Below are 72089 nucleotides of genomic sequence, written 5' to 3'. Positions count from 1 at the left end.
TGATAGAGGATTATATGTATTGGTTGTTATTGAAAGGTGATATAAACAGGGTTATGGACTATTTTGCATGGTTTAGTTGTATTGAATTGTGGAAGGTGGATATGGTAATTTAGTTATGGAAGGTGGATATGGAAATTGAGTTATGGAAGGTGGATATGGTGATATACTATTGAATTGATGACTATTTATATCTATGGCTCAATTTGGTTTAATGGATTGGTTGGAAGGATAAATGAATCCAAACTTGATATTGGAGGATGTTGTATGAAAATGCATGGCATGTGAATGTAATTGGAGTATAAGAGGGTTAAAGTGACACCCTTTATGGTGTAATTAAGGCTTACTACTTAACCACTAGTTTGGTGAATTCAAATAATTGAATTATGACGTTTGGTTGCTAATACTAGATTGCTATATATGTTCATTGTAGATAAGTAATCTGAAAAGACGGGAATTCATTTGGGACTAGTATTGAAGGTTGACATTCAGGTATGTAAAGCATACTCTATACCATATCTTTGGCATGAAAGTGAACAATTGTTCTATTAAGAAAGTTTCCAAAGTTATTCAATAACATGTGATCCATAATGGTTTTGTATGATGTCCTACGTTACCAATGAACTTGTTTCCACCGTACAAGATGTCAAGACATTCTAATACTTACTTGTTTTCCAAATCTTACATGTTTATTTCACTAATGAATGTCAGAAGCTATCCGGTTACTCAAACAAGATCCATGTGCTATTAATGACTCCAAAACGTTTCATGGATATACCAATAAGTTTCTACTTCATTGTTATGGTATTGATGACTACAAAACATTTCATTGATGTGCCAATGAGTTTTTACTTCATTATTATTGCATTGATGGTCTATTTATATGTCTCTTATTGATGTATCATTGTTTCAAAGTATCAAAAATGCGGTGGCGACCGAAATAACAATCTCAAAGATTAATTGAACTAAGTGATGGAAGTTTTCTCTTATCGGGTGGTATCCCAGGGGCATAAGCCTATCATGGGTCGATCCCTATTTATGTGTTTATGGGTGGTATCCCAGGGGCATAAGCCTATCATGGGTCGATCCCAGTTGATATGTACTGGAGGCAGCTTAATGGTCACAGTACAGTACAGTAATGATTATAAAAATGATACGAACGAAGGTAAAGTGATTGAATACATACAATGTACAGGTTGTCACAATCACTAGTAAGTGTGGTCCACTCCTATTACGATTTATTCACTTATTTCTGATTTTTATTGAGCTCATATATCATATGTGATTATCTACAGCTTTGCATACTTAGTACCTATTTCGTACTGACGTCCCCCATGGGGGACTTGCATTTCATGCTGCAGGCACAGGTACCTCAGCTCATACACCGCACAAGTAGGAGCCAGGATATTCAGCTGCTTTTGGTGAGCTCCAATTTGCTTCAGGGCTTTCCATGTCATATCCAGTCACTTTTGGTATTGTATAGAAGTTAGTTATATGGTGGGGTATGTCCTGACCTTAGTTAAACTCTATGTATTGTCTAGAGGCTTTGTAGACCTAATGTACAATCAAGGTGGTGTTTTGTTAATAGACGTGATGGTTCCAACGGCCAAGTATTGTATATACATATATGTGTGTGCTCAAGATTATAAAGGTGATTATTTCCTTTTATATGTGGCATGATGCTATTCAAATTTTGGGTTGTCATAGAGGTATGCATGGGAAGTATAAGGTTTTAAGCTGTTCTCCTTGACCTCCTCGGTTACGGGTGCCAGTCCACCCCAATAGGATTTGAGGTGTGACAAAAGTGGTATCAGAGAAGTTCGTCCTAGTGAGTCTACAAAGCCGTGTCTACATAGAGTCTTGTTTATCGGTGTGTCGTGCACCGCATCTATAAACAGGAGGCTATGGACATTTAGGAATTATTTCTTTTCTTCATGTCTTAGATCGTGCGATAGAGCCTATATTGTATATGAAGTCATAGTTGACCACTGAATCCGTTTGTTTCTCTTACTATAGTAATGACGCCGGTTACCAAAAGCAAGAATACCAGTAAACAAGTAGATGTGGCTGCCAGAGAGGGGACTCGTAAGTCACCCACTACACCAGCTAATCAAAGTGAGGCTCCAGCTGAGTATGCATCAGAAACTTCTTCCACTTCGGAAGAAATAAGGGGGAGGAGAACTATATCCCCAGAGCCACCTACTAATGCTGCTGATCAAGTTCTTAGAAATACAGTGTAACTTTTGACTCGTATAGTTGCTAGGCAAGCTCAAGGGAAATCCATTCCTACCATAGGTCCTAGTGATACAGATAAGGCGGCTAGCCTTCGAACACAGGATTTTCTTAAGATGGATCCTCCCACTTTTACTAGATCAAATCTTAAAGAGGACCCATAGGACTTTATTGATCAAATTCAAAGGGCCTTAGATGTTATGCATATAACGAGTAGAGAGACAGTGGAGTTAGCGGCGTATAGATTCAAAGGAGAGGCTATATATTGGTATGAGGAATGGAAATGATATAGGGGTATTGATGCACCCCCATCTACTTGGAAAGAGTTCAAAGAGGTATTTCTTGATCATTATCTTCCATTCGAGATTCATCAGGCCCGTGCAGATCTATTTTTAAATCTTGGTCTGGGAAATATGAGCGTGAGGGAGTATAGTCTCCAATTTAATTCCTTGTCGAGATATTCTGTTAATGTTGTAGCTATTATGGATGACAGAGTTCATCAATATGTGGATAGGCTGGATCCATATCTGGTTAGAGATTGTACTATTGCCGCTTTGAACAAAGATATGAACATAGCGAGGATCCAAGATTTTGCACAGAAAATGGAAAACCAGAGGCAGAGGAGAAGAACATAGGAATTAGAAAAAGGATATTCCAAGAGGGCCAGATCTACAGGGCAGTTCATGGCATCCCAAGGAAGGTTCAGACCACAGTTTTCTGTTAGACCACTTAGGCCATTATCTTTTTATTCTTCAGCTAGTGCCCTACCACAGTTCCAAGGGTCCAGAGGAAATCAATTTGGGCATAGAAGTGAGAGTCAGAGTTCGCGAATAGTGGGGTACCAAGGGCAAGGGAATATGAGCCAATTGAGACCTCCTCGTGAGCCATGCAATAAATATGGAAGGTATCATTTGGGCGCATGTCGGCGGGGGACCAATGTTTACTTTTTGGTGTGGTACGTCAGGGCATATGATGAGAGAATGCCCACGAAGGGGCATAGGGGATATGGCACGACCTACGGGGTTATTTGTTGCATCATCATCATCGATGTCTTATTCAGGAAGGGGTGCACAACCAACGGGTCGTGTTAAAGGTGATAGAGGAGCCACGAGTTCTAGCAGGGCTCAAAATCATACGTATGCTCTAGCGGATCAACAGAATTTAGAGTCTTCCCCAGATGTGGTTACAGGTACGTTGTCTATCTTTTTATTCGATGTATATGCCTTAATTGATCCTGGTTCTACATTATCTTATGTTACTCCATTGGTTGCTCGAAAGTTCAAAAGAATACTCAAACTGTTAGTTAAGCCATTTGAAGTGTCCACACCGATTGGGGAATCTATTATACCTAGAAGGGTTTACCGAAACTGCATAGTAACTAATTGTGGTCGTGATACAATGGCTGATCTTGTGGAGTTATAATGGTAGATTTTGATGTTATAATGGGTATGGATTGGTTGGCGTCTTGTTATGCCATAATTGATTGTTGCACAAAAAAGGTATATTTCCATTTTCCAAATGAATCAGTCCTTGAATGGAAAGGTGAAATTAGCGCGCCAAGAGGTAGATTTATTTCTTATTTTAAGGCAAGAATAATGATTTCCAAGGGATACATATATCATTTAGTTAGAGTAAGGGATACAAAAGCGGAGCCACCAACTGTTCACGTTGTTCTGGTGGTAAATGAATTTTCTGATGTATTTCCTAAAGATCTTCTAGGTTTGCCTCCTGAATGAGAAGTAGAGTTTGGTATTGATGTAATACCAGGAACCCAACCAATCACCATTCCTCCGTATAGAATGGCCCCAGCAGAATTACGAGAATTGAAAGAGGAATTAAAAGATTTGCTAGAGAAGGGATTCATAAGGCCTAGTATGTCCCCCTGGGGAGCAACAATGTTATTTGTGCGCAAAAAGGATGGCTCGCTGAGGATGTGTATTGATTATCGGTAACTGAATAAGGTGAATATTAAGAATAAATATCCTCTCCCAAGAATTGATAATATATTTGATTAGTTCCAGTGCGTTAAGTGCTTTTCTAAGATTGATTTGAGGTCAGGTTACCACCAAGTGAGGGTCAAAGAGAAGGATATACCCACGACAGCTTTCTGAACATGGCATGGTCATTATGAGTTTCTAGTTATGTCATTTGGGCTAACAAATGCACCCGCAGCTTTTATGGATTTGATGAATAGGGTGTTTAAGCCATTCCTAGATGTATTTGTGATAGTTTTTATAGATGATATTCTAGTTTATTCTAGATCATAAGAGGACCATGCCAATCACTTACGACATACATTGCAGACTCTTCATGATTGTAAGCTTTATGAAAAGTTCTCTAAATGTGAGTTTTAGTTAAAGTCGGTGGCATTTTTAGGTCATATTGTATCTAGTGAAGGGATAAAGGTTGATTCTCAAAAGATAGAAGCTATGAAGAACTGGACAGGGCCCACAACGCCTACAAAGATTTATAGTTTTCTCGGGTTGGCCAGTTATTATAGAAGGTTTATTGAAGGCTTTTCTTCCATTTAATCACCCTTAACCAAGATAACCCATAAAGCATCCAAATTCCAATGGAATGATGCCTGTGAGAAGAGTTTTCAAGATTTAAAGAACAAGTTGATTTCTACACCCGTGTTGGTACTTCCAGAAGGAACCGAAGGGTATTCAGTGTATTGTGATGCTTCCAGAATTGGTTTAGGATGTGTATTGATGCAGCATTGTAAGGTAATAGCATATGCTTCTAGACAACTACGGCCACATGAGAAAAATTATCCTACACACGATCTTGAGCTGGCAGCAGTTATTTTTGCTTTAAAGATATGGCACCACTACTTATATGGGGTTCATATTGATATATATATTGACCATAAGAGCTTGCAATATATTTTTAATCAGAAAGATCTAAATTTAAGGCAGTGGAGATGGCTTGAACTATTAAAGGACTACAATATTGATATCTTGTACCATTCAGGGAAAGCAAATGTGGTAGCTGATGCGTTAAGTCGTAAGGCTAATATGGCGCCTATAGAAAGGCAAGGGATGATTAAAGATCTTCACCAGTTAACTAGTTTGGGAGTTTGCCTTCTTGAAACTCCAGATAAAGAGCTTATCGTACATAATGCTGCGGAATCTTCATTAGTAGCTGAATTGAAAAAGAAGCAATATGCAGATCCAATTTTATTACAGCTTAAGGAGAACGTTTAGAGTGGTGCGACTAAGGTATTTAAGCTTACGTGAGAAGGAGTACTTCAGTGCCAAAACCGATTGTGTGTGCCGGATGTTAACGGGCTAAGAAAGAAGATTATGACAGAGGCGCATTGTTAAAGGTATTCCATTCATCCAGGATCAACCAAAATGTATCAAGATTTGAAAGATATTTATTGGTAGAATGACATGAAGAAGAGCATTACAGAATTTATAGCTAAATGTCCAAATTGTCAAAGATTTAAAGTTGAGCACCAAAAACCCAAAAGTTATATGCAATGCATTGATCTTCTAAGCTGGAAGTGGGACATGATCGACATAGATTTCATTATTGGTTTGCCTCGTACATCCCAAAAGTTTAATTCTATATGGGTGATTTTTGATAGGCTTACCAAATCCGCAAATTTCCTACCAGTTAGGACCACTTACACAGTTCAAGAGTATGTGAAGCTGTACATTAAAAAGACATTCCGATTACATGGTGTGCCAATCTTACATGTTTATTGCACTAATGAATGTCAGAAGGTATCCGGTTACTCAAACAAGATCCATGTGCTATTAATGACTCCAGAACATTTCATTGATATACCAATAAGTTTCTACTTTATTGTTATGGCATTGATGACTCCTAAACACTTCATTGATGTGCCAATGAGTTTTTACTTCATTGTTATTGCATTGATGGTCTATTTATATGTCTCTTATTGATGTATCATTTTTTCAAAGTATCAAAAATGTAGTGGTGACCAAAATAACAATCTCAAAGATTAATTGAACTAAGTAATGGAAGTTCTCTCTTATCGGGTGGTATCCCAAGGGCATAAGCCTATTATTGGTCGATCCCTATTTATGTATTTATGGGTGGTATCTCAGGGGCATAAGCCTATCATGGGTCAATCTCAGTTGATATGTACTGGAGGCAGCCTAATGGTCACAGAACAGTACAATAATGATTACAATGATGATAAGAACAAAGGTAAAGTGATTGAATAAATACAATGTACAGGTTGTCACAAGTTCTAGTAAGTGTGGTCCACTCCTATTACGATTTATTCACTTGTTTATGATTTCTATTGAGTTTCTATATCATATGTTATTATCTACAGCTTTACATACTCAGTACATATTTCATACTGACGTCCCCCATGGGGGACCTGTATTTCATGCTGCAGGCACAGGTACCTCAGCTCATACATCGCACAAGTAGGAGCCAGGATATCCAGCTGCTTTTGGTGAGCTCCAGTTTGCTTTGGGGCTTTTCGTGTCATATCCTGTCACTTTTGGTAATGTATAGAAGTTAGTTATATGGCGGGGTGTGTCCCGACCTTAGTTAAACTCTGTGTATTATCTAGAGGCTTTGTAGACCTAATGTACAGTCAAGGTGGTGTTTTGTTAATAGACGTGATGGCTCCAATGGCCAAGTAATGTATATACATATATATGTGTTCTCAAGCTTATATAGGTGATTATTTCTTTTTATATGCGACATGATGCTATCCGAATTTTGGGTTGTCATAGAGGTATGCATGGGAAGTATAAGGTTATGAGATGGTTCTCCCGAGCCTCCTCGGTTACGGGTTCCAGTCCGCCCCAATAGGATTTGAGGCGTGACACATCTAAGAGTGGATTTAGATACTTTAGCCTATTTTAAGGTATAATTTGACTTATAATGTATTTCAAAGATTTAGAAGTGGGCTTTGATCCCCCTTAAGTCAAGATCGATGATTAGTTATCTTGAAACTCTTATATCCTTATTGAATACCTAGAGAATGCTCCTTTGAGGCAATATTAAGGAACCTTGGTACTTGATGGTTATGATGATGATGGCATTATAAATAATGCTCATGAACTAATGGATTAGATCATCGATTATGCTATGATGAGATATTAATCTTGATGCAATAAGTCTAGTTATGCTATATATAAGCCTTCGATCATGCTAATGATGAGCCTTTGACCATGCCATTGATAAGTTATTGCCTATGATATTACTTATGGTTATGACCATACTAAGCAATTATTCTAGTAATCATGCTAGAAAATATTCTTATTGATGATGTTAGCAATTTTGATATTAATTATGCTAGAAGTCATACTTATCAATTATATGGGAAGATATACTATAATTATGCTAGAATTTCTGATGCTTAACTATATTAGCACTTACGATGATTATATTATAAGTTTAATTTTGGAGGATGATTGTGATATATACCCGGCAAGAATAAAGGATGATTATGATATATACCTAATGAGGTCAGAGGATGATTGGATGATGCATTGATACCCGACAAGGCCAGAGAATAATTATATTGGTGTGTCTATGTGTACATCTACTGGTTTGAGTCCGTCTATATATATACATATACATACTTACACCTACTTGGTTATAATGAAGGCTAATAATAACTAGTGGTAATGATGAATAGTGATATTGATGATTAGCAATAATGATGATTAGTTAATAATAGTGACTAGTTGATAAAGAGGATTATTAGTGGATATGTGGTGAATGATTGTTAAACGATGATTAAAGTTTATATGACGACTAGGAACCAAATGAATTAGTTAATAAGAGATGGTTAGCTAATAAATGGTAACTTGTGAGTATAAATGATAAGGTTGCTAAATGATGGTAATATTATAGAATGTGGGTACATTGTAAAATATTGGTAAATGACTGATTGACAATAATTGTAGAATGATGGTTAACCGACAATGAATGTTCGTTATAATATTGGTTGATTATTGTATTCTACCCCTGAGTGTACTCTCCAAGCATATGAGAGTCTGTGATGAGTTATTCAATTTTCCGCACCAATTGGTGTATGGGAGCCAATTTTGTAGTTTGTGATTACTTATGTAATGCGTAGTGATATGTTATTATTTGATTTATTGTGTTATATTATTATTCCATTTACATTTTTTATTATGTACAATGGTGTAGCAGGTGATTTAGGTTCATTTCTGTACCTTGACTAATTATGATATCTTGCATTTTATCATACTTATATTATGATTTACCTTAGTCGGCTAATAATACTTACTGAGTACGCATTGTTTTGGTACTCCTACTACACTTCTATACCTTTTTAGAGTAGATCCAAGTACTAGTTGTCATTGTTGATCATTGATCGTATTGTGTTGATATTTTCAGAGATAGGGTGAGCTCTTGGAATTGGAATCACCTATTTCTTTCTATATTTTGATACTCAGTCTTTAGTTATCGAGACAGATATTATTGACTATTCTAAACATTTGAGTTATATTATTATTAGATGTTATTGTGCTGGCTCTACCAGGTCATGGGATGTATCTTGTATTGACTGTTTTATCTATTTAGAACCCTTTGCTTACTTATAATTGTGTTCTTGAATTTGCCTATGTTGGGCATTTCCCACTAAATTAACCTATTGCATTAAATCTAGGTTCTGGTTTGGCTTACCTACTAGCGAAATTTAGTAAGTGCCACCATGACTCGTAAATCAGGTTGTGACAAACAAGAAAAGATTGAGTATGGATCAGGCAGGTATAAATTGCAATGGAAAAATATGGTTCTTTTTTAGGGAATAAATAGATGTAGAGATTTTAAGGGACACAGAACAACAAATAACTCTCAAATTGTTCATACAAAAGTTGAACAGACATTGTGTAGTAACTTTGGTGTATGTTAAATACTTAGAAAATGAAATAAATGATCTGTGGAATGATATATATCAGCTTACTGAGGGCATAAATCAATCTTGGATTGTGGAAGGTGACTTTAATGTCATTCTTAATGAAGAAGAAAAATTAGGAGGCTTACCTGTGTTACCTTATCAATGTGAGGATTTTGTTTTTCGTGTAAATTCCAGTGAATTAGAAGAAATTCCTTTCAAAGGAAATTCTTTTACTTGGTGGAATGGTATAGCTAGGTTAGATTATAAATTTGAAAGATTAGATAGAGTTTTCACTTATCAAGACATACAAGATTGGTTTTCAAACAGAGAAGTTAAACACTTAGCAAGATCTGGGTCTGATCATGCCCCCTTATTAATCAATTTGACCTAAGGGAAGCAGGAACATAAAAAGTCTTTTAGATTTCTCCAATTCTAGACAAAGCATGAGGATTTTTAGATATTGTGAGATCTAATTGGCATACTGGAGTGGAAGGCAACAATTTTTATAAGCTTAAGCGTAAAATTAAACATATAAAAAGGTGCTTTCAAAGTGGAGTAGGGAGAATTTTGGGGACATTTTTCAACAGATTATCATCAGGGAAGAAGTTCTAAAGTTGAAGGAAAATCTATTTCTAGAATATCCATCCAATGAAAACTAATATAACCTTCAAAAGACGAAGGCAGAGCTCAAATAATATTCACAATATTAAGAGAAATTCTAGAGACAAAAGGTTGGGCTTACTTGGTTTTTAGAAGGAGAAAGAAATACTACGTTTTTTCATAACTTAGTAAAGAAAAGGAGAAGCAAGCTGAAAATCAAGAGAATGAAAGGATCAGATGGAAACTGGTTAGAAGAAGAAGATCTAATGGCCACAAAAGTAGTGAAGTTTTACCAAAATCAGTTTCAATAGGAAGAAGGGAACCATGACTACTCTATTCTATATCACATTCCCACTCTTATTAGTAAAGAAGAAAATAATTATCTCAGTGAGCTACCAGATAAAAAAGAGGTAAAACATGTTGTCTTTAATCGTAAGGGAGAAAGTTCTTGTGGGTCAGTTGGTATGTCTGGACTTTTCTACCAAGTTTGTTGGGAGATTGTTGGACTAAATGTAGTGGAATTAGTAAAAGTTTACTTTTAAGGAAACACCCTTCCAAAATCTATCGCTCATACTTATCTCGTATTGCTTCCTAAAAAAGCTAATCCAGTTAATTTTGTAGATCTAGACCCATTAGCCCGAGAAACTTCATCAATAAAGTATAGATTGGAGAAATACTTCCAAAAGTTATTTCTAGCAATCAATCAGGATTTGTGAAGGAAAGATACATCATTGAGAATGTTTTCCTTACAAAGGAGATTGTTACAGATATAAGGAAGAATGGTAAGCTAGCAAATGTTGTTATAAAGTTGGACTTACCCAAAGCATATGAAAAAGTATCTTGGATATTCCTAACCAAAGTGTTGAGGAAAATGGTTTTTTCAGAAAGGTGGATCGAGTTGAAATTGAGACTAATTGCGAACAACTAGGACTTGATAATTTTCAATAGGCAAGCTCATGGTTATTTTCATTTTACAAGAGGGGTCAAACAAAGGGATCCACTATCACCAGTTTTATTCATTCTATCAGTAGAAGTCCTTTTTTGAACTTTGAACAGTCTTTTTGAGAAAGATAACTTCTAAGGATTTCATCTTCCTAAGTGGAGTGCAAATATTAACCATTTAGCTTATGCTGATAACATTATAGTTTAGCCTCTGTTGTCTCTTCATATGACAATGGATGTACTTAAGGAGAATGAAAAAACATCAGGTCAGCTGGTGAACAGAGACAAGAGTGCATTGTATATGCACATAAATACCTCTACAAAGCTGAGATAGGTTGTGGCTAATATAACAGGTTTTAACAGTGGTGTTTTCCCTTTCAAAAATATTGGGTGTCCTACTTTTCATACTAAGAAGAAGAAGGTGTTCTATAATGAGTTGATAAGAAAAATAAAGGTCGGATTACAGTATTCGAAAGGAAAGCTACTTTCTTTTGGAGAAAAAGTTGTGTTAATCAACAATGTTCTCTAGAGCATGCCTTATTATCAACCATAGCTCCAACCAAATAGACCATTAATGAAATTTATAGAGTGTTTATAATTGGACCAACAAAGAGGAAGGAATAAGCAAACACTAGTCTAAATGGTTAAATATTTGCTTGCCTAAGGAAGAAGAGGTATTAGGGTTCAGATCACTCTTTGATTTTTCAAAAGCTCTTTTTTCTAAACTGTGGTGGAAGTTTAGATTTATTGATACATTATGGTCCACTTTTATATGGAACAAATATTACAAAAAAAGAAATCCTACACAGGTTATATGGAAAGGAGGTTCACAACTTTGGAAGTTGATATTGGAAGCAAGAGATTGTATTGAAAAGCATATTTGGTAGGAAACAGAGTGTGGTAATGCTAGTGTTTGGCATAATAATTGGACTAGTCTGGGATTATTGATAAGTTTCCTACCTTCTGATGACCCTAGGAATTTTAATATTGACAAAGTTAAAGAATTAATGCTTAATGGCCAGTGGAATTTCCAACTGTTAAATCAGAAACTTCCTTCACAAGTGTTAATCATATAAGTACTTTCTTACCTTTGAATAGTAATATCACCAGTAGTGACCAACTTTGGTAGTTCTTGTCTAAAAGTGGGGAATTTACTGTCAAAATAGCCTAGGAATAGCTCAAAAACAAAAGAGAGAAATCTTAGTTTTTTACTCAATTATGGAAAAAGAGATTGCCTTTTAAGATTGTCTTTTGTCTGTAGAGGATTTGGAGAGAAAAGATTCTTATTGATGATGTTGTTTCTAGATGTGGTATTGCTATAGTCCCCAGATGTAGATGTTGTGTCAATCCACAACCTGAAACTATAGAACATTTGTTCCTAATAGGGGAGATTATTTCTAACATTAGGACGAGATATGCTCTGGTTGCAGGCATACAAGGTCCTTTTGTTCAAATAAAGCAAACAATTGTCAAGTGGTGGAAAGCCAAACGTCTATACAAGTTAAAACCCCTAATTAGGGTAGCTCCTGCTTTTATAGTATGAAATATATGGAAATGAAGAAACAACCAGGTTCATAGAGGTAATATTTCTATACACAAAGTCATCTATGACTTTGACCTGAATTTGCACCAATTTTCTACGCAGGTATATCATTGGATAACAAAAATGCCAAAGACTTGGGTTCTCATGGTTCAGTTCTTTGAAAGCCTCAAGTCCCAGGTATCTTGTCAAGCAATCAATTAGCATTTCCCACCTAGAGGATATTATAAAAGTAACACAAATGGTTTCTCTAAAGGGAACCTTCGCCCTGCTTCATGGGCCTTTTGCATCAGGAATAACTCAGGAAACCTTGTTCATGATAGAGCTAATAACATCCATAACTCAACAAGTCTCTATGTCGAAGCCAAAGTAATTGAACAAGGTATAGATTTCTGTGTAACACATAATCTACTGCCTTTAGTGGTGGAAATAGATTCACTAGCAATGAAATGCATCATTGAAGATGGGTGGAAGATCCCATGGAGCATCAGTATTGAAGTTGGGAGGAAACAAGGATGGAAGGAAAAGAAAGAGATTTTGTTTACACACATCATGAGAAAGGGGAATCAAGTGGCAAATTTTCTAACTAACTTTGTTTTTTATTTCGCAGGGCCATTAAGCTACATTCACTTCGCAGAACTACCTACGGGAGCAAGAAAATTACTAAACATAGATAACAAGGAATTCTAAGGATTTGATTTTAAAAGAGCAAAAATACAATACAAAGGAATACAAATTAGTCAAAGCATGCATCTGGAAGGAAATAAAAGGTCAAAATCACCCAGCAATTAAGGTGCAATAGGAAACACATAACCTACACCTCAAGCATATCATAAATAAAAACTATAGCAATCAAATAACCTATTAGACTGAGCTTTATTTCTTCTAATGTTAAGCAGTGGCATTAACCTCTTTGTGAGGTTCAAACTACTTAAAACATACAGAAAAAAAACTTAGTTAAACAGACCAACATGGAGATCCATCGAAGATAGTGAAGTGGGTACAAATCTAGTTAAATCCTTACCTTGGAAGATTAAATTGACTTTACAAATCCATATCTTAAAAAAATCTTCAAATGGGATCAATTAACATAACACCCGGTGAGAGATTATGGGATGTATTTAGATAGAACCTATCAAAAAGTTATGGAATTTATTGGTCAAAATCAAATCAAGAAAATGATGCCTAAACTTTGATTTCTTTATTTCTTCACAAAGTTTAATAGTTCAGTGAATCAAATGTTACCTGGAATTTGCAGTCGAGGTTGGAACAGCAACCCAACATCCATGGAAGCTTCGAGAGCTAGCTGAACCTCACTTTTCCTATCCTGTTGATTTAGTCTTTTAAGTTTTCTTTTTATTTTTTGTTGTTTTATTTTAGAATGGATCGGATTCCAATTGGGTCTGATGCATTATTTGATTTATACAGATTTATCATAATAAAAAAAGACACATAAGCCTCCCAAAAAGTTGTTTTTTTTTAAGAATTTTTTTTCCTTTTTCTATAAAACCAGACATAAGATGACAATTTTTTCTTTTTGGAGGTGAGGGGTGTTTGGTTTGAAATTGAGAGGGCGTCATGTGGAAGCTATTAGTTGCAAACTATTGAGACGATAAATCAGACGAAAAGAAAAATATACTAAAAACATGATGATTATATAGTTTGGCCAATTGGTCTACATATAAAAACCTAATATAAAAAAAAAATAAAACTATTAGAGAGAAAATCTCCCTCTAAACAAAACTCTTTAAACGACTAAGTTGTGGATGCTATTGTGTTATTGTATGAGAAGGGGGGTCTTCTATTTATAGATGTCCAAAATCTTTCCTCCAAGAAAGAGGTTAGCCAAATATGGAAAAGAATTATATTTTTTTCTTTCAGGAAAAGTAAAAGTAATTATGGTAACTTTTATTTTCCTTCTACGAAAAAATAAAATTTAAATATAGTAAGAAAATCGGGGCCAAAACCCTAACAAATCTCCCCTTTTTGGCTTGATTTTCTTCACTTGATCCGTCTTCTCTTCATATCACGTGCATGAACTTCGTTTTTGATATAATCTTCTTAACTTCTGCTTGTCATGGTTAAAAATAAGGTTTAAAATATCATGGTTAAAAATTGGTTTAAAAGTAATATTTTATTTTTATTTTTAAAGATGCAGTAGCAGGAGTGTTGAAAATATGGTTGAAACTTGTTCTCCACATGTAGTTCGAAAAAGTCTTCATTATCATCCAAATTGTTGCAGCTTGATTTTAAAACCGCTTTGAACCTATTTAATCTCGTCTCACCATACCATTGGACCATTGAATCATAAGCTCTGATACCACTTGTTGGGTTCGAAATCGAGAGGGTGTCATGCAGAAGTTATTAGTTGCAAACTATTGAGACGATAAATCAGACGAAAAGAAAAACATACTAAAAACATGATGATTATATAGTTTTTTCAATTAGCCTACATATAAAAGCTTAATATAAAAGAAAACATAAAACTATTAGAGCTAAACAAAACTCTTTAAACGACTATATTATGGATGTTATTGTGTTATGGTATGAGAAGGAGTGTCTTTTATTTATAGATGTCCAAAATCTTTTCTCCAAGAAAGAGATTAGCCAAATATGAAAAAGAATTATATATATTTTTTTTTAAGAAAAATAAAAGTAATTATGATAACTTTTATTCTTCTAATAAAAAATAAAATTTAAATATAGTAAATATAATAAGAAAATAAGCAAACCTAACAAAAAATGTCGGTGGGGGTTGGGGGGTTTCATTTTCTCTATCAAGGTTAGACGAATTTTACCCTTGACAAGGCGCACAAATTTACTGTTGAGGAAAAAACAAAGAAGAAGACGAAGAATTACTGCTACACCTGAGAACAGAAACCGAGCTAGAAATGGCAGGTTTATTGGCATGGGCAGCAGATGTAGTAGGAGGTGGGCAAAGCAATGAAGAAGATGACAACCCAAATTCAATCCCTTTAATTTTCACTCCACAGCAATAATCTTACTTAATAGATTTGGATCGAAAAGCCACTTCTCTTACTCGTACGATCTACGGCTTAGACTCCCTCCTCCTGACATCTCAGAGCGTCTTCCTCATCTACATGCTCATTCCCTCGCCTCTAATAACGCTCTTGCTCTTCAGCTTAATGCCCACTTCGCCACCAAAGAACAGGTTTTTCTATTGTTTTAGTGACTTAAATAGTTTTTTTTTTTTGAAACTATAGACATTGTTATGATTCAGCTCTTTTATCAATTGTTGCTTCTGGAGGCGGATCAGGACTTTAAAGCAGTGTGTGCAGAGAGCTACAACACCCATTTCAGATAGTTCGGTATTTATATTTACATCATTTAACCGTTTGCACTTTTGCAATTTTGGGTTCAGAGTGTAGTACTTGCTCAAAATTTAATGATTATTCACAACAACCCTGCCTTATGAAGGTAGAAATTCTGTTTTTGATTGACCATTGGCTTATGAAACATATCAAAAACAAGTATGGTTAGGAAATGCAGTAGTAAAGAAGTCTTGCTGCAAATGTTTTGTCAAGGGTTCATATCCTCTGTGAGCTGAAGCAACGCAAATGTTTTGCCTAATCATGTCATCCCAATACTTCTTAGGTCTACCTCTACTCGTTCTCACGCCTTCTATGGCGTATTTCCTACCGTGGCATCCACACATCTCCTCTTAACATGCCCCAACCATCACAACCTTACTTTCCACACCTTATCCTCTACAGGGGCCATTCCTACCTTGGCCCGAATAACTTCATTCTTGGTCGGCACATTCATATCACACAGAACACCGGATGCAAGCCTCATTTTCATCCATCCTTCCCCAATACGGTGCGTGACATACTCCTAATCTCTATTACCTTGGATAAACTGACTCTAAGTACTTGAAATGTGCCTTTTTAGAGATAACTTAGGTTTCAAGCATCACATCCACGTCCGTTTCATGGGATGCGTTACTGAACTTGAACTTGCACTTCGGTACTCAGTTTCGGTCCTGCTCAACTTGAAACCTATTGACGTCAGGTTCTGTCTACGGACGTCTAGCCTCACGTTAACGTCACTTCACATCTCATCAATAAGTACTATATGATCTATACTCTCCTCTTGGATGTGTTGCATCAGAGCATCCATTGTCAAAGCAAATAAAAGGGCTAAAAGCATATCCTTGGTGCAACCCCATCAAGACTAGAAAGTGTTTCGAGTCACTTCCCGCAGTCTTGTTCGGATCTTAGCACCATCATACGTATCCTTAATCACCCTACGGTACGCTGCAGCGACACCCTTAGCCACCATGCATCTCCATAGAACCTCCCTAGAGACTTTATCATAAGTTTTTTCCAAGTCTATGAACACTATATACAAGTCCTTCTTCCTCTTCCTATATTGCTCCACCAACCTCCTCACAAGGTCGGTGGATTTTGTAGCCGAACGCCCCAGCATGAAACACAACTGGTTATCAGACATAGACGCTCTCCTCCTCACCCTCGCTTCTACCACTCTTCTCAAATTTTCATAGTGTGCTTTAGCAACTTGATGCCCCTGTAATTGTTGCAGCAGTTTTGGATATCACCCTTGTTCATGTACAACAGAATCATCGTACTCCATCTCCATTCCTCAGGCATCTTCGATGTCCTAAATATGACATTGATTTACCTAGTAAGCCATGACAAACTTGCCCTGCCTGCGTTCTTTCAAAATTCCACCGGGATTTCAACTGGCTTGGTTGCTCTTCCCCTGTTTATCCTACGCATAGCCCCCTCCTACCTCTTCAAAACTTGCACTCCTACAATACCCAAAATCTCGATGACTCTCAGAGTGCTCTAGATCCCCAAGCACAATGTTCCTGTCTATATCTTTCATTCAAGAGTATATATTTTTTCTATATCTTCATTCAAGAGTATACATTTATGTTCTGTGTAGAAAATAATGGGTTCCATTGAATTTATTGGAACTACATTGCACCGTCCTCTAGATAGGCGTGGGTGTACTTGCTATTTCTAAGGAGGGCAACCCCTTCCTGGTTCCCTCCCGTGATTTTTTTGAAATCAGAGGTGATATCTTGTCCTTTGTCATCCAAATATATAATGCAAAATCAATATCTAGATTTGTTTCCTTGGGTAATTTATGATTTATGACAACAACACACCCTGCTAAATATGTGTGTAATGCACAATGGAGGAAACCCAAAATTGACCTTTCACTGGATTCAGAGAACAAGGAATCAGGGAAAAGGATAAAACTTGTGACCAAAGGTTGAGTGAAATTCGAGTGGATTCTTTTCTTTTCCATTTTTCCCTTTTTTCTATATGGAGGGGACTTGTTCTAGCTACAACTAATAAAATTGTATTCATGTGATACAAAATGCTAATTACCATTAATTGAACTGCTAAGTTAAATTCTGCTTTCTTGGATTTCTTGGTGACTTCAACTGCCTTAGCTATGAAATTGTTAATGTTGATTATGTTGGGTACATGAGGTCAATGAAAATAGCTCATTCGTTTAAATTGAAAATTGTTCAGTGGTCTGTCGTGCATTGTTTTATTGTAGATATTTCTTTTGTGATAAGGAAAAGAGGACCAATACGTATAGGGGGATAAGATATTCTAGATATAAATAGTTGTCATCATTATACTAATGTCAATATGCATCATTTTGTTGTGCACCAAGATACGGTATAGAAGGTTCATTCTTAATTGCTTTATCACACTGAATAACACATTATATATCGTAGATGTCAGAAGAACCCACACCACCCAGATTAGAGATATTGGATTTGGTATATCCTTTACCAATTGGTTAGTGGTAGAGCATAACACCTTGCTTAACGTATCACACAGCTTTCATGTCGAAGAATTCACTGAAGTTCCTGCATAGATATCAGAGCTTCTTCTTCTCATTGCTCATCTGATTTCTTTTTTCGGTGAGGATGTGTTAGCACTTTGGAGGGTGAAATTTTGACTGGTTCTCTGGAAATCTATTTTACGATGTTATTGCTTAATTATTTCTTTTGCTTTCTGTTAACTCTAACTTTATGTACTTTATCTATTAATTTTTGTGATGATGCATTAGACTAAATATTTAGAGGAAGTGCTTTTTAATTCTCTGGCTAAATATTAAAGATTTTGCAGATGGTATTTTTTAATGCACTGGAATATGCATTTAGAGATTTGAATTTAAAGTACAATCTTCGGTCTAACTTGGTGACAGGCACAATTAAGAGAAATTACTCTGCAAGAAGAAAATGCCGAGTATGACAAGGCTATCTCAGATTATGAGAATAAGATTCAGGCGAAGTCACAGGAAGCTGACCTTCTACGGAGCAAATTGCAGGTTAGACATAATTCACAACTTTCTCGAGGGGATCATTATATACAACAACAACATACCCAGGGAATTTCCACAAGTCAGGTCTGGCGAAGTTATAGTCCGCGCAGACCTTTACCACTACCCTGTGGAGGTAGAGAGGCTGTTTTCGAAAGTCCCTCGACTCAAGTGGGAGGGGATTCTTTCATGATTTACAAAAAATTTAGGACATTGTCTGTCTATTGATTTATCATCTGATTGCATGTCCAACTGTGTTGGAGTCCAGTAGAACTTCTTTGACAAGTACTGTTAATGTGAATTTGTTCGTAAAAGTATGAACCAAGATAAATTTCATGCCATGTTTGAATTGTAGCATCCCTAGCAAAGAAGTTGTGCAAAGACTCTCTCCCTATAAAAAAAACTCTCTCCCCCTCCCTCTTAATTAAAGAAACTGGGTTTCTTTTCCCGCATACCTGGTGCAGTCATAAACTAATGTAAGCTACTGGCTTGGCCAGCAGGTGCGCCCTATCTTTAGTTATGTTTGTAATAGAAGAGATTACATACAAATTATTTTGGAATACATATACAGACCCTGAACTATTTCACTCTTCCCGTATAGGCACCTCAATTAAGCCAGCTACCTATTGAACCTTCTATTCCTTCACAAATAGTTTCAATTGAACCCAATTTGCTGACATGACAAAAAATATAAAATGCATGCAATACACATGCTGATGATATGATAAAGTGACGACATGTGGCATTTTAACTTAAAATAATTATAAAAATAAATTTCTAATTTAATTAAATTTAAATTTTTTCAAAATAAAAATCATCAACCCCCACCCCATTGCTCCAGTACCCGATCCTCCTCCCCTCCCCCTTCCCTTCCCAGCGCTCTTTCTCCAGCACACACAAGTTAAAAAAAAAAAAGGTTTTTTTTTCCTCATCAACGCCGCCCCCCCTCCCTCCCCCAAACCCCACAGCAGCCGCTACTCGAACCCCCGGCTCTTCCCTTCCAAACACCCCTTTCTCCATGAATTGAACTTTCACACTGAACTAAAAGGTGGTTTTTTTACCGGTTCTTGGCAGTAAACAACATGACAAGGTTGATAAAGAAACGGTTGAAGTGGAAGAAGAAGAACAGCAGCAAGCCAAAAATATTTTGCACTACTGTTATGCCAACGTACCATTACTATACTAGGTGGAATTTTCTCAAATTTTTACATTCATTTTGTCAAAAATTTAATTCCAAAGATATTTTTTTCATAAGTTTTCTAACTTTCCACACCCATTTCATCATTAATTTAATATCTAGAATATAAATTTGTAATTTCTAATAGAGAGAAAGATGACAAAGAAGAGAAAGACGAAAAAAAAAATGAAGAAGAAAACAGTAATAGTTCTTAAGAAAAGGGGAGAGATTAATTTTTAAAAATAAAAAATACGAGAAAGGAGATAATTAAGAAAAATAAAATAGATAAAGAGATTTAAACAAAAAAAAGCTAAAATTTAATGTTTTCACGCTCCTAAATTGAGTGCATTGCACCCGCTATGTCACATCAATGCCACATCAGCAATTGTGCTTAATTGAAATGTTTTGTGAAGGAGTAGAGGGTCAATAGGTATTGACTTAATTGAGATGTCTGTACAGAAAAAATCAAATAGTTGAGAGGCTTGTATATGTATTCGGCTTTATTTTACTAATCGTACTTTTAGATAAGGAAACTACATTATTACCTGAATTAAATGACTCAAGTTATTACTGACTTTACAGTTTCAAAAAGAAAGTTATTACTGCCTATATATTCACCTCCAGAGGGTCCACAGATTCCTTTATATGCAATTACCTCTAGTTTTGGGATATTCATTGATATCGAACAACACTTATGAAACATTGTGTAATTTTCAGGAAATGGCCTTAGTTGAAAAAAACTTTAAGGTAAGAGTGTTGGGTTCGAAATCGAGAGGGCATCATGCTTTTAGTTACAAACTATTGAGATGATAAATCAGACCAAAAAAAAAACATACTAAAAACATAATTATTATATAGTTTGGCCAATTAGCCTACATATAAAAACCTAGTATTAAAAAATATAAAACTAATAAGAGATAAAATCTTTCCCTAAACGAAAATCTTAAAAATTATATTGTGGATGTTATTGTGTTATGGTAATGTCCAAAAACCTTTCCTCCAAGAAAGAGGTTAGCCAAATATGAAAAAGAATAATATTTTTTTCTTTCAGGAAAAGTAAAAGTAATTATGGTAACTTTTATTTTCCTTCTACTAAAAAATAAAATTTAAATATAGTAAAAAAAATTAGGACAAAAATCCTAACAAATCTTCCCTTTTTTACTTGATTTTCTTCAAAATATTCTTGATCCGCTTTCTTCACATCTTTAATCTTTGTACTTCATATAGTTTTCATCACTGCTGCTTAACATGCTTAAAAATGGAGTTTTTGGGTTAAAAGTATATGAGCCCTTTTCGGGTTAAAAATATTGGAGTCCTTTTACAGGGTTAGAAGTGAATTTTATTTTCAAATATGTGACAGCAGGATTGTTGAAAATATGATTAACAATTATATCAGCTTTTGGACATATATCTTCATTATCATCAAATTGGTTACAGCTTGATTTTGAAACCGCTTTGAACATATTTAATCTCGTTTCACCACACCATTGGACCATTGATCCGGAAGCTCTGATACCACTTGTTGGGTTCGAAATCGAGAGGGCGTCATGCGGAAGCTTTTAGTTGCAAACTATTGAGACCATAAATTAGACGAAAAGAAAAACATACTAAAAACATGATTATTATATAGTTTGGCCAATTGGCCTACATATAAAAACCTAATATTAAAAAATATAAAACTAATAAGAGAGAAAATGTCTAGCTAAACGAAAATCTTAAAAGACTACATTGTAGATGCTATTGTGTTATACATTGTGGATGTTATTGTGTTATGGTATGAGAAAGGGATATTTTTTATTTATAGATGACCAAAAATCTTTCCTCCAAAAAAGAGGTTAGTCAAATATGAAAAAGAATTATATTTTTTTCTTTCAGAAAAAGTAAAAGTAATTATGATAAAGTAAAAGTAATTATGATAACTTTTATTTTTCTTCTAATAAAAAATAAAACTTAAATATAGTAAAAAAAATTAGGACAAAAACCCTAACGCAGAGTTAGAACAAGCACAGGCTGCAGCAGCCGGTGAGTCTGCGCAATCAAATGACTATCTGATTAAAAACGATAGTGAAGCTCAAGAAGATGAGGAATCTGCAAATTCTGCGTTGCTGCGGAAATTAGAGGAGAAGAAGAAGGAACTGGTGTGTAGCTTAGCTTATCTCACTTTCCATCATAATATCCAACGTAATTACCTATCGTTTTTTTCATCTGCTTCTGTTGATCGATTTGAATTAGACATTTTTGGAAGAATCTGTGCATGACCTGGAGAAAAAATGGACAGAAGTGCAAGATTATGCACTCAAGCATCCTTGCCCAGGTACCCAACGACTAACATATATTTGCTAATTTTGTGTGGTCAGACCTTATAATATATTTTGGTGTCTTAAAATTTCTTTTCCTTGCTAATCAAGAGACCGATTTCTTTCACATGTTTTCTTTTCGGCGCCTTAGATGCATCACATTTCATTCTGAACAGACGCGAACCCAGAATTTGAAGTCTGTGGGTGCACCAGTGTTGTGAGTGCATCAATGTTGTCAAAAACGCGCATAAGCCTCAAGACTCAAAATGTGTTGAGCTCTCGCCTTACTTAATGTGCAGCTTAGGTTCTAATTTTTTATACATACTTTCCTTTGTCAATGAGGCTTTCTGAACAATTGCTATTTCACTTTATAAAAAAAATTAATTTTTTTTGTTCATCTATTTGTCATTCATGCTTGTATTATTAGTCTTGGACTAGACATATATTTATATTTTTTCTACCTTTATGCCTTTTTTCGTTAAATACCACCCTTTATTTGTGCTTTATGCTTAAGCACAATAGACCTTGAAGTTTTTTTACGCTTATTGCTTTTGATAATATTGTGGAGCACCGATATTATCTTAAGACGTTAGAAAAACTTTCGGTGTCGATTAAGGGATATTATCATATTCAATTGGTTGCCAAAGACATGAACCATACTGAAAAAATAAATATATAGAACAAATAAGAATTTTAAGCGAATAACTTTACTTTCTAAGATGAAGTTTACTTTTAATATTTTTGAAAAATTAGTTGTGGTAGCTCAATGATAAAGGAGGATTTACCTTAGAGACTGGTCGTGGGTTCGAAACCCCAGTCTAGCAATTTTGTTGTTTAAATTTAGTAATATGCTTTAAAATTTGAAGTATTGAAAATAAAAAATAGAGCGTTGTGCGACTCAAGAATTGATCCCTGGTTGCGTGGACGGAAGCGCATAGCAAACTTAAATTTATAATTTGGCATTTCATAGCAATCGTTTTATAATCATCGAAATAGTAACTTGAATATGTATTTGATGGGCAAGACTGTTTAAATAATATACAAATATAGTTAATTACCTTATTTTTAGGTAAGAACTTGAGTTTAAAAAGACAAAAGAATTTTAACTTTCTTAAATCACGTTTTCCTAATTAATTAAATATTTATTGAAGGTTGTATTTCTAAAAATAGAAAGCTTTTTTAATGAGTTTCAAAACTCAAAGTAGATTTGAATGATTAAGCAAATATTTTTCTATTTTTCTCTCTCTTCTTTTTCAATTTTTCCTTCATATTTTTCGTTTTTCATTTCTTTTACTGTTTCTTTTTCTCTTTGCAATTTTTTTTTGTATTTTTTTTCTTTTTTAGTTTTCCCCATCGGTTTTTTACATTTTCTTTTTTGCTTTGCACTATTTTTTTGTATTTTCTTTTTTTTCTTTATTGTTTCATTTTTTTTCTTTTTATATTTTTTTCGTTCTTTTTTTGTTGTTATATATTTATATGTTTCTTACATTTTTTATTTACTAGTTGAATCGCACGGGCTCGCACGTGTTATTTTTGGTTATTTAAAATTAGACAATTTTATCTGTTGCAAAAAATTTTAATGAAGTACAAAACAGTCAAATCACTTCTTAAAAATCTTTTACACTTTAATTTAATAACGTAAACATAACATATATTTTATTGAAAGCACATGTATATTCTATCACCAGAAATTTCAAGTGGTCAACGGATCGTCACTTTTGAGTTTGTAATGAAGTACCTCTTTTTCGTGTTGTTAAGGCTAAAAGAGACGTATTGATTTCAATCATATCTGTAGTACGAACTTTTTTTCTATGTTTAAAATATTTCTTTATTTTTAAAGTTAAATCTTTAGAAAATCTTAAATTACATATTTAAAACTTCTAAAAATTTGGTATTTCTTATATTTTCATATTTATTTGTAAATTTTTTAAATTTTCTTAAAATCAACTTTAATTGATTTAGAATTAGTAAACTAATGAAAAAGACATTAGTTGTCATTAATTTTGATGACTTCTAATAAGGAAAGGTTTTACTATAAATATTTAATTAATTTTCAGCTATTAAATATTAGGAAAATAGTGAAAAGACGATTTTGTCTAAAGCAGAGACTTTTAATGAAGGGCAAAAAGTTCAAACAATATTTTTAAGGTTCTTCAAACTTTTAATATAGTATAGATTTGTGTCAAACTATACATTTTAAATAAATTTATTATTTGTATTTGAATAGTTTACTTGTGAATATGCATAAATCATATGTATTTGTGTACGAACAAGTATATGTATTAATTGTATTTGTATGAGTCTAAAATATACAAATATGCAATGTACCATTTAATACAAATATAGCGTTAGTATTTGTATGTCAAATTTATCATTTGCATTTGCATATAGAGAAAAATCATCATTTCACATCTAAACTTGTCCGCTCAACTTACTTTAGCACTTAAACCAAACTTTCATTTATTTTACCCCCCTTAACAGTTTTATAGTGAATTAATTTCAACCCTTAATGCTGACGTAACATTTTAAAAATAAAAAATAAAATATGTGAATCTTATTTTTTTAAAAAAAAAAATCTCCTAATATATATATATATATATATATATATATATATATATATATATATATATTCCTAAAAATAATTCTCCTTCCCAAACCCGCCAACCCTCACCCCGCCCGCGCTTTCAACTACTAAATCCACCACCAGCAGCCCCTCCACTCTAATTTCTCATCCTTCAATTACTAAACCCACAATCCCCACCTTCAATTTCTCTTCCTTTAACCCCTTGGCTTAAGATCAGTAAAAAAATTGAAATTAGATTTAAAAAATTAAAAATTATCTTTATGGATTTGAAAAATTAAAATGAAACTGAAATTGAAGAAAAGTCATTAGCGGTGGTGTTAATGGTGGCGGTGGTGTTAATTTTGTATGTATATTCTCTTGTAAGGCTGTTTTGATTGTTTTCCCAGTGAGTTTCGCCGGAATATCAGAGTGGAATAATATATATTGTTTTGCCAATGTTTATATAGGCAAAATAATGTGAGATATAGCTGATAAAGATTGCTTGCTTCTTGAAAACTCTTCCAACTTTAATTTGGGTTTGTGTTTGTTCATATATCATGTTAAAAAATCAACATGATTTGGGGGGTCTTTTTCATTGGTTTTAGAGAATTTGGTGTTGGTTTAGTTGGATTTATTAGGTGGGTTGGATTTTTGGTCACTAATTTATGGTATTTTTCGATGGGGGTTAGGTTTGATCATTGATTTCAGGCGAGTTTGGGGTGGGAAAATTGGTGGTTTGGTCGGTAGGGATGGCGTTTTCATTCATAATTCGCCAGAAAATCTGAGCTCCTTGGCTCCGTGTGTTCATTTATATATGACACTTTTTTAATAGTTTGTGACGCGGCAACGATGTGACAGTAATGTGGCGCTAATTTGTGGGTGCGTGTAATACATTCTTCATTGTGAGAGTGGTATTATATCTTTTAAGGTGGTATTTAATTCACTATAAAATTATTAAGGGGAGTAAACAATTATCAGTGAAGTTAAAGGGTTAAAGTAAGTTGAGCGGACAAGTTCAGGAGTGAAATGATGACTTTTCTCTTGTATATGTATAAACATGTATCATTTGTATATGTATGATTCATGTTGTATAAACATGTATCATTTGATAAAATATAAACAAGTATAAATGATATGTATTTTTATAAACATAATATGTATATGGATAAGTATAAATTATACATATATGTATCATTTGTATATTTATGGTTCAAGTATAAATATGAACATGTATAAATCATTTGTATATGTTTCATTGTATAAATAAGTGCAAATTATATAAAATATAAATAATAGTGCGAACAATAAATGCAAATATAAGTGTGAACTATAAAATATAAATACAAGTGATAGTGTGAACAATAAAATACAAATACAAGTGCGAACTATAAAATATAAATATAAGTGTGAACTATAAAATACAAATACAAGTGCAAACTATAAAATACATAAAAATACATGTGCAAACGATAAAATATGAATGCAATTGTATCAACAGATATAAAATATAAACAATGGTGTAAATACAAATATAATAAATGATTATGATGTTTTTATAGTCCATTACTTGTGCTCGATGTAGCCATATTTTTCAAAAATTCAAAGAAAATATAAAATAGAATCCAAAAGAAAATGAGAAAGGAAAAAATACTTTAAAAAAAAAAAAAAAAAAAAAAAAAAAGGAAAAAAAAAAAAGAAGAAAGAGAAAGGAAGAGTTAAAAAAAAAAAAAAAAAAAATAGAAAAAGAAAAAAAAAATGAAAAAGAAGTGAAAAGGGAAAAAAAAAGGAGAGAAATAAAAGTTAGAAATAGAAGAGTAAAAATAAAAGCGAAAAGAAAGAAAGGAAAAAAAAAGGAGAAGAAAATGAAAATAGAAAAAGAAAAAGAAAAATATTAAAAATGAAAAATAAAAATCAATAAAAGAATGAAAAAGGAAACAAAAAGTGAGAAATAGAAGAGAAAAAAATAGCGAAGAAAAAAATTAAAAGAAAAAGAAATCAAAATAGAACAAAAATCAAAACGATAAAAAAAATGAAAAAAAAAACTAACAAGGAAAAAAGGTTAAAAATACAAGAAAGAGAAAGAAAGAAAAATAAGGGAGGATAAGAAATCACTAAAATATTGCCATTGTTGCTATCCCACGTCAATTTTGTTGCTATTTAACTTAATTATGGACTTAAATGTGCTACTTCTTTATTTTTTTTTTTTCATTTTTTATCTTTTTGTGTGGCTCTCTAATCTTTGTTTTTTTCCATCTATTTTAGGCCCAAGCAGAGGGCCTTGTTAATGATGTTCATCTAAAGGAGATGGAATTAGAGAGATTAAATGGTCTTTGGAGAAAGCTTGAAGCAAGCAGTGCAGATACTAATGCCACTCGGAATAGGTATGCAAGAAGCAGCACTGATAGGGGACGTGTTTCTTTAGATTATATCGTTGATCTTCGTCAAAAGCCTGGTAGACTGGAAAAGTTGCATAAACTTATGTTGTTCAAGTCAGCTTTTGTTGTGTACATTTTAACACTTCATATTTTAGTATTCATTAAGATTTCATTCTAGAGTAGAGTGGAGTAGTGTTTCTTTGGTGAATTTTTTTTATATCATTTAACTGTATCAACTGTAAAAATTTGTGCATACACTCTAAATAATACAATGATCTAGATTTTTGTTCGACAGTTAACATGTATGATGTAATTTCAGCCTAGAAATATTTGAACGTTCAGAATTTTGTTGTCTTCTTGGCAGTAATGTTGCATGGTTAACAATTGCACTGGCAAGGAAGAATTTCATAAATATCCTGGAAAGTTTTCTAAAATAAAATATTACGTTTTAGTTTAAAAACATTACTTAAAATGCTCTAATGTTACCTATATTTTTAAAGATGAATGTGAATTACTTCTCTCAAAACTCAAGAATCGTTGAATATATTCCATGAACTTTTTTGCAATCCTTTCTACCATCGCTTCTCATATGTTGTTGATGCCCATAACGGTTATGGGAAAAGTATAAAGTATTGACCTGTATCCAATAGCTGCATCAAGTACATAACCTTACATAATTTACTTATATGGCCAGACACATCGATGACCCCCTAAACTTGACACCATCTTTCACTTTGGCACCTCAAGTGGGCGTTGTTCACTTTTGGCACTTCAAGTAATCATAAAGTGTGTCACTTTGGCACCTTTTGCTGAATCAGCAAAAATCATGTGCTACACGCATTGAAAGCGTGTTTGAGGGGTATTTTCATAATTTTTATCTTTAAATTTTTTAAAAATTATTGAAAACCTCTATTGCCAGATCAGCAACAATTGGTCCAATGAATTAATGACACGTGTTTTATTGACCAAATAATTATAAAAAAGTCCCTCACATTGTCTTCTCCACACAATCTTTCTTTAGCTTAACCTCCATTAATGGAGGTTGAATTTTTCAAGATTGGTAAACACATCTCCTCATTATCTAACAATTATACTTCACTTAATCAGGAACTAACAAAGTTACAGGTTCCTCTCCAATTTCTAGAAATTAACACTCAAAACAAATTTCACTCCATTAACAAAATACTCACTTCATTAACATACCCACAACAATAATACACACCATGAACACCAAATAATACTCCTTCCATTAATCAACGGAACACACCCTCTAATCCTAATTCTTGACCATTACACCATAAACACACGAATAGCACCCAATGACAACTAACAAATACTCCTTGTCCATAGCAACAACTCCCCGAATTCATCACCTCCATATTTACACCTTCTATTCCCACTAACAGTTTCTTCTCCATGAACAAGTCAACAACACCTAGCAACGAAAATAAAATTCTCCTCTCCCACCCACGACATCATTAACACCCAAAAACAAAATATACCCTTCTTCAACACTTAAAAAACAGAATAGTACAAACATAGGGGAGACCGACTAACAAATCAACTCCTTTCCTTCAACATTTTTATCCATTCCATCAACACATACAAAGAACACAACAAAATACTTTTTTCTTCTCCATTTTCTTTTACCTACTGAATAGACACATATGACCTTCTCCATAAATACACAACATCAACAATCTCTCTCATACCACGACAAAAGACAGACGAGGCGAGTAAGGGAAAAAATAAAATAAGCTCGAACAATCGAGAAAGAGACAGCATGGAGTTTAAGGGAAAAAAAGTTAGGGTTGAAGTCATGGAAGGGGTGGGTAGGTTGTAACAACCTAAAATTACCTCCCGGGACGTCACACGGTGCTTAAGGCTACAAGTATCCCCAAGCTAACCCTTTGAGCCTATCATTTCTCATAATAACCCATTCAATAAGGAATATACAAAACACTGGCACTATCATATCAAATGAAAGAAAATATAGAAATAATACTCGGTCACAGTCTGATAACTAGTCTGACAAAGCCTCTACTACTCTATGCACACGAGAGCCATTAGGACGCTCCCCAACTGACTCAAACTGAACTGAAAGTGATAACATAAACACTCGAATATTGAAATGTCTAAAGATAGGTCCTCGAACTATGAGGACTCACCACTGTAGAAATATAGACGAAGGTACTCGGGAATCACTGACGAGGCTGGGACTGAGCACCTGAACCTACATTATAAGACAATGAGCACATAGACATATATGTAGATCAACACTTGAGAATGTACTGAGTATATGGGGGTGTATGCATTTACACAAAATAATATTAATACTCGTTAATCAAATTACACATGCAAGTAGGAATAACTCGCATGGCTTGAATAAGTCTAAAATGTAAAGCTCATAAATCATCTAGAATGAAGCATGTAACATAAATCTTATGAGTCATTATACTTTGGCTTTAAAATCTATGCTCTCCTCTTATTCTCATTACTTATAGGATAAAGGAAGCTTTAAATAATACTTTCAACTCATGCATATATCACATGGAGAGAAAAACTTCTTTATTGCTCAAGAACTTATAACTCTTTTGAACTTAAACACTTGGAACTCAGAATCATATGACTTTGGTTTAAAAACTGATGATCAACTCTTATTAGTAGAGAAAACTACTTCCTTCTTTGGAAAATACTCAAAAGTAATTCATTCACTTTAGAAATATCTCATCTCAAAGATTTGGGGAAAATATTCTATCTCAATGGAAAATACTTTAGTTTAGGGAGGTTCTCTTGACTGACATAAACCATATGAGCTACATGGATTCCAACGTCTTGTCCTCCTAAGGAAAAAACCTCACATTGGGAAGAGGTGTCATACTCTTTTCAAGGAGTATAACCTCAACTCAGTGATCACTTATCTCGGCCTCAGGCCCAATCATCTCGGCCTTAGGCCCAAAATCTCAAACCTATGGTGGCACGTAGTTCTGGGGTAAGAAATCATAGTAAATTACCTAACTCAATTCTAAATACTACTCCCTTTAGTTTATCTCGCTCATCCCATGAAAATCCACTTTCAAAATAATCTCATGGTTCACAAGAACCCAACAATCAAATCTGTAGTCTCATGTAGTAGAGTGGATTTCAAAACTCTATGACCATTAGGTTAAAGCATTTCTCAATAAATCTCAAAATACTCAAATCATGGGTGCTTATAGTACAATAGTTCATAAAATTACAAGCTCAAGTAGGGCTTAGTAACTCATAATTCAATATCAAGTTAAAACTCATCATAATGCATAATAGATAGCATATAGATTTATAAATCATATAAAAATCTGGAATTTACAACAATTTAGCTCATAATCCCAACATACTCATATACTTTAATATCTCAAAAATTTCAACTATTAACTTCTCAAGGATTAAAATCATGGGGTATACACCCAGCTATAATTTCTCACGAAAACATGTAAAATTTATGCCATTAGACTCTCAATTCATGGGAAACATCAAAATCTTACAACCAATAACAATGGGTGAAAACACCTAATTCAATTTCATGTAAAATCTCATGAGTTGCAGAAAATTATAGTTTAAATAAGCCTTTGGGCACAAGGGTGAAAGGATTACCCATGTTCAAAACCCCACATACCTTAGATGATGAAATTGGATGAACAAGCTTGCTTTAAGCTCTTCTTGTTACTCTTGAGAGGGAGTTTTTGCAAAACTTGAACTTGGGGAACTTAAATCTCAACTAAATTTGTAGAATCTATTGTGAGTTCTTGGAGAAGGGTTTTAGATTTGATCTTGAGGGAGAAACCCTAGCTCTCTTGTGTTTTGGATGATGAATGAAGCCATTTGCTTCATTTGGAATATATCAGGGTACAAAAGAGTGGAAAGATAAAAAATCCCCTTGTTAAAATGAGTTAAAAACACTGAACGGGGGATGCGACGGTCGAAGCGATGGTCCGTCGCAAGTCTGACGATTTGTTGGATCTTTCGTCGCACGTTGGGCAGAAAATTAAACACACTACCTTGATGCAATGGTCCATCGCATACCCAATGGTCCATCGGATCGTCCGTCACACGTTAGCCAGAATGAGGCCATAATTCCTGAGTGCGACGGTCCCAGCGACGGTCCGTCGCATCCTTGATAATCCGTCATTTTGGCCATCACACTTGGGCCAAAAAAGAGAGTTACTTCCTTGGTTGCGACGGGCCGAGAGACGGGCCTTCGCAGACTTGATGGTCCATCGAATTGTTCATCGCACCTGGGCAGTTTCAACAACTCTCAGTAAAACGGCCATAACTTTTCACCCCGATACCGGATTTGGAAGAAATTGGTATCATTGGAAAGATAATTCAATTCTCTACATGACAAAGAGTTAAATTTAAGAAAATTCTATATGGTTTAAACACCAATAACTTAAGAAGTCACTTCTCAATCTTTTAGGTCTGGAATTACACTTCACTTGATACGTTTTAAGGCTCGGACTACGAGGGAACTTTGTGGGGTCTTACAATATCTCCTTCTTGGAAACAGTCATCCTCGAATATCACTAGTTAGACTAGGAACACATTAAAATAGAGTACACATAGCTGAAGCAATTCGCTAAACGGCTTAAAATTTCTCAAACTCTTGAATACCTTGAAAATTGCAAGAACTCATGCAAGAATAGATATATAGCTGAACTTTAGATTAGAAAGGCTGAATTAAGAAAGAATAATACCTTCGGATCAATCTGAACTTGCGAAAAAGAGGTGCAGGTACTTGGTTCACATGTCTACATCTGCCTCCCAAGTAGCGCCCTCAACTGACTGGTTCCGCCACAACAGTTTGACCAAGGGAACCTCTTTGTTCTTTAGTCTATGGATCTGAAATCTAGGATCTCAATAGGAATCTCATTGTATGAAAGACTGTTCTGAATATCAGCACTCTCTGAGGGATCTACTATAACAGAATCACCAATATGCTTTTTAAGCATGGAAACATGAGAAATAGGATGAACGGCTGACAAATCCGCAGGCAACTCAACCTCATAGGCTATTTTCCCAATATGGCTCAAAACTCTATACGGGCCAACATAACGGGGACTAAGCTTTCCCTTTTTACCGAAACTCTTCACCCCTTTAATGGGTGAAATCTTCAAGTATACCAAATCACCCACCTCAAACTCAAGATCTCTTTTCCTCAAATCGACATAAGATTTTTGACAACTCTGAGCTGTCTTGAACCTTTCTCTAATTAACTTAACTTTCTCCATAGCTTCAAACACTGCATCAGGCCCAATCACGACAGCTTCTCCCACTTCAAACCAACCTACGAGTGATCTACATCTCCTACCATACAAGGCCTCAAATGGTGTCATCCCGGTGCTAGCATGGTAACTATTGTTATAGGCAAATTCTATCAATGGCAAATGCTCATCCCAACTACCTTTGAAATCAAGAGCACATGCCCTCAACATATCTTTCAAGGTCTGAATGGTCCTCTCAGCTTGGCCATCTGTCTGTGGCTGAAAAGCAAAACTCAAAAGAACTTGGGTACCAAGACCCTGCTGAAACGCCCTCTAAAACTGAGAAGTAAATTGAGTGACCCTATTCGAAATGATGGACAAGGGAACTCCATGCAACCTGACTAACTCCCGAATATACAATCTAGTATAATCCTCAGTTGTATGAGATGTGTGCACGGGCAAGAAATATGCGGACTTAGTCAGCCTATCCACAACAACCCAAATAGAATCATATGACGACGCGAAAGAGGTAACCTAATCACGAAGTCCATATTCACCACCTCCCACTTCCAAGTGGGTATACCAAACTCTGCATCACACTACCAGGTATTTGGTAAATCACATACTTTGCTACAAACCTAGCTATATCTTTCTTCATACTATTCCACCAATAGATTTTCCATAAGTCGTGGTATATCTTGGTAGTGCTGGGATGAATAGAATACCGCGCGCCATGCGCTTCAGCCATAATCCTCTGCCTCAGATCATCAACATACAAAACACACAATCTACCCTACAATCTCAACACGCCATCTCTCCTTTGGGAGAAAACCTCTACCTTTTGGTCCTTAACTGACTCCTTCAGTCTAACCAAACTAGGATCTCTGTCTTGCTTCTCTTTCACATTTGAAACTAAAGAGGATTCGAAACTACTCTGCACCAAAGTACTTGCCTCAGATGAACCAAGAAACCTAACACCCAATCTAGCCAAATAATACACATCACGAGCTAACTCTTTCTCACCTTCCTCTATATGGGCAACACTACCCATAGACAATCTGCTAAGGGCATCCGACACTACATTAGCCTTGCCCGGGTGATACAACACACTCGTATCATAGTCTTTTAACAGCTCTTACCACCTCATATGCCTAAGATTCAACTTTCTCTGAGTAAACACATATTGCAGGTTCTTATGATCAGTAAACACGTCAACATAGACACCATAAAGATAGTGTCTCCAGATTTTCAAAGAAAAGACCACATCAGCTAACTCAAAATCATGAGTTAGGTAATTCTTCTCATGCGGCTTTAACTGTCTAGAGGAATAAGCTATAACCTTACCTTTTTGCATCAACACACAACCCAAGCCAACTCTAGAGGCATCATAATACACCACAAAATCATCTGTACCATCAGGCAAAGTCAACACAGGGGCTGAAGTAAGTCGAGTTTTCAACTCCTAAAAACTCTTCTCATAGGAATCTTACCACTGGAACTTAACTTTCTTTTGAGTCAACCGGGTCATGGGAGATGCAATAGAGGAGAAACCTTCAATAAAACGGCGGTAGTAGCCTGCTAGACCCAAGAAACTTCTAATATCAGATGGAGAGATAGGTCTAGGCCAATTTCTTACAGCTTATGTCTTTTAGGGATCAATTCTAATACCTTCGGCTAAAATAATATGACCCAGAAAGGCTACAGACCTTAGCCAAAATTCACACTTACTGAATTTGACGAACAACTGGTGACCTCTAAGAGTTTACAAAACAATTCTAAGATGATCTGCATGATCATGCCCACTGCGGGAGCAGACAAGGATGACATCTATAAACACTATGACAAATATATCAAGATATTTCTTGAATACTCGATTCATGAGGTCTATAAAAGCTGTTGGGGCATTGGTTAGCCCGAAAGACATGACTAGAAACTCAAAGTGACCATAGTGGGTTCGGAAGATTGTCTTTGGAATATTATATTCCCTCACTTTAAGTTGATGATAGCCGGATCTAAGGTCAGTCTTGGAGAAATAACTTGCACCTTGCAACTGATCAAATAGGTCATTAATTCTTAGAAGAGAGTACTTATTTTTTACTGTGACCTTGTTAAACTGACGATAGTCAATGCACATACGCAAAGAACTATCTTTCTTCCGCACGAATAGGACAGGTGCGCCCCAAGGAGAAATATTGAGCCTTATGAAACCTTTGTCTAAAAGATTTTTGAGTTTCTCTTTCAACTTCTTAGGCTCAGTTGGTGCCATACGGTATGGTATAATAAAAATGGGACGAGTGTCGGGAAGAAGGTCAGTCTGGAATTCTATCTCTCTATCGGGAGGTACCCCTAGGAGATCTTCCAGAAAAATATCTGGATACTCGTTAACAATATTGACTGACTGAATAGTTGGAGCCTCGGACTTAGTGTCTTTGACTCTAACTAGGTGATAGATGCAACCCTTGGATATTAGTTTTTTGACTTTGAGATAGGAGATAAAATGACTCTTGGAAGATACCAAACTCTTGGACCACTCAAAAACTGGCTCATCAGGGAACTGAAACTTGACCATACGGGTACAACAATCTATAGATGCATAACAAGAATGAAGCCAATCCATACCCAAAATAAGGTCAAAATTCACCATGTCTAGTTCTATCAAATCAGCAAGTATAACTCTATGAAGAACAGTAACAGGACAATCTTTATACACTTATTTAGCAACAACTAACTCCCCTACTGGTGTGGAGACTAGGAAAGGCTCAGGAATCTTTTCGGAACTCATTTTGAAATTCACAGCCACAAGTGGGGTCACATAGGAGAGACTTGACCGGGGTTCCAACAACACATAAACATCAAAACAAAAGATGCAGAGCATACCGGTAACAACATCGATAGAGTCCTCCTGCTCTTGATGGGATGGTAAGACATAGAATCTGTTCTGGCGTTGACCGCAAGCAGTGCTAGATGAAGTTCCCTGAACAGGGGCGGGAAGAGGGACAGAAACTGGTGTACTAGTAGTCTGTGTCTGAGGTCGGGCATCTCTGGTCCCCTTCCTAGCATGTGGAAAATCTCTAAGTCTGTGGCGGCCCTACTTACTACAACCAAAACAACCCCTCAAATCTGTGAAACACTCACCGGGATGATCCCTACCGCACTTAGCATAAGGAGGATAACGGGGCCTGTTACCAACACTATTCTGTGACCTAGACATAAAAGACCTGTTCTCTTATTTCTGCCTATCTCTAGGCACGGGAGCACTAGCTGATGAAGGCGCTAGAATAGACGGATGTCTTTGAAATTAAGGGCGGTTTCCTCCATGGAACCTAGTCTGACTATACTCATGCTGCTCAGATCTAGCCCTCTTCTTACCCCTCACTTTGTCTCTCTCTCTCTAATCTTATCTATCTCTATCTGTTGTGCATGCGTCATCAACCTAGATAGATCCATATCCTTATGTAGCATCATAGTCCTACACTCTTTTAGCACCAAACTAGAAACACCTGTCACGAACTTGCTCATACTAGCTCGGGTGTCAGAAATCAAATCAGGAGCATACTTGGCAAACTGGTTGAACTTCAAGTAGTACTCTTTAACAGTCATGGAGCCATGCCTTAAGTTCATAAACTCCTCAATCTTTTCTTCCCTCATCTCAAGCGGAAAGAACTTGTCCAAGAATGTATCTTGGAACACCTGCCAGGTCATAGAAGCAGCATACTCACCTCTACCCTTTCTCCACGATACAACCCAGTTATAAGCTATGTACTTCAACTCGTAAGACGCCAACTTAACACTTTCTTCTTCAGAAACATATATCACCTGCATGATCTTTCTCACCTCCTCAAGATACAACTGTGGGTCCTCACCTGCCTTGGACCCATAAAACTCTAGCGGATTCATCCACATAAAATTACAAATCCTAGACGTAGCTACATTACCTCCCTGCTGATTAGCAACTGCAACCTGGTTATTGGACCGAACATTGGCGGTGACTGCTTAGGCTAACGCCTGAAAGGCCACCCGAAACTCAACATGAGACACTGTCTCATTCAAAAAATCAATAGATGAGGGTTTCTCATCATTGTTCCTGTGGACACACTTTTCGGAGAGGCATTTTCTGAAATAGAAGAGCATGAATTATTAGATGAGAGGGACAATTGTAGGCACGATAGAATCCAAAAGAAATAAACAAATTTTCCTAAAATATCTTGTAGCCTCTTACTCATAGATGTGGCATGCTATACACCGATGGTCAAGACTCTACTCAATGTGGCTTGTCAGACTCCCTAGGACTCCTTAAAATTATAGGCTCTGATACCAAGTTTGTAACGACCTAAAATCAACTCTCGAGACGTCACACGGTGTTTAGGGCTACAAGTAGCCCCAAGCTAACCCTTTAAGCCTATCACTTCTCATAATAACTTATAGAAGGAATATACAAAACACTGGCACTGTCATATCAAATGAAAAGAAATAGGAAGATAATACTCTATCACAGTCTGATAACTAATCTGACAAAGCCTCTACTACTCCATGAACTCAAGATTTGTTGGTACAGGTCCCCAACTGACTCAAACTAAACTAAAAGTGATAACATAAACACTCGAATATTGAAATGTCTGAATATAGGTCCTCAAACCATGAGGATTCACCATTGTATGAATGTAGACGAAGGTACTAGGGAATCACTAACGAGGCTAGGACTGAGCACCTGAACCTACATTATAAGACAATGTAGCACATAGACGTATATGTGGATCAACACTTGGAAATATACTGAGTATGTAGGGGTGTATGCATTTACATAAAACAATATCAATACTCTTTAATCAAATCATGCATGCAAATAGGAATGACTCACATGGATTGAATAAGTCTAAAATGTAAAGCTCATAAATCATGTAGAATGAAGCATGTAACATAAATCTCGTGAGTCATTATACTTTGGCTTTAAAATCTATGCTCTCCTCTTATTCTCATTACTCATAGGATGAAGGAAGCTTTAAAAAATACTTTCAACTCATGCATATATCACTTGGAGAGAAAAACTTCTTTATTGCTCGAGAACTTTTAACTCTTTTGAACTCAAACACTTGGAACTCGGAATCATATGTCTTTGGTTTAAAAACTAATGATCAACTCTTATTAGTAGAGAAAACTACTTCCTTCTTTGGAAAATACTCAAAAGTAATTAGTTTAATTTATAAAATATCTCATCTCAAAGATTTAGGGAAAATATTCTATCTCAATGGAAAATACTTTAGTTTAGGAAGGTTCTCTTAACCGACATAAACCATGCGAGCTATATGGAGTCCAACATCTTGTCCTCCTAAGGAAGAAACCTCACGTTGGGGAAAGGTATCATACTCTTGCCAAGAAGTATAACCTCAACTCAATGATCACTTATCTCGGGCTCGGGCTTAATCATCTCGGTCTTAGGCCCAAAATCTCAAACCTACGGTGGCACATAGTTTTGGGGTAAGAAACCGTAGTAACTTACCCAACTTGGTGCTAAATACTACTCCCTTTAGTTTATTTCACTCATCTCATAAAAATCCACTTTCAAAATAACCTCATGGTTCACAAGAACACAACAATCAAATCTATAATCTCATGTAGTCAAGTTTATTTCAAAACTCTATGACCATTAGGTCAAAGCATTTCTTAATAAATATCAAAATACTCAAATCATGGGTGCTTATAGCACAATAGTTCATAAAATTGCAAGTCTCAAGTAGGGCTTAATGACCCATAATTTAATTTCAAGTTAAAACTATAATAGATAGCATATAGATTCATAAATGATATAGAAATATGGAATTTATAGCAATTTAGCTCATAATCTCAACATACTCATATACTTCAACATCTCAAATATTTCAACTATTAACTTCTCAAGGATTAAAATAATAGGGTATAGACCCAGCTGCAATTTCTCAAGAAAATATGTAAAAATTATGCCATTAGACTCTCAATTCATGGAAAACATCAAAAGCTTGCAAACAATGACAATGGGTGAAAAACCCTAATTCAATTTCATGTAAAATTTCATGAGTTGCAGAAAATTATAGTTTAAATAAGCCTTTGGGCACAAGGGTGAAAGGATTACCCATGTTCAAAATCTCACATACCTTAGATGATGAAATTAGATGAATAAGCTTGCTTTAAACTCTTTTTCTTACTCTTGAGAGAGGGTTCTTTCAATCCTTGAACTTGGGGAACTTAAATCTCAACTAAATTTGTAGACTCTATGGTGAGTTCTTGGATTTCTTGGACAAGGGTTTTAGATTTGATCTTGAGGAAGAAACCCTAGCTCTCTTGTGTTATGGATGATGAATGAAGCCATTTGCTTCATTTGGAATATATCAGGGTATAAAAGAGTGGAAGACTAAAAAGCCCCTTGTTAAAATAAGTTAAAAACACTGAACGGGGGCTGCGATGGTCGAAGCGATAGTCTGTCGCAAGTATAATGGTCCGTCGAATCGTCCGTCGCACGTTGGCTAGAAAATTGAACACACTGCCTCGATACAACGAATTCAATAATGTTCCGTCGCTTACCCAACGGTCCATCGCACGTTGGCCAGGAGAGGCCACAATTCTTGAGCGGAACGGTCCATCGCATCCTTGACGGTCCGTCATTTTGACCGTCGTACTTGGGCCATAAAATAAAGTTACTGCCTTGGTTGTGATGGGCCGAACGATGGTCCATAGGATCATCTGTCGCACCTGGGCGGTTCCGACAACTCTCTGTAAAACGGCTGTAACTTCTCACCCCAATATCAAATTTGGACGAAATTGATATTGTTGGAAAGTTAATTCAATTATCTTCATGACAAAAAGTCAAATTTAAGAAAATTCTATATGTTTTAAACACCAATCACTTGGGAAGTCACTTCTCAATCTTTTAAGTCTGGAATTATACTTCACTTGACTCGCTCTAAGGTTCGTACTACGAGGGAACTTTGCGAGGTCTTACATAGGTAGGAGTAGGGGAGGGTCGGGTGGTGACAAATGATTTAGAGATAGGGTAGGAGAGGGTGGCAGAAGATAATTTGGGGGGGTGGCGGTAAAAGATTTGGGGGTGGGGTGGGTTGATGAAGATAATATAGGGTGGTTAGGAAGATGATATAAGGTGGGGGATGGGATTATTAATATTTTTTATTTAAATTAATTATATAATAATTATTTTTATAAAAATGACAAATGTCATTTTATAATTGGTCCCTTTCCATGTCATCAGCGTGTGTAAAACACGCACAAGGTATATTTTTGCTGATTCAGCAAAAGGTGCCAAAGTGACACACTTTATGGCTACTTGATGTGCCAAAAGTGAACAACGTCCATTTGAGGTGCCAAAGTGAAATATGGTGCCAAGTTTAGGGAGTCGTCGATGTGTTTGGCCTTTTCTTTTTTGGGTAGTGGCGGTGGTAATTAGTTAATAGCTATGTTTGGACAACTATGAAGTATTACGAAAACTAATTTAATATATGCTAGTGTCGTTTAAGTGCAAATTAAGGCTGCATACAAATCACAATAGACCCTTATGGTCAGACCTTTTTTCAATTTTATGCATAGCGGGAGCTCTAATGCATCAGACCGACTTCTTATTATTCTTTTTTTAGTGTCATTTAAGTGTACTCTATATGAAATTTACCCTTTTGGTTCCTATTAAGATTTAAGAACTTATTTTCTGGGATTTGTCAATTTTTTGCTAAACAAAAGTCATTACATAAACTTCAAGAAAGTTATTAAAAGGATCAAAGTCAGGTAACTCATTTTCACTTTAAGATTAAAGAAAAAAGAAAAGTTACTACAATCAACTATTGCTCCATCTTTTGTTTTTTTAGGAAAAAGGTCAAATTTACTTCTCTACTTTGATAAATTGGATAAATATATCCTTCGTCATACTTTGAAGTCAAATTTATCCTTGTTATCATATTTTGGAGCTAAATTTACCCCTCTATTTGGAAAAATTAGCTAATTATACCTTCGTCATATTTTGAGGTCAAATTTACTCTCGTTTTAAAGAAATTTTTCATATGTATCATTTCTTATTAGAAAAGCTTAAATCATCGTTAAATGTCCTACTTTTAAAAATAAAATACACCTTAATATAACCCGGTCGATCCTACTCGAGCCCCAAAAAAGACATAAACAAATATACCCCCTTCAGTTTGTTGGTCAAATTTTTTCAACAAGATTAAACCACTAGATATTTATCAGTACATAGCTTATGAAAAATTGATCTGCATCAGTGCAAACATAAAGAAATATATCCCTCTCTCAGTTCATGAATCTGCATCAGTGCAAAATTCATGAAAAATGGCACTTGATGGTCAAATTTAATAAATTAGGCCCATTGAATATTTCTCTGCATGATTGAGTTAAGAGGTCTCCCTATGTGCCAATCGTGACATCTCTTTTTTCATATATCTTTATATGTAATTTAGACCTATACAAATTTTTTATCATGTCATTTGCTCAGAAACTTTATTCACTGGTTCTAGAATCTAGATGCACATAGTATTGCATACCAAATTTTAAAATTCGAACATAATTGAACAAACGCAAAGTTTGTAATAGACATTTTCTCCAGTTCTATGCTTCTCCGTTATCCCATTCCATTTTACGTTTTGTTTATTTGTAAAAAACCTATCAGAGTTGCACATTGAAAGAAAAGTATTTTTGTTCGTTGAAAAACTTCGACCAATAGAACCGAGGGAAGGGTATATTTGTTTGTGTATTTTTTGCGGGTCGGATTGAGCGAATTAGATTAGGGTGTGATTTATTTTTAAAAATTGGACAATTTACTGTTGATTTGGGCTTTTCTGTTAAGGGAAGGGTACAAGAGAAAGTTTAAGGATAAGTGACACAAAAACACAAACATAAGAGGGATAAATACATAAAATCTCCTATCTTTTAAACTATTTCATAAAATCTCATATTTCTCTTTTTCCTCTTGATAAATATTAAATAAGGAAGTTATAGATTTACATTTATTTTAGGAGAATAAATAATAGGAGAGAATCTCTTAAATATCTAAAAAAAATCAAATTAAAATTTTTTCATTAGATCTTATCATTTGCAATTTACAATTTGGTTCAATTTTTCCCTATCTCTATTACTCTTTTTTTTCCTTAAAATTTTCAAAGATTTACTGTGTGCTTCATGTTGACAAGCATTCATATTCTTTTGAAAGATCTTCACAATGTAGAAGCTAAAAAATCTCATAGTTTCTAGTGGTATCATGACAATGATGATGACCACTATAATGATCTGCAAAATTAGATATCGAATTTGATGTTGATACATAAATTTTTAGTTAATGCGTCTGATACATATAAAATGTTGTTAATTTATTGATACATTTTCGTACTATAAATGATGATACATATGAGTAATACATTTGTTGTGAATATATTAGTGATAGATATGAGTGATACATTTGTTATCAGAATACTGGTGATACATATAGTAAATACTTTTTGGTAGTGATTCATATTTTTTATTCATTTATAAATGTTTGATACATTTAACATATTTTCAACATATTTAAACCTTATTTTTTGTGAGATTGAATTTTGAATGAGTATTAGTAAGTTTACCATATGTATAATTGAGATACATCTGGAACCAAATGTATTTATGCTAAGATTAGAGTGTGATTTACTTCCCGTAATAATTGAAAATCAGTTACTTCCCTATTTAACTAACCACTCGGTTACAAATATATCATAATGCATATATATCAAGGCTAAAGATATGTATCACAAAAATCAAAATTCGAAATATCTTGTAATTTAACAAAGTTATGGCAAAAAGTGTTACAACCCAATAAAAAGGATTTATGTAAGTTACTTTTTTAAAATGAGGGTAAATATGACCCCAAAGTATGAAATTCAGGATAAATTTGACTCCAAAGTATGACGAAGGGTATATTTAGTCAATATTTCAAAGTCGAGGGGTAAATTTGTCCCTAAAGTATGACAATGAAGGTAAATTTGACCCCAAAGTATGACGAATGATATATTTAGCCAATTTTTTTAAAGTAGAGGGATAAATTTAACCCTTTTTTCCTTTTTTATAACCCTCATGTTTGGGCCAACTTGCGCACATCGATCAATTCCACGGGATACCTCCCACCAGCAATAGAAATTAGGTAACTTTGTTCATCAAGGCTAGAATAGATCGGAAGAAATCACCTAGTGTTTGTCTCTGCTGAGAATTGAACCTGAGACCTCATGGTACTCAATCCAACTTTATTGAACCACTAGGCCACACCCTTAGTGCATAGCTCCATCTTAAGTAAGTCGTAATCAGCTATATGAATTGTCACTATAATAACATTCTGTTTAAGCTCATCTCAATTCAATAAAATAAAAATAAAGATCAAGTTTTCTATATTTGCTATTGGCTCATAAATGTTTGACATGACTTTGAATAAAAACTTAATCCCAAGAAATTGGGTGAACTCAACTCTTAACTCTATACTCTACTGATTCATAAATTGAGGTTTTTCTTCATGGGATCCCCTTCCCTCAAACTTCAACATATGAAGCAAGAAATCACTCCAAGAATCAATGGGACCAGGCAAACACCAATGCACACAGTCATTATACAACACTACATTCTCGTTTTGCCAATGCCCATATTTACTTGGATGACCATCTGGTCTCAACAACATAGCTTGTGTTGTGTCCAACAATCTAAACCTTTTCCCCTTTTTCTTACCTTCATTCTCTGCTGCCTTAAACTCTTCAACTTGGATTGTATACAACTCCAAATTAAGACCTTCCAAAGATGTTTCATTGTTTGTAAATGGCCTTCTCCTCACACAATTCCCACCGTTATTCCATTCACCACCTTCAAAATGAGAAGGTGCAAACGTTCTAAGAAAAATCATGCCCTTAAAGTTTTCCGAGTTGTTGATGGTTCTCAAAACAGTCCTTATTGCTCTCTGGTAGCCATAAGCAGATGGGAGGTCTGTAACATTTGGAAGTCCACAATACCTGCAACAATGGGTTAACTTCACGCAATGTCACTGAACATTATGAACTACAATATCAAAACTATGACACCATCTTTTGTCACATTGATGTAACCAAATTAGTAGTCACTAAACTTTACCGACTTCTATAACGGTAAAGTCACGAAGCACATCTTTTGCTACATTAAGTAATTAATTTCTTACCCACTATAGTCTATACCAGTAAAGTCACTAAATTTAATCACTATAACGACAAAACTTACTCATTAAGGTGACTTTAATTTACTGCTATGATGAGTAGAATTTTGTGACTTTACTGTTATAGTCTGTATAGTTTAGTTAGTTTAATGGGATAAAAATAATTTTGTAACTACCATTATAATGAGTAAAGTTTAGTGATCAAAGGTAAAATTAAGCGTACCTGCAGCCAACTAGTTGGTTGTTCTCATAGTAAACACTGCACCTACTAAACCAGTGACCACCATTGAAGATGACATAGTCGAACTCTTCAATTTGGTTTGCCCATTTCTCATCAGCTTCATCAAGATACAGGTTGAAGAGTCCAGTGTTTGTTGGACCATCAGCATTTGCTTCTTTCATTTTTATCAAGAATGGTGACCAATATGTTGCGAGGGTAAAATTGTAATCAACATATTTCCACCTTTTAAAATTTTCATCTGGACTAATAGAGGCATCAATTGGATATACTGCCTGTAATAAGAAAACGAATCAGCAAAATCGTAAAAATTATGACCCGTCAAATAAATTTCACTCATGGTCACTTAACTTTGTGTTTATTACACAAAAGTTATTTTTCTTTCGTTCATTTTACAAAAGTCATTTAACTTTGCTCCGGCTATCACAAAAGTCACTATGGCCGAATTTTGTAATAATCCTATCGGAAAAATGATGTGGCAACCTTAATTAATGTATTCAAGATAATATCCTTTCCAAAATTTATATTTATCAAACTATCTCTCATTAATTTAATCAATATATCTCCTGATTATATAAATGTAACCCTTTCCCTCTTTCATTTTTCTGTTTAACGTTTATATTGATTAAAACCTTAATGGAGTATTAAATAATACTAGATACAACATAAATTTTATTTTGACATTTTAAGTTATTATTATTTTAAAACAAAAATTGGCCAAACAGAATTTGTTTATCAAATACTCCCTCCGTTTAAAAAAGAATGACCTACTTTGACTTGGCACAAAGTTTAAGAAAATAAAGAAGACTTTTAAATCTTATGGCTTTAAATTAAAGTTGTGTCAAATATATCAAAATATTCTTAATCTTGTGGTCCTAAACATGTCATGTGGAAAGTTGAAATTAAAATATTGCAAAAAGGGAAAGGGATCATTCTTTTTTAAACGGACCAAAAAGGAAAGTAGATCATTCTTTTTTAAACGAAGGGAGTAATAAAGAAGCAATTTCAAATAAAAAATGCAAAAATTACAAATTGTTTCCCTTTAATAGTACTATTCTAAAAGCTTTTTTGTTAAAAATTCTTCTCAAATAAGCAATTTTTATAAACTTGGCCAATTAAAAGAATAATAATAATCAGGTTTCGAATATCTATCTAATATTTAGAAATCTTATAAATTGTCAGAAGATGCAAACCTATTAGTATAAAAATTTATAAATAAGTTGTTACTGTTATGAAATAACTAAGAATAAAGAAGAATAGTAATGAAGGAAATCCTTCTATTTATAGGGGAAATTTACTCCCAATTTCACACTAAAAGACAGATAAATCAAATCCTGATAGACATCAACTAGATCTTGAAAGACATTCACTACAACTGATATATATCAATATCATAACACTCCCTTTTGAATGTTTAATAATACGCATATAGGTTGCCTCATTAAAAACCTTACAAGAAAAATCCAGCAAGACAAAACCTCGTAAGGAAAAAGAGTACAACACGTATTAGCTCTCCCTAATAAGAACATTCTTGAATCTTTGCATTCCGATCTTGTGCACCATCTTCTTGAAAGTTACAGTTGTAAGAGATTTGGTGAATAAATCAGCCACATTGTCACTTGAACGAATCTATTGTACATTAATATCATCGTTCTTTTAGAGCTCATGTGTATAGAAGAGCTTTGGCCAAATGTACTTTGTTCTATCTTCTTTTATGAATCCTCCCTTAAGTTCTGCTATGCATACTGCATTATCTTCATATAAAATTGTGGGTACTTTGTCACATTTCAAACCACATTTTTTTCGAATGAAATATATTATGGACCTCAACCACACACACTCTCGGCTTGCTTTATGGATAGCTTTAATCTCAGCATGGTTCGACGAGGTAGCTGCGATAGACTGTTTTATAGATCTCCAAGATATGACAGTATCCTCACATATGAAAACATAGCCTGTTTAAGATCGAGCTTTATGCGAGTCAGATAAGTACCCAGCATCAGCATAACCAACAAGATCGGGATTGCAATCTTTAGAATAAATAATCCCATATTGGTATTCCCTTTTAGATACCATAACATATGTTTGATCCCATTCCAATGTCTCCTAGTAGGAGCAGAACTATACCTTGCTAACAAATTAACTGAAAAAGGCTATATTAGGCCTTGTAGTATTTGTAAGATACATCAGTACACCTATTGCACTAAGATATGATATTTTAGGACCATGAAGTTCCTCATTCTTTTCTTGAGGTCGGAATGGATCCTTGTTCACATCAAGTGATCGAACAACCATCAGAGTACTTAATGGATGTGCTCCATCCACATAAAATCTTTTCAACACCTTTTCTGTGTAGACAGATTGATGGACAAAAATGTTGTTTGTCAAATGCCCAATTTGAAAATCAAGGCATAATTTTGTCTTTTTAAGATCTTTCATCTCAAATTCTTTCTTTAGCTAATCAATTACCCTTTGAAGCTCTATTGGAGTTTCAATAAGGTTTATGTCATATACATAGACAGCAAGTATAACAAACTTCGACGTTTTTTTTATAAAAACACATGGGCAAACTTCATAATTCGTATAACCTTCATTAGATAAATATTCACTAAGATGGTTATACCACATATGTCCAGATTACTTCAAACCATACAATGATCTTTGCAATCTAATGGAATAAATTTTCCGAGGCTTTGAACTATATGTTTTCGGCATTTTAAATCTTTCAGGATTTTTCATGTATATCTCATTATCAAGTGATCCATATAGATAGGTTGTTACCACATCCATCAAATGCATTTCAAGTCTCTCATAGACAGTGAAACTAATAAGACAATGAAATATTATTGCATCCATAACTGGTGAATATGTCTCGTCATAATCGACATCAGGCAGTTGTGAAAATTCTTGTGCAACAAGGGATGCTTTATACCTTTGTATTTCATTTTTCTCATTTCTTTTTCGCACAAAGAACCATTTATATCCAACAGGCTTAACACCATTAGGTGTTTGAGATATAGGTCCGAAAACTTCACGTTTGACAAACGAATTCAACTCAGATTGAATTGGTTCTTGCCATTTTGACCAGTCATTTCTTTGTCGACATTCTATGACAGATCGAGGTTCAAGATCCTAGTTATCTTGAATGATTTTTGTTGCAACATTATATGCAAAGACATAATTCACTACTATTTCAGATTGATTCAAATTAGTTCTAATATCACTTGAATTTATGGATAGTTCCTCATTTTCTTGAGTCTCAGACTTATTAATTCCTTCAGGAATATCAACATTGCTCAATTATTGAACGTCCATATGAGGATCTTTCATAGTGTCATCTTGACCATTTGTTTTTTTTTTCTAGGATTTTGATCCTTAGAACCTAATGGTCTATCATGCTTCAAGCGTGTTTTAGATTCATTAGCTATGGCACTAGTGGATGATCCTTTAGGGACATCAATTCAAATTGGGACATTCTCTACAGGAATATGTGATTTAGTGATCCTCTTTAAATCTGTAAATGCATCTAGTATTTGATTTGTAAATTTTTGCAGGTGAATAATCTTTTGTACTTCTTGCTCACAAATAGAAGCACGTGGATCAAGATGAGATAGTGATGGATTTTTTCACAAAACTCTTTTGATGTTACTATCTTCTCCCCCTAATTTTGAAAAAAACTATCTCATCAAATCGACAATCTGCAAATTGAGCGGTAAACATATCTCCCTTTAATGATTCAAGATAGTGAATAATGGAGGGTGATTCAAACCCAACATAAATTCCTAACCTTCTTTGGGGGCCCATCTTGGTGCTATTTGGTGGTGCTATAGGCACATATACAACGCACCCAAAAATTCTCAAATGAGATATATTAGGCTCTAACCCAAAACCAATTGCAACGGAGAAAATTTATGATAATTTATCGGTCTAAGATGAACAAGTATTGCAGCATGCAAAATTGTATGACCCCAAACAGAAGTGGGCAACTTAGTTTTCATAAGTAATGGTCTTACTATCTGTTGCATACGTTTAATTAATGACTCGAAAAGGCCATTTTAAGTGTGAACATGGGGTACAGGATAGTCCACTCTTATCCCAATCGATAAGCAATAGTCATTAAATGCCTGGGATGAAAATTCTGCAGCATTATCAAGGCGAATAGACTTAATTTGATTATAAAAAAACTATGCCCGTAATCGTATTATTTATGCCAATAATAAACGACCCACTAGGTGGGTGAATGGGTCCACAAATTACCCCATGTATGCGTTCCAAGAACGCGAGGGATTCAATCCCAACTTTTGTTGGCGATGGCCTCACAATCATCTTTCCTTGATAACAAGCATTGCATGAAAATTTACCATTCGAAAGAACCTTCAAGTTATTTAATGAATTCTCATTTGAATTTTCTATGATTCGTCTCATCATTATAGATCCAGGATGTCCCAGACGATCATGCCAAAGTACGAAAGTATTGAAATTAGTAAACTTCTGGTTTACTATAGATGTGCCTCAATTGCACAAATCTCTGTCCAATACAGGTCAGAAGATGAAGCAGGGAACTTTGCTATAACACATGTCTGCCCAGAGACATTCTTGGTGATACCGAAATATTCAAGATTCATCTCATCAATTGTCTTGATATGATAATCATTTTCACGGATATCTTTAAAACTCATCAAGTTTCTCCGAGACTTAGGAGAAAATATAGAATTATTTAGGATGAGTTTAGTTCCCTTAGGCAAGATCATAATGATTTTATCGAAGCCTTCAATCAAATTAGCACTATCAGAAATTGTAGTAACATTAATCTTGGCCATGTTTAGATGAGAGAAATATTTCTCGTCTTTGAATATCATATGTGTAGTTCCAGAATCAATCAAACAAATATCTTCACAATTGGACAACTTATTTGAAAATTATCCATATCTTCAAATAAAATAATATACACCAAATAAAATATATATTAAATCTTTGTATAAAGTGAAAGCTTATACTATAAGAAATTGTTAATCACACTAGTCTAAGAAATTAAAAAAAATGTTCAACTAGTACGTGCTAAGCTTAGCTTAGCATTTTATTTTTTAATAATTAAAAAAAAAACTTCTTTGTAGTATCTCACTTTTCTAAGAAATTAAAAAAAATGTTCAACTAGTACGTGCTAAGCTTAGCTTAGCATTTTATTTTTTAATAATTAAAAAAAAACTTCTTTGTAGTATCTTTTGGTCAGAACATGCAAATAATATAATATTATTATATTAAGTTTAATAAGGAATGCAGTAGTTTAATAATTCAGTAGTAATGTTTCTTTTTCATAAAGAGTATAATAATAATAATAATAATAATAATAATATAGTAATAATAATAATAATAATAATAATAATAATAATAATAATAATAATAATAATAATAATAATAATAATAATAATAATGGAAGCAACTTGGCACATGGAGCCAACAATCAATCTTTTTCTTTTTTTTCTTTTGCAGCGCCTACCATTTGTTTTCATTAATGTATCGTTCTTTATTCTGTTTTCTTTTTTAATAAATAATGACAAAATTGAAATTCAATCCAATTCAATTCAATAATAAACAACAATAAAATAATTAAATTAATTAATACTAATAAAAAACTAATATTCATGCAAACAACTACTTTTACATGATTTTTATTTACTAACTCTTATCAACAATGGAAAAAATTAAAATCATTCATTCTTCCATGTTTACGGAACCATTACCAATCAAGCGATCAATCTTTTTTTCAGGGTGCTCAAAAAAGTCTGCTACACCCAAGCATGTGATGTCAACATTATTTTCAGAGAGAAAATTAGCCTTGGGATTTATCTCTTTCTTATTTAGTGATACTTGATAAAGATCAACCAAGTACTTGAGAGCACGACAGTCATGTGAATAGTGTTCTTTTCCACCACATAGAAAATAAGTAATTGCTTCACGTTTCTCATTTTTTCTATTTTTGTTCGATGAGTGATTAACACCCGAAACATGATTTCTTTTTTGGTCTTTACGACCATGGCCACGTCCACGACCACATCAAGGGACGCGCCCTTTTCCATGCCTAGTATGGTGAGCATGCATATCATTCACATTAGGTAATGGTGCAGATCCAGTAGGTCAATTCTAGTAATTTTTTATCAACAAATCATTATTTTGTTCAGCCACAAGAAGAAGAGAACTCAGTTCAGTATACTTCTTGAAATCTTTCTCTCGATATTGTTGCTGTAAGAGAACATTCGAGGCATGAAAAGTGGAGAGCATCTTTTCTATCATATCGTCATCATTGACCGTCTCTCCACATAGTTTCAATTGAGAAGAAATTCTGAACATGGCAGAATTATACTCATGAACAGACTTATAGTCTTGAAACCTCATATGCATCCATTCATATCGTGCTTTTGGAAGGATGACCATCTTTAAGTGGTCAAACCTTTCTTTTAGGCTATTCCACAATACGAGTGGATCCTAAATAGTAAGGTATTCAATTTTTAGAATTTTGTCAAGATGATAATGCAAGAAAATCATAGCCTTAGCACGATTTTGACTAGATGCTATATTTTCTTTCTTTATGATGTCTCCAAGACCCATAGCATCTAAGTGAATTTCAGTATCTAACACCCATGAAATATAGTTCTTGCCCGAACTTTGAAGGGCAACGAACTCACACTCCGTAAGATTGTTAGTCATATGAAAAAGGAAAGAAAAATAATATCTTAGCCTTCAAATTTGAGAAGATAGAGTCTCATGCTGAGAACGTGTTATAAGATAACTAAGAATAAAGAAGAAGAGTAGACAGAGAATATATAGTAATTCTTACAATGAAGGAAACTCTTCTATTTATAGGAAAAATTTGCTTCTAGTTTCACATTGAAAGACAGATACATCAAATCCTGATAAACATCAACTAGATCTTGACAGACATTCACTACAATTGATATACATCAATATCATAACAGTTACAATATTTATTTATTTATTTATTTATCTTTACAAAAAAGGCACACCCCAATTTAAACTCTCAGACCATAGCAATAGAATTTTCACATTAGAGAAATCTTTTTTTATCACGTATCAACTTTAATAATCTCATACAAATCGAAAGATTGCAGCCGCTAACCACACACAATTTATGCAAACACACTTATATGGACTTTGTCTATATAATATCAGTTTAATTTATTAATTAAGTAAATACATTAATTAAGGTTGTACAAAATCCGACCTGCGTGATTTTTGTGTTGGTCGGAGCAAAGTTAAATGACTTTTGTGAAATGAATGAAAGAAAAAATAACTTTTGTGTAATAGACAAAAAAGTTAAGTGACCATGGGTGAAATTTACTCCTCCGACATAAGTAAACATATATAGAATAGATGAATTTGTATTTTACCAAAAGATTTACATTATATATACTACTTCTTTTAAAAGGCTTCACTAATGTAATCTTGGAAGATAACTCGCAACTAATTATCAATATGATTAATCATAAAATAAAAAGTTTTTGGTAGATTTGTCATGTTATTGATCACATAAATCAACTCTCTAATGGAAATTTTTTTTCTTTTTGTGCATACTTATAGAGAGAGCAATATGGTAGCTGATCATATGACAATTTAGGGGAATCTATTAATGAGAATCTCATAATAGAAAGGTTCAGTTTGATACCTGCTTCTATCAGGGCTTTGGTGAATTTGGATCACAAGGAATTCCTAATTTCAGGTTTAAACAGAAGAATAACCATTTTGTGACTAGTGTTGTTAGCCTTGGATAGTTGTATATTGCTCTTGTCTTTGTGCGTAACACCCACTTGGTTATGTGGTATTTGTCTTAGGAAGAATTTCATCCCTTAAGCTTATTTTTTTTTATCAAATATAAGTTTATAGTGTTAGGATATGCTATTAACCATGTAGTTTGTGTTATAGTATTATATTTTTATCCTATGCAAAGACTATTTATTATATTAATAAAATCTTTATTTGAATAGATCATTGTGCTAGCATGTGTATCCTTTGCTTATATAGTAGAAAATTTTGTGTATAAAGTATTTTAACTCATGCACGGAAGATTAAAATTGTCGGTTCTTATAAGTAATAAATTAACGTTCACAATCAAAGATGAGGTAGGACAAACATCTTGATGATTGTAGCACAACATTAAATATAATTTGATCTTAATTATGGGAGTGGTAATATTCCAACATTTTGTACTAGTACATTTCATATGTATTGAACAAATTAATTAGAGATATTCGTTTATGTTTTGAATAATAATAAACGATTTTTCTACTCCATTACATGTACTTATACTCTTAGTCTTGATATAATTATTATGATCTATGTGGTTTGTTTTGTCGTTTTAATCTATTAAAAGGTGAGACTCTTTTGTGAGTCAACATATTCCTAGTAGGTTGGATGATGACAAATTACTTAGTGAAATATTAATTAGTTGATAGAACCATGTTTGAGATAAAAGACACCCCTTTATGGTTGCTTATAAGTTTTCACGTGAAAACCCTACAGGTGGATTTTATATCCGTCAAGTGAAATAAGTTAAGCATTATAAATAAAGGATTAAATTAATCAATGATTTAAATTTTTCAGAGAATTTAATTTAATTGATTGGTGACGGTAATTCTAACATGGGGAGTTAAATAAGATACAATGGTAGATTTTGAAATTAAGTCGAAGAGTGCAATTACAGATTTTTAGTGAAATAATTTATAATTTATTATACTATTATAATTCATTCATTACCGAATTAATATCATAATTGGAAGCCCCAGTTAATAAATTTGCGGTTCCTACTATGCCTGATTAACTAATCAATTTTGGAAAGGAAAAGAATTATTTTTAAAAGAATTAATATTACTAATCTTTTATATAAAGGGTCTTTAATATCAATAAATAGGACTTTTAATACCATTAAAAGCGCTAAAAATGTTTTGCCCTTAATAGGGCTGGTTAAAAAAAATGTTTTTCCTATTTAGTACTATTAAGGTAGAGATAATGGCTAAAAACGTTTATCTTTTCTCTTTCCTTCTTCAATGAAAGATTGGGATAAATAAGGGAGTCATTTTCAGTAAAGTCAGATAATCCTTTTCCAGTAAGTTAAAAGGGCTAAAAATGTTTTGCCCTTAATAGGGCTAGTTAAAAAAAAATATTTTTCCCATTTAGTACTATTAAGGTAGAGATAATGGCTAAAAAAGTTTATCTTTTCTCTTTCCTTCTTCAATGAAAGATTGGGATAAATAAGGGAGTCATTTTCAGTAAAGTCAGATAATCCTTTTCCAGTAAAAAAATAAGTCACTTGCCCACACAAGTATTGATTAAAAAAGTTAACCAGGAAATAGTAGAAGGCAGCAGACTTGGCAAATAAGGCGTTGAACGAACTGTGCGAAAGTTTCAAGAGGTAAGTTTTCTGATTTTCATTTTAATTATGTTATCTAGATTATATGTAAGTTATATTAATCCTATAGAATTGTTGCTTCCGTTGTGCATGTTCTAACAATTGGTATCAGTAGTCTTCTTACATATGCTAGATAATGTAAAAGAAATTACATGATTTGTTGTACATATTTCGGATAATAATTGTATAAATTATATTGTTGCTGGCTGCTTTTCATGTTTTGATATCATGTTGTTGTTGGATGTTTTTCATGTTTTTGATGATGTTATTGATTCCAACATAATTTAAGTTTATCATCAAGAAAGCATAAAATGAATTTTGCATAGTTTTGTGAAAATTAGTTTTGCAGATTAAGGACAAATCGATGATGAGTCTCGACTATGACCAACTATAGTCGTTACTCACTGTATGAACAGTAGCAGTAAGGCCAAGCAGTGCAGGAAGCCCTGCTGTCCCTCGCAATAGCTCGGCCAATAATTGCCGATTTGGTCGGTTTTGAAGTTTTTCTGTTTTTGACGAACTCCAAATGACCCAAAATTTGGTACGTTTATTGGAAATGACCCACCGAATAATACTCACAAATTTTGTGTACTAGACCAATTTTTGGCCATTCGGGGTCGTTTTGATGAGTTTTTTGGGCGTTTTTATGTTTTCGAAAAAAATTTAAAATTCTAAAAAAATTATTTTTTGGCAAACCAATGGTGATAGGGATCATTTCTTATGATTTTTAGTAGTTAATTACAGTACATAATATGAGTTTAAATGTTGACATCGGTCATCTTCACCATCGGATAAACTTGTATATTGTAATATTGTTTTATAGTCTCTTATTTTTTGTGACTTGTATTAACTTTCCAACTAAGTTAAATGTTGATTCAATGGTACAGAGACTTATGAAATGTGATATTTATCTACCTTAAGTCAACAGTTGACTCTCTAACTGAGTTGGTTCTGTTTCATCTAAGAGACAAAATATCTGACATTACATGTATAATTGCTTAAATGGTTAAGTTTCCCTAACTATTCTAACTGTTTATGTGCATGGTTATATGTGTGATGTGTTTTAGATAAATTTTATTATTCAGCTCGCATGTCTAATGATCTATTTTAATTTGATTATATAACAGATTAACCATGTCTTCATTCAATCCCTTAACTTCTATCCTGAATCAAAATAAATTAGAAGGCCCTAACTATGTGGATTGAAAACGTAATTTAGATATTGGTCTTACTGCTGAGGGCTTTAAATTTGTACTAGTTGAGAAATGTCCTGTTAAGTCGACTGAACCCAATGATGATGAAATTAAAGCCTAAGATAAGTGGGTTAAGGCTGACGAGATGGCAAGATGCTATATTATTGCCTCTATGGCAAATGTGTTGCAACATCAACATCAATCTATGACTACTTCTTATGATATGCTCGAATCTCTCAAAGAGATGTTTGGTGAGCAAAATCGTGTTGCAAAATAGACGGCCATGAAAGCTCTTTTGACCACAAAAATGATTGTAGGAACTTCGATAAGGAAACATGTTCTTAAAATGATGAGTCTATTGAACAAGTTGGAAGTTCTTGGTGCATTTATTGATAAGAAGTCTCAGGTTGAGATAGTCTTACAGACTCTGCCAGACAGTTTTCAGCAGTTTCACTTAAATTATAACATGAATAAGATGGACTTATCTCTTGCAAAATTATTGAATGAGCTGCAAACAGCAGAATCTATCATTAAGCAACAAGATCCTCCTGCAGCATTGATGGTTGACAAGCCTTCGTCTTCGACTTCTAAGTCGAAAGGAAAAAAGAAAAAGAAAAAGAAGCCTCGTAAGATTTCAGGTGCTAATGGTGGTGTGGCTAAGCCTAAGGGAAAATGCTATCATTGCAAGCAACGTGGTCATTATAAGAAATAGTGTCCCAGCTACATAGCTAAAATATAGAAATAAGGTACATTTTTCTATGTGTCGTTGAAATATTTTTAGCGGCTATTTCTACCCAATTTTGGAATATAAATTCGGGAGCCACTAATCATATCTGCACATTCTTCCAAGGGTTTCAGAAAACATGGTGCATAAGTGAAAATGAACTGAACGTGTTTCAAGCAAATGGAGAACCAACACCATCCTTAGCTATAGGAAATATTTCTATTTCGTTTAGTAGTTCTAGAGTTTTAAGACTGAATAATGTTCTTTACGTACCTTCTATAAGAAGGAATTTACTTTCAGTTTCAAAAATAATGGATGCTGGTTACAATGTTTATTTTGCTAATAATTATGAATTATTAAGTTTAATAAGCATTTTATTATTTCTGCTCCTAGAATACATGATTTGTTTGTATTTGATGTTTTCCATAATATGCTACAAACAATGGAACTTAATAATGTTGATCAATCACATAAAAGAAAACGTATTTCAAAATTAAGTGAAACATACTTATGGCACTTATATCTAGGTCATAGTAACTTAAATAGGATCTCAAGATTGGTTTCTGATGGACCTTTGAGTTCATTGAAAGTGGAGGCACTTTCAACTTGTGAATCCTATTTAGAAGGGAAAATGACCAAGAGATATTTTTCTTCCAAAGGAAATAGAGTCGGTAATCAGTTAGAATTGATTCATACTTATTTGTGTGGTCCAATGAATATACAAACAAAAGGTGATTTTGAGTATTTTGTGACTTTCACAGATGATTACTCGAAATATGGATATATTTATTTGTTGCACCGTAAATCTAAATGCTTTGAAAAATTCAAAGAATTTAAGATGGAAACGGAAAAGCGACATAAAAAACATATCCATATATTACGATTTGATCATGGTGGTGAATACCTTTCTGTGAAATTCATTAAATACTTATCAGAATCAGGAATTACATCTCAATATTCTGCTCCGGGAACACCACAACAAAATGATATGGCAGAACTCTAAAATAGAACTCTTATGAAAATGGTTAGATCAATGTTAAGTTATTCCGATTTGCCCTTTTCTTTTTGGGGTTATGGATTAGAAACTGCAAATTATATTCTAAACTTGGTTCCTTCAAAATTAGTACCTTGAACCCCATCTGAATTATGTAGTGGGCGTAAGCCTAGCCTACGGCATATTCGGATTTGGGGTTATCCAGCACATGTGCTAAAAGGAAAAACTGATAAATTGGAATCTAGGACAAAAGTGTGCATTTTTATTAGATACCCAAAAGGGACGAAAGGGGTTTATTTTACTGTCCTAAGGAACAAAAGGTAATTATTTTGACAAATGTCAGATTTCTTGAAGAGGATTATTAAATGAACCACATTCCTAGAAGTAAAATTATTTTACAAGAATTGCGCAATAGAATAACGAATAATAAAATGCAAGAATAATTTTTAAAAACCGATATTGACATACCACTGCATTCACATAGTGGGAGAAATGTCAATAGGAAAAAGGTTACACAAGAGCAAACACTTGACATTACACTACCTCAAAGTAGTGGGAGTAACATCGAGCATCCTGCAATTGTGGAGAAAAACATTCAGCATAATGTTGAGGAACCTGTCATAGTATAGAAAGACATTGGGGGTGTTCAAAATTTTGTTCCAAATATAGCAGATCATGTAGTGACTAGTCATCGTAGTAGGAGAATTATTAGAAAACCTTTACGACTTGCGCTCTTGAGATAATTATATGATAGAATCCCTGAAAAGCCTAATACAGAACCTCTTAATTACGTCAAAGCACTACATAATAAAGATGGTAAAATGTGGATTGCTTTTATGAAATCTAAAATGGAGTCTATGTATTCCAATTAAGTCTGGAAACTTGTAGAACCACCTACGGGAGTCACACCCATTGCATGTAGATGGATCTATAAGAAAAAGAGACGTGTGGATGAAAAGTGCAAACTTTTAAAGCTAGGCTTATTGCAAAAGGGTTTACTCAAAAGAAGAAATTGATTATGAGAAAATTTTTTTGTCGGTAGCTATGCTTAAATCCATTAGGATTCTCTTATCCATTGCTACTCATTATGATTATGATATTTGGCAAATGGATGTCAAGATGGCTTTCCTAAATGGAAGTCTTGATGAGTGCATTTATATGACACAACCAGAAGGTTTCATGGAAAGTGGTAATGAACATAAGTTTTGCTAGCTTAAGAAATCCATGTATGGTTTGAAACAAACATCTAGAGCATGGAATACTTATTTTGATAATTTGATTAATACTTTTGATTTTGATCAATATGAAAATGAGTTATGCATTTATAAAAATAGGATGGAGACAGAGTAGCATTTTTGATTCCGTACGTAGATGACATTTTGCTCATAAAAAATAATATGAGCATGTTGAATTCTGTTAAGAAGCAGCTGTCCTCACGTTTTGATATAAAATACTTGGGAGAAGCAGATCATATCCTTGGGATCAAGCTTATGCAAGATCATAAACAAAGAATATTAGGCTTATCTCAAGCACTTTCTATCGATACTATTCTTGCAAGATTTAGCATGCAAAATTCTAAAAAGAGATTCCTTTATTTTAGGCATGGAATTACTCTGTCAAAAGTCCAGTCGCCCAAAACGACCGATGAGATAGAGGGAATAAAGGCGGTCCCTTATGCTTCTGTTGTAGGGAGCCTCATGTATGCTATGTTGTGCACTAGACTAGATATCTGCTTTGCTATTGGCATGATTAACAGATTTTAGTCTAATCCTGGGCAAGAACATTGGATTGCGGTTAAGCATATAATCAAGTACCTTAAAAGGACAAGGGATTACATGTTTGTTTTTCACTCCGGGGATCTTATACCTGTATACTGATTCAGATTTTTAGTCGGATAAAGATACTAGAAAATCTACCTCAGGATATGTATTTACTTTAGGAGGTGGAGCTACTGTTTAGAGGAGTATCAGACAATTATGTGTTGCTGATTCCACCATGAAAGCCGGATATGTAGCTGCCTTTGAGGCGGCTAAAGAGGCTGTTTGGCTAGGTAACTTTCTGAAAGATCTTGGAGTTGTTCCTTCGGTTCAAATACCACTATCACTTTATTATGACAATAGTGGTGCAGTTGTAAACTCGAAAGAATCACAAAGCCATAAAAGAAGTAAGCATATTGAGAGAAAATATCACTTGATTCGGGATATAATTCAAAGGGGTGATGTGAAAGTTTTGAAGATTGAGTCGAAGAACAATTTGGCGGACCCATTTACAAAGGGCTTAACTCAAAAGGTTTTTGATAAGCATGTGGAAGAAATGGGTGTTAAAGTTGTGCATTCATGGTTATGAGTCTAAGTGGGAGATTTTTAGGATATACTATTAACCATGTTGTTTGTGTTCTAGCATTATATTTTCATCCCATGCAAGGACTATTTATTATATTAATAAAATTTTTATTTGAATAGATCGTTGTATTAACATGTGTGTCCTTTGCTTATATAGTAGACAATTTTGTGTATGAAGTATTTTAACTCATGCACGAAATATTAAAATTGTTGGTTCTTATAAGTAATAAATTAACGTTCACAATCAAAGATGAGGTAGGACAAACATCTTGATGATTGTAGCACAACATTAAATATAATTTGATCTTAATTATGGGAGTGGTAATATTCCAACATTTTGTACTAGTACATTTCATATGTATTGAACAAATTAATTAGAGATATTCGTTTATGTTTTGAATAATAATAAATGATTTTTCTACTCCATTACATGTACTTATACTCTTAGTCTTGATATAATTATTATGATCTATGTGATTTGTTTTGTCGTTTTAATCTATTAAAAGGTGAGACTCTTTTGTGAGTCAACATATTCCTAGTAGGTTGGATGATGACAAATTACTTAGTGAAATATTAATTAGTCGATAGAACCATGTTTGAGATAAAAGACACCCCTTTATGGTTGCTTATAAGTTTTCACGTGAAAACCCTACAGGTGGATTTTATATCCGTCAAGTGAAATAAGTTAAGCATTATAAATAAAGGATTAAATTAATCAATGAGTTAAATTTTTCAGAGAATTTAATTTAATTGATTGGTGTCGGTAATTGTAATATGGGGAGTTAAATAACATGTAATGGTAGATTTTGAAATTAAATCGAGGAGTGCAATTACAAATATTTAGTGGAATAATTTATAATTTATTATGATATGATAATTCATTCATTATCGAATTAATACCATAATTGGAAGCCCCAGTTAATAAATTTGTGGTCCCTACTATGCGTGATTAACTAATTAATTTTGGAAAAGAAAATGATTATTTTTAGAAGAAGTAATATTACTGGTCTTCTATATAAAGCGTCTTTAATATCAATAAACAGGGTTTTTAATATCATTAAAAGGGCTGAAAATGTTTTGCCCTTAATAGGGCTAATTAAAAATAATGTTTTGCCCATTTAATGCCATTAAGGTAGAGATAATGGCTAAAAACGTTTATCTTTTTCCTTTCCTTCTTCAATGGAAGATTGGGATAAATAAGAGAGTCCTTTTCAGTAAAGTCAGATAATCCTTTTCCAGTAAAAAAATAAGTCACTTGCCCACACAAGTGTTGATTAAAAGAGTTAATCAGAAAATAGTAGAAGGCATCAGATCTGACAAATAAGGCGTTGAATGAATCGTGTGAAAGCTTCAAGAGGTAAGTTTTCTGATTTTCGTTTTGATTATGTTATCTAGATTAAATGTAAGTTATATTGATCGTATAGAATTGTTGCTTCCGCTGTGCATGTTCTAACATATAGATAGTCTACCTTATTTTTTTTATTGCTCTGGAGGCTAAGGTGTATGTCTCTCCTTTATATACTTATTCTCTTCTTTAATCTACAGTTTGGGGCCAATGCCTAAACTCCTGCAAACCACCTTGGTGGTCTATTGAAAAAAAAAAAAAATTCTTTTGTAACTTTGTGTAGTTTAATCCATGGTAATGTATCATTTTTGTTTATTTACTAATCTGAAACTTAGCACTTGTTCTCTTATTGATTTTTAGGCTGATGACATTCTTAAATGAAACATATTCGAATCGACTTAATACTTTCCAAATCAGGCCAGACCTCTCCTAATGTTATAATATTTTGCAGAATATGCACTCCTCACAAGTAGTATCGTATATTCTATTGTCCCTCAGTAAGTAAAAAAGTCTAACTTATGCAAATCAAATCAATATAGCAAAAGAAATTTTACACTGTCACATTAGGTAAATGACAATTACATAAATCTTCTATTAGACAGAGATTCAAACCTTGAAAAACTAATATCCATTAGATAATAGATTAAAATTGATTCCATTCTAGTATAATTTCTTTTTTTACCTTATCAGTTTATATAAGTTAATTCAAAATGATGGATAGAGTTACTTGATACCTATTGTTGGTGGGGACGGTGGATATTCCGTAGAATTAGTCAAGATGTGCACAAGCTAACTCGCCCATCACGATTATAAAACAAGTCATTTATTAGTGTTTTTACTTTTTTCAAAGGCATAGTTTTGTTTTTGTGATTTTTTTCCAAATAAGAGATGAATAAGAATAGAAAGATGCTTTCTATTGATCAAATGTAAATATCTCCCTCCATGCTCCCACAATTTACATGAGTAATAGAAATGATCCGGGGCTAGAATAAGGGTTGGGATATAGAGCCGTATGAAGGATGTGATGGATACGATCTTTTTTTTTTTAATCCTAATTGTAACTGATCATGGCTAATCATTTCGTTTCAAGAACTAATTGATCAAATATAAAAAATAATATTTAGCTTAACAGTATATAGACATTATTAAATTGTCTACTGAAACGAATATTTAGACACATGAAGTAGCACATGTGGTGTTTAGTAGCCTGGACATTAAAAGAGGAGAAAGAAAAGAATGGATACTTTAGGGGGAATCTGCTGGTTCCTGGCTTATTCTCCAGCTTAATATTTTTAAATTAGCAAAAAATCTAATTTTTTAAAAAGGGAAACGATAGGCATCCATTTTTTGGGACCTTGGTTATCAATTATTTAGTCAACAAATTAGTGCAAAGGGACAGTTATCCTCTGAATTTCTTAGAATTATTATTTTGGAAGGAGTAACGTGGGTTGGCTGGGAACCCATGCCGTTGCTTGGACTCTTTCAGATTTTGTCATAGCGATTGAGAACTTCGAATCTAAGATTAATTAAGTTGTTACAGTCAAATTTAAAATTTCAATTAAATAAGCGTGTCATTACAAAGATGGTTCCATAAATTATTTGACTGATTTAACTTTCAATTTCTTTCCACACATTAATCTTTTTATTTTTTAACTCTTATCATTGATTCATTATACTTTTAAAATTATAGAGAATGATTTTAGAAATAATTTTAGAGATTTTCACGCAATATTTTACTTTGTATCAAAATTCGAACATATGATTTATTGAGCAATTGACTATGTGCTCATCATCAATTGTCACCAGTCTAAATATAGATATTTCATTTAATTAAGTTTAAAATTTTAAGAATATTAAAATCACAAATTTGAAATTGAAGTTCAAATTTTTTAGGTGAATTTCTGATTTGAAATCACAATTTTTAATTAATTGAAATTGAATTTTGTTCATCTCATAAAAAAAAAAAAATACAAATTTCAAATTTAAACTTTATATTATATATCCAAAACTTGTTGGTGCCTTCAATAGAATTATACCTAAACTCTGAAATATGTCCATCTTTGGAAAAACCAAACCCAACCGATAGTACAAGAAGTGTACACGCCACCCAATCTAGTAGAAATATTTAGAATAAATTATACAAATTTCATATCAGAGATTATATTACTTAATATCCTTTTATTTTTTAAAATTTACATAAAATTTTATTTTTTAACTTTACTTTTAATACATATCAAGAAAATTCCACATCCTATTTTTACTCTACCATTAACTCATTCAAGATTTTCTTCCCTAAAATATCTCATTAATTATCAATAATTAAATCATCTTCCTTCCTGATTTTTTTCTCTTCCATTAATACTTAAATCATCTTACTTCCTGATTTTTCTCCTCCATTAATGCATGCAACTTGTTTTTTCCTCTCCTAAAATCTCTCTCATTTAAAAAAAAAATAAAATCTATTGATACATATATAAATTTATTTAGGTATTCATACATGTTTATTTTTTTAATGATAATTCATATGGGTATTATGGTGATTCATACGATAGGTATACACTGGGTTTGTTGTTGTTGTTGTTGATACATATTGTATTATGGTGATTCATAGAGAAAATGATCAAAAGCCCCCCCCCCCCCCCCCCCCCCCCAGGCAACCTTTACCCCAAATCTCAACTACACACTTATACTTTGCGAGGGTCCTATGACCCCCTTGAACTATTTTAAAATGGAATTATTACTCCCCAAAATTATTTTAAAGTGGAATATATACCCGTCTAAAAGCTCATACCCAGTTTTTATTTTAATTTATGATCTACACGCGCTGTCACGTGTCATGCCACGTAATTCCATATCATATTACTTTTTTTTACTATAAAAAATTGATTACTTTTCCTTTTCTCTTCTTCAATTCTTCTTCTTCTTCTTCTTCAGTGGCATAATAAATCATATGAAATTCACATGATAAGTAATCTTATCAAAATCAAATCAACAATTAATGTCCAAAAAATATTCAATTTTCACAAAACGGCATCAATCAATTTTCACAAAATAGTCACTATTTATCTGTAATTAGAACAAAATCCTTATTTGGACTTACCTAGTCTTTACATATACTCCATGTCATGCTGCTAATTACTTGTTTCAAGTAAATAATCAATTAAGTCGCAGGACCAAATTCATCCATAAATCAATTTCCAGTTATCAAGAGAATTATTTTAATAGGAAATAGATGGACAAACACTTAAACATGCACTTTTTCCTTTTGCTCTTATCGTGGGATTCTCAGGATCCAATATATATACTAAACTTTGTATGTCAGTTTCCTTAATGTTGTCACAGCCCAAATTTGTTTGTTTTTGATGAATTTAAGCATTTTCAACATCAATTAATTTTTGGGGAGCTAAGGGATGATTCTAACTCAAAAATTAATTCGAATTTCTCAATCTGAATTGATTCAACATTCTCAACGTGAATCTGAACTGTTCTATGAAGTCGAAACAAGTAGATTTTGTGCTTGGAGATGAGGAAGATGATAATTAATCTTGAATGCCATTGATGAGTTCTTGAATGCCATTGAAGAAGAAATGCCATTGATGAGTTCTTGGATGCCATTGAAGAAGAATTGAAGAAGAAGAGGAAATAAAGAAGAAGAATTGAAGAAGAAGAAAGAAAAATAATAATTCCATTGATGGGTTCTTGGATGTCATTGAAGAAGAAGAAATAAAGAAGAAGAAAGAAACAAAATAATTAAAATTATATATATTTATTTAAATAAATATTAAAAATAAATTTTTAATAAATTATTTTTGTTCCCACTCTCTTTAAAGAGAGTGAAACACACTTTCTTACCATGTCAGCGTTTGGGGGTAATAATTTCATTTTAAAATAGTTCAAAAGGGTCATAGGACCCCCACAAAGTATAAGTGTGTAGTTAGGATTTGGGATAAAGGTTGGGAGGGGCTTTTGACCATTTTCACGCGATTCATATGGTAGATACAATTATTAGGTGATTCATATGATATTAATGAGTGATATATATAGTATTATGGTGATTCATATGATAGATAAAATTATTTATTTCAATTATTGGGTGATTCATATATATATGGTATTATGGTGATTCATATGGTAGATACAATTATTTATTTCAATTATTGGGTGATTCATATTTTTTTTATTTTTGATTTTAAATTGGGGGTAAGAGAAAGGGAATGGGGGGGATTACAATGTGGGGAATCGAACCCTTACCAATAAGGTGGAAGTTCAGGTAACTAACCAACTAAGCTACTAAGATTCCCCTATTATTGGGCGATTGATATGTTATTAATGAAAGGTAATGGTGTAGTCAATGTAGGAAACAAAAGTAATAATATTTTTTAAAAAAGACTAAAAGTAGAATTGAAACATAATTAAAATTAAACCTAAAAAAATAGACTAAAATTAAAGATCAAATTAAAGACGAAAAAAGAGAAAAAATACAAAAAAAAAATATATCATTCATAATTAAAGACGAAAAAGAGAAACATAGCTAAAACACCTAAATTAAATATAAAAAAAGAGAAAAATTAGATATCTTTCTTAAATAAAAGAATACAATGAATAAAAGAGAATCTACTATTTCCTTAAATAAATATCTTGTTAGTTTCAAATGTATCATTTTTTTTTATATGTATCACCATATAACATATGTATCACCTTTTAAAAATTGGGATAAAATGTAATTAACAAAATAGTCGAGATTTTATGTAATATCACTTAAAGATTCAGAGATTTATGTAAGTTACCCAAAAATTTACATCCAATTTTTTTTATCCAAAACCTTTAGCTTTGTACTCTCTTAGTAAAAAATAAATAATTTTTTAAAGTTATTTTTCAATATCAAAATAAGTAAATTATTGTTAAATAATTAAAGCAAAATATTAAACTTAATTGTAATAACACTAACAGAGAGAATGAAGATAGCAATAGTACTTTTCTTGTTTCTCGTTACTCATCTCATCATTTATGTACAATGGAAGGCTATATATATATAGACAAATTACAAACTTCTCCACTAAGCCAATGGAAAAGCTTATTTTACAAGAATGCTTTTGTGTATCTTATTTTACAAGATTGCCTTGTGTATCTTGTCTTACAAGAATGACTTGATACATTCATATGGGCATCCATAAATATTATTTAATATCTAACACTCCCCCTTGGATGTCCATGTAGAGGATGATCTAGTAAATACGCATTTGAATGCTGCCTCATTAAAAACCTTACCAGGAAAAATTCAGTGGAAAAAAAATTGGTTAAGAAAAAAAGAGTACAATACGTATTCTTACACCCCCTGATGAAGACCCCAATTCAACCGGTTCAGTCTTCGCATCCCAATCCTGTATACCATATTCTCAAAGATTGAAGTTGGTAAGGATTTGGTGAAACAATCTGCTAAGAGATAAACTATTTGTTGCAAGAAGGATACCGAAGTGGATATTCTTAGAAATTTCTTCATACAAATTGTTATGTTCTGCTCTATTCTTAAATATTTCAAAGAACATCAAAATACACTGCTTAACTACATCAGACAGAGGACCGTTTGATTTGTGAATGTCAAACATCACTGTCTCAGATAACAAGAACACTAGATCATTGGGCTTGATCATTTTATCAAAATTTACAAATGCATCAGTGCCTACTTCTTCTATCACAAGGACACTACGTTGCTCATGCGCAGTATAAAAATTAAATAATTTGTAGCAGGAATACTAGTATGTGTATACATGGCCAGGTCAATGTCAATAGTTATATGGATACTGAGTATACCAGAATCAAAGGTATTGATTGAAAACTCGATAATAAAAGATATTGAGGAATAAGAAAAAGGTTGCACCTCGAGCTAAGTCCTTCCAGCAACCAACACAAAACCAGTTTCTAGTGGCGTATGTTCATTGCAAAATTCATGAATCTGATTGGTGCATAGCACAATATTTGATATAATTTCTTGCACAACCATCTTATTATGCAACACTGTAGCTTTTAAAATCTTACCATCCATAAAACAGGTCACAATATATGCTTCATAAGTGACCCGAACAGAAGACACTAACATTGGAAGTATTATGTTAAGATGTTTCCTCCACTCTTTCACTAAGTTGGGTCCTGTATACCTCTCCTAACAGTTGACATCTGTTGGGTCAATTCTTGACAAGAATTCGCTGCCAGGTACATATACCACGCATGAGTCATAATCATAGTCAGACAACCATTCAATCTGACCAATAAGCATCAGAATTTCTTCAACTTGCTCTTGTTGAGGTGACAGTGACATCCAACCCATGAGAGAATCAATCTATTCAAGTATTCGTACAGGCTGAGAAATCACCAATTTTAAATTAATTTGCCGTGTAATATTTCCAATCTTACACCAAAAATTGAAAGGCAACAGATGAGGCAAGTCTAGTTCTACTTGTTCGGATGAACAGAGCCCAATCAATAAAGATAAAATTATTGCACGTGACATATTATCAGACAATGGACATATATAAGATCTGAAATTTCCACTAAAATTATTTGCATTCTCTAATATGTACCTCTCCATACTAATATCTCTCTTGCAATTGGCCCTAACATGCTTGAATTGATCAATTGCGTACCTCTCCATACGAGAAGTAGCGGCCCAATCAAGAGAATATAAAAATAAGTTATCTAGAGATGTACCCAATAGCTCGTAGGAATTACAAAAACTTGTAAGATTATCACTGTATTCAATTAGCTCTTCGACCTCATCTATATACTTAGAGTTATGCAACATAGAAAGCCATCTACTTCTTTCAGCCATTTTATCAAACAGTTTAGACGCATCTAATGAGGAACTTAAAGGATTAATCAAAAGAAGAGAACAACCTGAAACATCCAGAAGTTCTTGCCCAATGTCAATCCAATTGGTCAAAGAACAACAAATAACAAGTAAATAATAGCCTTTCAAATAGATGCCACTATGCCCAGCAGGTGGTTGACCAGTATGAAACTCTTATCTAAAAGCTTAATTTGGTTGTATTGGCGCCGGTCAAATGAATCACTTAACTGCCCAGTATTCACCCACTTACAATTATTAATGCATAAAACAGGTAAAAGCGAGCCAATAGGTACACTAGGGCTGTGAAATTCTGTGGAAATATCCCTCTATGGCACTCTATCGAACACCTTGCATTCAATCTCTAGTGGTCCCTTAACTGATAAGAAGACATGTGAGAATTTAAGCTCGGTAGCATCAATAGAAGCACATTGCGGTATTGTATCTTCAACACCAAGAACAAGAAGCTGTGAATCTAAATGGGATTTCACCATATCAGCCACCTCGGTATCACTATCATTGTAAGTTGACTCTAGCACATAGGTGATATTTATAGCATCTAAAATCTCTAGAGTATCAATGGAAGTCGATTCCAAGTGCATTCCTTCATGCAACACTGAACGCACATGGCAAATAGAAGAGAGCATACATTTGCTACGTTTTTGCACTCTATCACTAAATCTTGCACAATTTTGAGGGAGGTGTATATCTTTTCCCAAATTGCAGGAGGATAGGTGGGGCTCGGTGATAAAGGTGTAGTAAGATAATGCTGATTGTATGAGGCTGGAGGAGTTTGAAAGGAAGATGATACCCATTTGGTAAAGGAGGGATAATGAAAGCACCACTGTAATAATGGAAAATCATATTGATAAGGAGAACCATATTCACATATATTGAGATAATAATTCATTATACAAACAAAAGCAAAATAGAAAGGGGAGATTCGAGGATGTTAAAACTTTAGCTAACAAAATAAAAGACAACTTCATAACATAAGCCCTAATAGATAATATTCCTCTACTATATATAGACATCTTCCCGGAGTCCCAAATGTAATTTGACATCTTCGCAAATAGGACCTCCAACTTGGTTAAATTCATAACAGGATACCATAGAAGGTACTTCTTCCGTTTAAAAAAGAATGACATGTTTTGACTTAACACATAGTTTGAGACAACAAAGAATGACTTTTGAATCTTGTGATCTTAAACTAAAGTTATTACAAATGTACCAAAATACTCTTTAATCTTATAGTTTTAAACATGTCAGATGAAAAGTTTAAATTAATGTGTTATCAAAAAAGGAAAGAGATCATTTTTTTTAAACAAACTAAAATAGAAAGTAAGTCATTATTTTTTTGTGAAACAAACTAAAATAGAAAGTAGGTCATTATTTTGAAACAAGAACAGTAATTAATACTAACAAATATGCAAATACCATTTAACAAAATTTAAATTATATACACCGATATGTATGGAAAAGTTTCTCACAATTAGTATAATTTATTCTTGCAATAGTGGTTAGTTATCATTTTTATTAGAGTATCAATTATTGTTCATGCTAGATTTTTTTCGTAATGCCAATCAGTATTTAAAATTTAAAATCGTAGGAAAATCGAAGGAAGTATGTAGGCAATGAACAATAAGAAGTATCAAGAGGAAAATGGTACCCGGGACAAGAGGCACATTAATGATTGCATTTGGTTTCTTCCAACCGAGTCTCCAACGAATGCCAATGACTTGTTTCTCATCATATCCAAGAATTGATATGGGTTGAAGATAGGCAACTCACATTCCTTGGGCTTCCACCTGTTGGAAATATAAAATTAATTAGATTCATTTCGAGTACATGAATTTTCTTATTTCATGTATTAAAAGATCAATGTAAAATACTCATTCATGAAATAGGACAAAAGAAAAAAACTTTTGAAATTAAATTATGATACATATTGTACTAGATTAGAAAGCTTCAGAAAAAAAAAAAAAACTTCCAAATAAGATCCTTGCGAAACTCTTTTCTGAACTAGAATCAAGGAAGATTAATTAGAGAGAAAAGGGAAGATTAATTAGAGACAAAAGGGATCAAAAGAATAAGGGCTTTTCATTCTTCCTCCCTCACTCTTGATAGGAGTAGGTGCTAAGGGAGCTAGCCCATTCATGTTAGAAAAGTAACTATAAATATATACATATGTACTATAGCTATATAATTTATCAAAGTCATTTTAATAGAAGCAAAGATGAATAATCTTTTTTCTATTTATCTTTGAGAGAAAATTATTGATTAATATTGGTCGTCCTATAATCCAAATTCCCAACACACCTCCATTTCAAGAAGCCGGTGTCGGGCCTTCCATACTTCATGCAATTTTGGTGTTCGTGGATCGCCCAACAAGTAGTGTTCGTATAATATGGACCATCCGGATTCGGAATCCACTCTCCTGTGGAGATATCACATGTTTCATCATCCATAATCTTTATCTCCATATCTTCCACATGATATGTGGATGATTTTTCAGACTCATGGTTTGCTAAATTTGTAGCATGATACCACTTAAAAGTGTGGTGAAGAGGGATGATACCTAGAATAATTAATGTTATAGCTAGAAGTATGAATATTTTTGGGGTTCTTTGAGCTACATTATTGGTGTTCTTCCCGCAAGAGAACTCCATTTGCTTGGAGCTAGCTTCTTGAATGGAGGATTGGAATTGTGAAAGCAAAGATGGGAGGAAGCAGAAAAAGTTAAGCTCTTAAAAAAATAAGTTATGGAAATGGGATCAAGACAAAATGAAGGACTAGTTGGCACTTAAATGAGACACAAGCAACGTGCCAGCAGTATACTAATTATTAGATTTAGTTGATGAGCTTAATTTTGTGCCTCAATAGTATATAATTTTTTTTACGTGGTTAAGTTACGATAATAGCTAAATTTAAAAAATTTAAATTCTAGCTTTATATAAAAGTAGATATTTATAATAAACATTATTTGATAATTAATTAACTTGCTGAAAATATTGAATAACTTATCATCACAAGTTAAACTTTACTAATATATTGTGTATAAAATCTATAAGTGCATATAATATAATTTCAATTTTTATTAACAACTCTTCTGTGGTAAGCGGAAGAATAAAATAAGTACAACTTGGTATATGTAGTCTAGTTAAATTATGTGAAAGTTCTTTACGATGTCAATGTATAAAATCCTTTACTTGTGCAAGCACTTATTCTCTTAAGGTAACACATTTTGGATCCTGTTATTAACACTTAAAAGAAGTATATAAATACCAACCTTTTAAAAGTAATTATACTCTCTCCCATTTTTTTAATTACTTTACTCTCTCCCCCTATTAATATACATAACATAACTGACATATACATATCGTTCTGTGTATATGTGGAATTTTTGTAATATGTTTAGGGAGTTGGGATTTTTTATAATATTGAAAACATAAGTTGTGTATTTGTATAATTTTTAGTAAAAAGAATGAGATAGCACTCAACTTGCACTCAGAGCCGAACACAGGATTTGAGCTTAATGGGTGCATCTCTATATTTAAATATAGTAATTAATAGTCCCAAAGTTTGACATATAATTCTTTAAAAACTTATTAATTATAGAATTTTATAAGCAAATTTTTAATATTGTTGAATATCATTAATTAGATTTAATATGACAAAAGTGTGTTATCCACCATACTTGAATTCAATGCACTTTTATATTTTGAACAGTAGTATAAAGTTTTTGAAAAATATAAAATTCTGCAGATTTGTTTGCTAGATGGTTGCTATGAGAAACGTTTGATTTAAGCCTATCTCGAAATTGCAAATTGCTTTTTTTAAATAACAAATAAGTCAACCATCAAAAGATAAAAATAAAATAAATATTATAAAATATAAGATAGAGAGAATATCTATATTTTGAAGTTGAGGAAGCTTGTATTTTGAAATAAAATAAAAAATACGTAAATAATGTCCACGATACATTAAAGAAAGGGAAAATGGTCAGAAATATACCTAAATGTTGACGAAATTTATTGTAAGACGCTGAAACTTTGTGTGAGTCCCATGACCCCTCTAGAACTTTCCGGGGGTCCTATGACTCCCCTAAACTATTTATTAGCGTATTTTACTGACATTTATTTGCACTAAACTCTTTTTTAATTAATTATTTTTATAATATTTAATTTATTTATTAGCTTATAATTGCCACTAAAATACAGTAATAAATATTTTAGAAGAGTCATAGAATCCCCGAAAAGTTCACATGTGTTACAACAAATTTCATTAAAGTTTGGGTATATTTTGCACCTTTTTTCCCTAAAAGAAAAAAGAAAAAGTGCGAAATAAATGACTACTAAGTAGGAAAATTTTCTTAATCAAAGGATATATATATATATATATATATATATATATATATATATATATATATATTTCTTTTTTCTTTTTTGAGAAATGGACCTTACCTGGGGCTCTCACCTCCCGTGGCGGTCAGGGGTTGAGCCACACACCCCCAAGCCTTATCATAAATAAAATAAAAGTAAGTACACGAGGGGGACATAGACCTTACTTCTGATCCTATGGTGATTCAAAGTCAACTATCTTACTAAGGCCGGTCAACTCATCCCCGATACTAGAGATGAAACCTAGATCTAAGCACCTAGAAGAGAGGACTCCTCTCAGTACAATATAATCTAGGAACGCATAAACAAAGGAGACCCTCCCCCTACAGAGTAAGAAGAAAGACAAAACAAAAATAGGCCACTTCATAAAAGCTATAACTCGATAGAATAGTGTAGATGAAGAAGATGAGAAGAGATGCAATAGTCAAATAAGAACTTGTACCAGAAAAACAACACCATCTAGGGTGGTTTCTTTATTCTCTTCAACTTCCTTCTTCTGAAATGTGGTATCCCCAGCTTGTCCATTCTGAAATATCCTCTTGCTTCTTCAGGTAAATGATGATGATAAAAAAATTGATGAATGTTATCTAGAATATGGCTATGCTTAGATAAGACATCTGCAACATAATTAGCTTCCCTGTAGATATGTTTGTAACAAAAACTCTCTAATATATTACTTGGGTTTAGGGTGTGTGTGTATATATATATATATACACTTAAAATTCCAATAGATCAAAAATTTAAAATATAATAATGTAGACAATATTGTTTGAAGGGTGAAACATAGAAAACAATAATAATGATGCAGACAATTAAGTAACATGTATCTAAAAAAAAGAGAAATAAAGAAATGTTGTTGATGGGTTTCGAACCCAAGTCTCCGCGTAACAAGGGAGACTTTTAAGTGTCATACTCAACAATCTCGCCAATCAAGCCAATTATTTTTGGGGTACATGACATATAGTTAACATAAATCCCTTATATACAAATATATGAACTATATATGCAAAGTTTTTTCTCGAGGCTAGCGGGTACACGTGCACCCCTTACTCTCAATGTAGGTCCACCTCCACTTGCACCCTCATAATGACCACTTTCTCCAACCTATCCTCTCATATAATTTAGGTATATTAATCAAATATTGCAGTGTTGTAACTTTTTGAGTATAGAAATTCGATTATGTAATAAAAAATCACTTATCAAAATGATTTTCTTTTAATTTCAAGTTAAGGAATGTTATATATATACAAG

The 72089-nt window shown here is 33.5% G+C and overlaps 1 protein-coding gene, 1 long non-coding RNA gene and 1 other non-coding gene across 4 annotated transcripts in view; 1 reads left to right on the top strand and 2 right to left on the bottom strand.

Moving 5' to 3' along the window:
• LOC124898172 overlaps window positions 1–13606 on the bottom strand; it is a 44386-nt gene extending 30780 nt beyond the window's left edge. The window contains exons 1-2 of one of the 2 annotated variants that reach the window (XR_007055070.1): window positions 13422–13606; window positions 13201–13308 (exon numbers count right to left, since the gene is read on the bottom strand). This is a non-coding gene — a long non-coding RNA (uncharacterized LOC124898172). The remainder of the gene's footprint in view (window positions 1–13200; window positions 13309–13421) is intronic. The other variant, XR_007055069.1, reaches the window with a different exon arrangement.
• A 1307-nt stretch (window positions 13607–14913) lies between these two features.
• Window positions 14914–22303, top strand: LOC107868149. Its single transcript, XR_007054830.1, has 4 exons — window positions 14914–15348; window positions 18393–18725; window positions 21657–21821; window positions 21916–22303. It is a non-coding gene; the product is annotated as an uncharacterized LOC107868149 (transcript).
• A 20229-nt stretch (window positions 22304–42532) lies between these two features.
• Window positions 42533–69214, bottom strand: LOC107869780 (protein trichome birefringence-like 19). Its single transcript, XM_016716217.2, has 4 exons — window positions 68758–69214; window positions 68108–68246; window positions 43564–43853; window positions 42533–43164 (listed from the first exon to the last, which is right to left on the bottom strand). Exons 1-4 carry the CDS (start codon window positions 69105–69107, stop codon window positions 42648–42650), a joined length of 1296 nt encoding a protein of 431 aa, XP_016571703.1. The 5' UTR covers window positions 69108–69214; the 3' UTR covers window positions 42533–42647.
• Between the last annotated feature and the right edge of the window lie 2875 nt (window positions 69215–72089).

The sequence above is a fragment of the Capsicum annuum genome, chromosome 4, assembly GCF_002878395.1.
Source record: "Capsicum annuum cultivar UCD-10X-F1 chromosome 4, UCD10Xv1.1, whole genome shotgun sequence".
Lineage (NCBI taxonomy): Eukaryota > Viridiplantae > Streptophyta > Magnoliopsida > Solanales > Solanaceae > Capsicum > Capsicum annuum.
Note: the sequence above shows the minus strand (reverse complement) of the source record. Positions and strands in the feature narration are given on the sequence as shown.

Coding starts and splice junctions, on each gene's coding strand:
- LOC107869780 (XM_016716217.2), bottom strand. CDS start 69,107: ATGGAGTTCTCTTGCGGGAAGAACACCAATAATGTAGCTCAAAGAACC. Junction 68,247..68,757: donor ACCGGCTTCTTGAAATGGAG/GTGTGTTGGGAA, acceptor TATTTCCAACAG/GTGGAAGCCCAAGGAATGTG. Junction 43,165..43,563: donor AACCAACTAGTTGGCTGCAG/GTACGCTTAATT, acceptor CCATTGTTGCAG/GTATTGTGGACTTCCAAATG.